Consider the following 72,089-nt stretch of genomic DNA (forward strand, 5'->3'; position numbering starts at 1 on the left):
CTTTTCCTATTTTCAAATTCAAATTTGAATTAGAATCAATTAAATAATCCACGCCTTGTAACTTGGGGACCACTTGGCTTCACTCGATCTGCGCCTAACTTGGCAGAGAGCTGCGCCTTACTTGAGTGCCAAAATGGGACCTAGAAATCGCCCCCAGCATTTTCTGCTTTCTCTGCACGTCGCGCATGTCACGTGTACGCGTTAGTCACGCGTACGCGTTGGTGGTCTTCTTCACGTGTCACGCGTACGCGTCAGGTATGCGCACGCGTCACTGCACAAATTCGCTTTTCACACGTACGCGTCAGGTACGTGCACGCGTCGCTCCTCGCTGATCATCTTCTTTAATTCTTTAGCTCCTTCCATTTGTTCAAGCTTCCTTTCCATCAAATCCAGCCAAATGCTACCTAAAATATACAAAATTGTACAAAACTCAAAGTAACATCCATAGTGGCTAAAAGATAATTAATTCTTTATTAAACTCAATAATTTAAATGCAAATTCACTAGAAAAAGACAAGAAAGATGCTCACGTATCACAATACCAAACTTGAATTGTTGCTTGTCCTCAAGCAACCAAAATAATACAGGCTTAGGATGTGAATTTGCATGAGAATGAGAGTTCGATTAAGCTCAAGTCTATTCTTAAAATGGGATTTATTCATTTTAATTTTTGAACAATTTTGGCATCTCACTCTTCTTTGAATCAGAGGAATTTCAGTGTCATTTGGAATTAGAATCCGAACATATTATGAATTCTCTGATCTTTATACTTCAGTTTAATCCTTGAACACAGCATGATTTTCTTTAATTTATTTTTCTTTGGTACTTTGAACCTTGAGCCTAGCTGTGACTTTAAATGTTTTGTCTCAAAGATTACTAGACAAAGAAACACCACAAGCACTTGACTGGGGAACTCTCTTTAAGTTCTTATTTTTCTTTCATTTACTCCCAGACAGTGGTGCTCAAAGCCTTTGGCATACTCTGTTAAACGCACTTGGTCTCAACTCTAAGTGTTCTGTCTCAAGGATTACTTGACACAATCACACCACAAGCATATGACTAGGGAAACAACTAGTTGAGCTTTTAATCATGTCTGACCTCCTTAGTCATTGATGCTCAGAGCCTTGGACCTTGCTTTTATTATTATATATTTTTTTCTTTTGTTGTTTCTTTTGCTTCAAGGATTAAACTTTTACTTATTTCAGAGAAGTCATAATAATTCTATAAATTCCTGTTCCTTATACATCAACATCCTTTGATTCAAATTTTAATATGCATTGTTCATGTCATACATTCAAAATCACAAATAATACCACCACATATAAGTGAATAAGACTACTCTTAAAATTAGACTCAATTTTCTCAAGCAATACATCACTTCTTTTCTTTTCTTTTTAGATTCAAGTTCAGTGAGTGGTACGTAAAACATTTTTTTTCAATCTTCAGTTCCTGCTTCTAGAATAGCTGCATGATCAGATAAAACTCAATAAGAATCAGATAAATAAGAAAACTACTACTACGAAAATAACTAAGGATATGAAAGTATTGGGTTGCCTCCCGACAAGCGCTTCTTTAACGTCACTAGCTTGACGGTCAGTTCTGCTAATTCAGCAGATGAGCGGACCTCTGGCAATCAATCTCACCTCCAAGATAGTGCTTCAACCTCTTACCATTCACTGTGAATTTCCTGTCAGAATTTTCTTCTTGTATTTTCACATGACCATATGGTGAAGCTCTGGTAACCACAAATGGTCCTGACCACCAGGATTTCAGCTTTCTTGGAAAGAATTTGAGCCTTGAATTATACAGAAGCACTCGCTGTCCTGGCTCAAAGACTCTGATGGTAATCTTTTTGTCATGTAATAACCTAGTTCTCTCCTTATAAAGCTTGGCATTCTCATAGGCTGAGTATCTGAATTCATCAAGCTCATTTAACTGGAGCATTCGTTTAATTCCTGCAGCTTCTGAATCAAGGTTTAAATACCTGATTGCCTAGTAAGCTTTATGCTCCAGCTCAACTGGCAAGTGACAGGCTTTGCCATAGACCAACTGATAAGGGGACATGCCAATGGGAGTCTTGTACGCTGTCCGGTATGCCCAGAGAGCATCATCAAGCTTCCTAGACCAGTCCTTTCTTGCAACATTGACGGTCTTCTCTAGAATCCTCTTAAGTTTCCTGTTGAAAACTTCAACCTGTCCACTTGTCTGAGGGTGATAGGAGTTGCCACTTTATGACGAACTCCATATCTCTGCAGAAGAGAGTCTAGTTGTCTATTGCAGAAATAGCTTCCTCCATCACAAATGTGTGTCCTTGGGACACCAAACCGGCTAAAGATATATCTCTGAAGAAAGCTCATGACTACCTTGGCATCATTGGTGGGTAGAGCCACAGCTTTCACCTACTTGGACACATAATCAACTGCCACTAGAATATAGTTGTTTGAATGTGAGGGTGGAAAGGGTCCCATGAAGTCAATACCCCACACATCAAATAACTCAACCTCAAGAATCCCCTGCTGTGGCATTTCATGGTTGGCAGGGAGATTCGTGGCTTTTTCACATCTGTCACAGTGCTTCACAAATGCTCTTGCGTCCCTGAAGAGAGTCAGCCAGTAGAATCTGCTCTGAAGGACCTTTGTAGCTGTCCTTTCACTACCAAAGTGGCCTCCATAATCTGAACCATGACAGTTCCAGAGAATTTACTGTGTTTCTTCATCTAGGACACATCTTCGGATGATACCATCTGAACACCTCTTAAAATATATGGTTCCTCCCAAATGTAGTTCTTTGCATTCGTCAATAGCTTCTTTACTTGTTGCATGTTGTACTCCTTTGGAATGAAATTCATAGCTTTATAATTTGCAATGTCTGCAAACCATGGAGCCTGCTGAATGAGAAACAACTGCTCGTCCGGAAATGTTTCAGTCACAGTTGTGGGTGGTTGTACTCCTGCTTCAGGCTCAATTCTGGAGAAATGGTCAGCTACTTAATTTTCTGACCCTTTTCTGTCTTTTATCTCAATATCAAACTCCTGAAGGAGTAACACCCATCTTATTAATCTTGGTTTAGAATCCTATTTGGTTAGAAGGTACTTCAAAGCAGCATGATCAGTATAAATAATAACCTTAGAACCAAGTAAGTAGGACCTGAACTTATTAACAGCATACACAACAGCTAATAATTCCTTTTCTGTAGTTGTGTAATTTTTTTGTACATCATTTAACACACAACTGGCATAGTAAATGACATGTACAAGCTTACCATGCCTCTGTCCTAAAACAGCTCCTATAGCAAAATCACTAGCATCACACATCAATTCAAATGGTAAATCCCAATCAAGGGGAGCTATAATGGAAGCAGAGGTGAGGTTTGCTTTCAAAGTTTCAAATGCATGCAGACAATCAGAATCAAAGACAAAAGGAACATCAACAACCAACAGGTTGCTCAATGGTTTAGCAATTTTAGAAAAGTCCTTTATAAATCTCCTATAAAATCCTGCATGACCCAAGAAACTCCTGATCCATCTTTGCTCTGTCAACCTCAATCCCCTTACGTGAAATCTGGTGTCAAAGAACAATACCTTCTATGACCATAAAATGGCATTTTTCCCAATTCAAAACAAGGTTTGATTCTTGACACCGTTTCAAGACAAGAGATAAATGCTTAAGGCATGATTCAAAAGAATTACCAAAAACAGAAAAGTCATCCATAAATACCTCAATGAACTTTTCAACCATGTCAGAAAAAATTAAAAGCATACACCTCTGAAAAGTTGCTGGAGCATTACAAAGTCCAAATGGCATTCTCCTGTGTGCAAATACTCCAAAGGGGCATGTGAATGCTGTCTTCTCTTGATCTTAAGGGTCCACTGCAATTTGATTATATCCAGAATATCCATCTAGAAAACAATAAAAAGCATGACCAGCTAACCTCTCAAACATTTGATCAATGAAAGGCAGGGGCAAATGATCTTTCCTTGTGGCAGTGTTGAGCCTCCTGTAGTCTATGCACAATCTCCATCCTGTGATTGTTCTTGTAGGAATAAGCTCATTCTTTTCATTCTTGATCACCGTCATCCCTCCTTTCTTGGGAACTACCTGCACAGGAGTTACCCAAGGACTGTCAGAAATAGGATAAATAATACCTGCTTCCCATAATTTCATTACCTCTTTTTGGACCACCTCTTTCATGGTTGGATTGAGTCTCCTTTGTGGTTGCACAATTGGTTTAGCATCATCTTCAAGAAGGATCTTGTGCATACACTTGGTTGGACTAATCCCCTTCAAGTCACTAATGGTCCACCCAAGAGTTGTTTTATGGCTCTTGAGCACTGAAACAAGCGCATCTTCCTCTTCAGGCTTCAGGGAAGTACTAATAATCACCAGATATGAATCATTTTCACCCAAGAACACATATTTCAGAGAAGGGGGTAAATGTTTCAGCTCAAGCTTGGAGGGTTCCTCCTCTACTTTAGGCGTGTGAACCACAGCCTTCTGGGGTGGTGAATCATCAACTTCCACTAATTCATACTCAGAAATAGGATCCAGAATGTCATCAAGTACCTTAGCTTTCAGTACCTCTTGAACAAGTGGTTCAATAACATCTATTTTCATGCACCCTTCAGAATCATTAGGGTGTTTGAGAGCCTCAAAAACATTTAGGACTGCCTGTTCTTCATTGACCCTCAGGGTTAATTCACGCTTTTGCATATCAATCAGAGCTCTACCTGTAGCTAAAAAGGGTCTACCAAGTATAATAGAGGATTTTACCTCCTCTTCCATGTCTAACATAACAAAATCAACAGGGAAAATAAATGGTCCTACTTTAACAAGTAAATCCTCAACAACACCCACAGGTAATTTAACAGAAAGATCAGCAAGTTAAAGAGAAATACGAGTGGGTTTTACCTCCACAATTTGAAGCTTTTTCATCACTGAAAATGGCATTAGATTGATGCTAGCTCCAAAGTCACATAAAGCTCTCTGAATGGTGACATCTCCAATGGTGCAAGGAATTATAAAGCTCCCTGGATCTGGCATCTTCTCAGGAAGGTTGTGTTGAATAATGGCACTGCATTCTTTAGTTAACACCATTATTTCTTGTTCCTTCTAATTCCTCTTAGGGGTCAACAATTCTTTCATAAATTTAGCATAGAGAGACATTTGCTCAAGAGCCTCTGCAAAAGGAATGTTAATCTGTAGCTTCTTGAAGACATCAAAAAATTTAGAAAACTACTTTTCTTTGGAAGCTTTCTGAAGCCTCTGAGGATATGCCATTTTTGGCTTGTATTCAGGAGCCTTTGGCAAGGTAGGATAAGTGTCAATAGAATCAGGGAATGGATTGTCTGCACGCTAAGGAGGGGCGCACTCTACTTCTTCCTTCTTCTCCTCTAGAGCTTCTTTTTCAACTAATTCTTCATTGGCTTTGGTCTCAGGGCCAGCTACTTTACCACTTCTCAACTGAATAACCTTGCAATCTTCTCTTGGGTTCACCACTGTATCACCTGGTAATATACTTGCAGACTTCTCATGTATTTGCTTGCTCAGCTGGCCCATTTGCACTTCTAAATTTCTAATGAAGGCTCTGGTTTCCTGCATAAAACTCCTTATTATCTCCCAATTAGAATCTTCTTGGGATTTAAAGTTAGCCTGTTGAGGTGGTTGTTTCTGCTAAGACTGAAATTGGCGGTTATTGTAATTGTTTTGTTGGAATCTGCCCTGAGAATTATTGTTGAAATTCTGAGGTCTATAAGGTTGGTCTCTCTACCTAAAGTTTAGGTGATTTCTCTATCCTTGATTGTATGTCTGAGAATAGGGGTCATTATTGGGATTTCTAAAACCACTCCCCATGTAATTGACCTATTCAGAAGAGAATTGAGCATAATCATAATTATCATTTTGCACTAAATTTCCTGCCATGTCATAGGAGACCTCTTGAGGTGGATTTTAGGTGTTGATAGCTGAGACTTGCATGCCACCCATGTGTTGAGTAAGTAGACTTATTTGCTGAGATATAAGCTTGTTCTGAGCTAGAATAGCATTAAGAGCTTCTATTCTATGACACCCTTCTTCTGAGGAGCCTCAGAGTTCACAAGATTCCTGTTAGAGGAGTATAAATATTGGTTGCTAGCAACCAATTCAATAAGCTCAATAGTCTTCTCCGGTGTCTTCTTCTTGTGCAATGAACCTCCTGCAGAATTGTCTAAGCACATCTTGGACATTTCACCCAAGCCTTCATAAAAGATATCTAGTTGAGTCTATTTGGAGAACATGTCCGGAGGGCATTGCCTAGTCAGTAGCTTGTATCTCTCCCAAACTTCATACAGAGTTTCACCATCCTTCTATCTAAAGGTTTGAACATCCACCCTAAGCTTAGTCAGCTTCTTTTGTGGGAAAAATTTAGTAAGAAACTCAGTAACAACCTTGTTCCAAGTATCAAAACTCTCCTTGGATTGGGAATCTAGCCATAGCTTTGTTCTATCCCTCAAAGCAAACGGGAAGAGCATGAGTTTATATACCTCTGGGTTCACTCCATTTGTCTTCACAGTATCATAAATCTGCAGAAAACTAGAGATAAATTGATTTGGGTCTTCGTGGGGCAGACCATGATACTGGCAGTTTTGTTGCACCAGTGTGACTAATTGTGACTTCAACTCAAAGTTGTTTGCAGCTATAGGAGGCACCACAATGTTTTTTCTATAAAGATCTACTGTAGGAGCAGAGTAAGAGCCAAGTACTCTCCTTTGTTGCTCATTTCCATTCGGATTTTTCACATTGGCATTATCAGCATTGTTAGAATCCATAGTGGATTCTACAGCCTTGCAAAGTCTAGCTTGATGTAAACGCCGCCTGAAAGTCCTTTCAGGTTCAGGATCAAAGTCTAAGAGATGTTCTTTGTCTCTGTTCCTACGCATAAACAAACAGAAGACAAGAAAAAATTGGAACTCTCTACGTCAGAGTGCAGAGAATTCCCAGTGAGGTAACTTGAACTAGGAAACACCAAACTTAATTTCAGCAATTACCAAAAATATTAGTGCTATTAAATTTTTTTCGAAAATATTTAAAGCAAAATTTAAATAAAATTAAAAATAAAACGCCTAATCTAAGCAATCAAACAACTAATAGTTGTTAATCACTATCAATCCCCGGTAATGGTGCCAAAAACTTGATGCGATGATTTTACAACCCACAAACTAACCGGCAAGTGCACCGAGTCGTACCAAGTAATACCTCAGGTGAGTGACGGTCGATCCCACGAGAATTGATGGATCAAGCAATAATGGTTGGTTAAACCACTTAGTTAGGCAAGCAGAAAAAAGTGTTTTGGTATTCAAAGAGCATTAAACAATATTTAAGAATTTCAGAATGCAAGTAGTAAAGAAGTTGTGAAATATATATGGAGAAATAGTTAAAGTTTCAGAGATATCTATTTTCTGGATTGATTTTTCTTATTAATTTATTTTAATCATGTAAGATTTAATTCATGGCAAACTATATGTGACTAGACCCTAATTCCTTAGACCTTTCTAGTTTCCTCTAAAATTCATTAACTGCCAATTTCTTGGTCAATTAATTCCAATTAGAAGCTTCATGATCAAATTCTAGTTTATATGCTACAAAAATTCTAATTACCCAAAAATAATGGGATTATATGTCACGTATCCCGTTAAATCTAAATAATTAAAATTTAGGAGAAATTATTTTCAAGCTATTGTTCAAGTAAAGAGTTTTTCCAAGTTATACAAGAACACAATTAGAACATGGGTCATACTTCCGTTCCACCCAAATTCATAAAATAAAGAGCGAAAATAATTCTTGAATTACAAATCAAAGCATGAATTAAAAGACAAAAACAATAGAATCAATCCATACAAATAGACAGAGCTCCTAACCTTAACAATGGAGGTTTAGTTGCTCATGACTTAGAGAAGAAAATAATGATTCAGGTAAATTGTCTGAGATGGAATGTTGTTAACTAATTAATTTTTGTCTTTTATATCTCATCCTAATTATTTTAAAATATAATATCTAAAATTAAGATAATATCTTTTCCTATTTTCAAATTCAAATTTGAATCAGAATCAATTAAATAATCTACGCCTTGTAACTTGGGGACCACTTGGCTTCACCGGATCCGTGCCTAACTTGGCTGAGAGCTGCGCCTTACTTGAGTGCCAAAATGGGGCCCATAAATCGCCCCCAACGTTTTCTGCTTTCTCTGCACGTCGCGCATGTCACGCGTACGCGTCAGTGGTCTTCTTCGCGTGTCACGCGTATGCTTCAGGTACACGTACACGTTGCTGCACAAATTCGCTTTTCACGCGTACGCGTCAGGTACGCACACGCGTCGCTCCTCGCTTATCATCTTCTTTAATTCTTGAGCTCCTTCCATTTGTGCAAGCTTCCTTTCCATCAAATCTAGCCAAATGCTACCTAAAATACACAAAATTACACGAAACTCAAAGTAGCATCCATAGTGGCTAAAAGATAATTAATTCTTGATTAAACTCAATAATTTAAATTCAAATTCACTAGGAAAAGATAAGAAAGATGCTCATGCATCACTTACAGGCAATGAAATTCAAATAGGTTGATGCAGGGACAAATCCAAGTGCAGCGGTGTGGGGGCAAGTGCCCCTACTACAATTTGGAATTTTTTTGAGTAGTATATGATAATAATATTTATTTGCCCCTGTTAGATTATTAAATTTGATCCCACAATAATTTTTTACTCAACTTTTGGTATTAATTGTCCATTAAAAAATTTTATATTAGATATTCGTTAGAATGATAAATTCTCAGATTTAAACGAAATTTGTGTTCTTTTTTTAAAATCAACTCAAAAGAATATTATTTATCTTCTTTTCAAATTAGCTTTAATTTTTGCGTAGCAACTATATTAATTGAAAGAACTTTTGACACTATGAATATCAATAAGAGTCGGTTTCTAATTGTGTTGGAAAGTGAATTTTTAAATAATTGTTTAGTAATATATATGGAAAGAGAGAAATTTTGATGGTAGTGTTAAGAGAAAAATTACTTAATTTTTAAAAATATAAAACCTAAAAAAATAGAATTTTAAATTATATATTATTATTTAAATTACTATTTTAGTTTTTTAATTTGTATATTAGATATTTTGAAGGCTAATCATATTTTACAATAACAAAATATAATCATAACAATAATCATGTATCTGTATAAAATATATATTAAAATATAAAATACACATTGAAAATAAGTTAAATAATACATGTATTTATATATAGATATATAGTGGTTAATAGATAATTTAATATTTAATTTTTATATATATATATATTTTTATTATAAAAATTATTATCATGTTATATAAATTTTACCCTCACTATCAAAATTTTTTGGATCCAGCACTGGGTTGATGGGCTTTCACAGCACATGAATGGATTGAGCTTGCTTAGGTATTAGGCTTTAATTGTGCTAATCGAACAAAAAAAATTAATGAATTACCAAAACAAAAAATTAATGAATTCCAACTAAAAGCAATATGAACTAAAGGTATTAGAGAATATTAGTGTGTACCCTATTCGTGATTAAATAGGCTGAATGGCTGATGGTTCTCACATGCACATGGATAGATTGGGATTCTATTTTGCTAATTTGATAAAAATAAATTAATGAATTCTAGCTAAGCAATATGAACGTTGGAAAACATTAATGATAGTTGGTTGGTTGAATATTAATGATGATTGGTTGAGCATCGTTAAAATGTTTTGAGAATATTGGTATAGACTATTTTTGATGATCCACATCTAATATTAAAAATTTTTTGTCGAAGTTATTCCATCTATAGATAAGACGGTAGTAAATTTTTAAAGACAGTGCCTAAAACGATTTGTGATCAACTTGTTTTAATATTTCTTTAATTTATTTGTCTACAAATTGTATTTGTATCTAAAATAGTTAAAATATTTTAGAAGTATATTCCAAGTGATGCATCCTAAAGGTTAAGTGGTGAAATGATGAAAATATAAACAGAAGAGAACAATTTGAACTGGAAAAATTTTATGAATTTTCATTTATAAGTAATAGAAGTGACTATAAAATATAATCACGTTTCGTTACAGTATATCTCGAAGACAATGAAATGGAAAAAAAAAATTACATGACAATACAAACAATGCAGTATGAAGCCCAAGCCCCTTTTTAACCAGACAATTTTTAATTATCGCTGTCGAAATAACATTCATTATACCTAAATTATTTCTCAAACAGAAATCACCATCAGACGCATAGTAGCTAGAATATCGATTTAACTCTTAAAATCTTCCGATTTTAAATGAGTTTATCGATTTTACGAAATTTGTATTAAATCTGACGATTTTACGATTTAAATCTTATTAAGATTTTATGTTTTACATTTTTAATTTACTTTTTCGATTTCACGTAAAATCTCGATTTTTTCTACCTTGATTCAGACGTGAAAACCGAAAAAAAAAAAAGGAAAAGAAAGTGAAGGAACATAGATCACATTAATGCGAACTCCTGCTTGACCAAAATTTGTTTCCCTCGCCAAGTTCATTGAATATCAATTCCAAACATACTTTAAATATTCATTCTTTATATTTTCACTTACATGTTTCACCTAAATATAGAATGGAAGCTCTTTCTGTTGCAGAAGATATCAAATTAGTCTTCACATTTCTCGTGTACAATACTGATTAAGTGTAGCTAAGAGACCTTCAAATTTGTCATTTTGAATATAGAAACACTTTAGAAGAACCTTATCCCAAAATTAAGTCAACAACATGAACATCTGCAAAAAAATTTCCTTTGTCAAACGGCTCAGATTAGACTGTTATCTTAGGCTTTCAATTCACAATTTATTTCATGTTAAATGATTTGCTTTGATCAAGGGTAGGCAACTCCAACCTCGGATTGGAATCAACACAATGCACGCTAAATTGGAGATTGTTGTTGTATGCGCATGAATTGGCTCAAGCCCCGGAGCTATATATCAACAATGGAACTAATCCATTTTTTCTGGAGTTCAAAGACTTGAGCAAGGACCTTAAAAATCTAGACAAGTACATCGATCTTGGACTCTTTTGTTACCCTCACAGAAAACCCATTACAGTTGATTGCTTAATTATGATCCCTCTTGCTTTTCTTCACTGCATTGTGATCCATGTGCTCGTTTTCTGCCTGTCTTTTACCCATAAGCCATTGCAGTGCCTCAGCCGCGGCGTCTTTTTCCGCAGTCTTTTTATTGTGACAAGGTTGGCCCATTATCTGTATACCATTAAACTCGACTGCAGCCCGAAACTGATTGTTCTGTATTTGCATAGTCTTGTAGATGGGTGCAGCACATCCAGCACGAGCCAGAAGAGTTTGGAGCTGACCTTTAGAATTATCGCCACCAGGTCCACTGTCAGTCCTTGAAACCAATGCTGGTTGCAAGGTCATCACAGATGGTTTCGATGGTTTAATGACCTGGCAGCTAAACACAAATCTGCCCTTACATTTATCTTCGGAAATCAGCAACCGTACAGCAGAAAGCAGCTCGTGAAATAAGTGTATTCCCATCATCGGAAACTGTAGCTGCAAAGTTCAATAGTATATTAAAATTTTAACTCAATTTCATCAACGTAGTTTGTATGAGAATGAAATAAATTTGCACCTACTTTGCTCTGAATGATGTCATCTAGTTTCCTCCTTATGCTCTGAAACATTTCAGCAACAGGAGGTTTCATTAAGAACTCCAGATACCCTCCTAACATTTTTAATTGACCATCCTGCCAGAACAGGAATGTAAACAATATAAAACACTACAAAACATTTTAGAGGTTAATTCCAAACTGCAATATTTTATAAAATAAACACGAGCACCCCAAGAAAAAGAAAAGGAACTAACACCATCTTTTGAGATCTTTCCACCAAAAAGAAGCACCACTGAGTCAGACACAGCAGTTGAGTCACGAAGGAACACCGAATTCACTTTTATCTTCTCATTAAAAACAAGCCACGGATATGGAATTTTGCTTTCTCGAGCATTCACTGAATTCTAGGGAAATGAAACAAACATGTAATCAATATGGGAAAAAATATGAACAGAAGGTTGAAATGATGACATCTAAAACACGCCTACAGTTTTATAACCCATGGCAAATTAATAAATTTGAATGGACTAACCAAATGAAGATGCACTTTACCATCCTCCATTGTTTTCAGAGAAAATGACTTCTCTTTATGCTGCAAATGAAAATATATCATAGTTAATTACCTACCGCATAGACATGGACTCCATATGCAATTTGAACACTCGCTAAAAAGTTTCTACTTTCCATAATAAATTATACTATTTATGCAATATAAATATAAAATAATAAAGGAAAAAAGGAAAAAAATACCACAATAGAGCAAATTCCAGGATATAGCCCATAAAAAATAACTGCTCGTATAAGATGCACATCATAGCTCCACGCATTGCAGTTTGTTGCATTGCTATCAACTATTCCAATATCCTTGAGAAGGGATAAGAATTCCATCCGAAGGGCATCAATAGCTTTCATGGATTGTGAAGAAAGGAAATTTGCCCAGCAGTATTCTTGTCCAGCGAGGTCTATTTCAGCATCTTTCCAGCCATCATAAGCCCTCACAAGGGCAAGATGATCACTATAATCATGGGAGAATTGAGACTTCGCTGCAGCTGCAACCTATAATGAAAAACTTGATAAATCAAACACCAGATAAAAACCTCGTAATAAGGTCCTTGAGCACTGACTGACAAGCCTAACGGACCAATGCTTGTTTCTGTAGTGATACTGTCCAAAATTGAATAATTTAAACGGAACTGAAATATTACTCTTTTTAACTAACTCTTTACACTGAGAAAATGTCAGAAAAAAAATAAACTGATTCTAGTATCACTGACCACCCATAGAAACAACAATTTTAGAAGTATTCATTTCCAAATGAGAGATTATTGTTGGCCCTTAAACGGAAGCTCAATAGCCACTGCTTACTGCCTTTAATTAGCTCCAATAAACGGGTAGGTGGTGATAAAATTTTTATGAAATTTTATAAAATTGATCAATACGGTGAAATGTCTCAATTCAATTGTATTAATGGAGCTCATAGCGTATGAGTTATTGGAGGAGGGAAGTTCACGACATACCCCTGGTGTAAGTGAATACCCAAGAAATATTAATCAACACCACTATTTACAAAAGCAGTTAATGAGAATTTTTATGTCTCCATTCTTACACCTGCTACACATTCCTATATTCTCCTAATCTCACTGGTACCAATGCTAACATTAACACTATGACATTAGTGATCCATATTATGAAGCATCAACAAAGCCTTGCATGGCTAGGACTAACTAACATAACTCCTCATTTATCAAACCTTAGGATTTATTATGTAAAGCTATGCAACAAAGGAACATAACATAGGAAGAGTTGGTTTGCCATTTTATAATTTTAATTGAATTTGGTGTTTCAAGTTTGAAATATAAAACAAACATAAAAAGTTCCCAATTCATTATTATGCCGTATGTTTCTGTAGAAATCCAGAACCGAAGAACCGAGGAACATAGAAACACAAGCGAGAGTCAAATGACCTCTTATTGAAAGGATAAAGCTGCAATCATTCAACACAAGTACAACTTACATCTTTTTGGTCCAACGGTGCTAGAAATGGATCTCTCACACTCAGGCTGGCAGTGACAGTTAATATGGGATCCAGGCAATTGAAGATAGCACCCAATATAAGCATCTTCCCTAGTTTGGGTTCCATCGGAAACATTGTCAGGTAGTGCCCTATCAATTGACAGATCAACTATGAGGCTTCAAATTGAATAATAACAATTAATAAGCCAGACTTTCATGTATTGGTAAGAGATTAACCTAGAAGAGTCAGATTCTCATTGTCATCAAAAGCTCCAATTATTTTTAAATATTCAATTGCATTTTGCACCTGTGAATAAAATAAGTAAACAAAGCAGAGATAAACACAAATAATCAACAGTGTGAACAAGCAAATTCATTTCAGAAATAGTGAGTAAAAAACTGCACATGTACAGCTGGAGATAAAATGTAGAACTGAAACGGAGTTTATTATTTTATCCTTACTGCAAGAATCTCTGGAGACTGTAATGCCCTAGACAAGAACTCTGATATCGGTCCAAGTTTTAAACTTTTGATTTGCAAGCAGAGAGATTGCAAAGGTGTTCTCAAAATTTCCGGCAATTGATACTCTGCAAAAGCATCATAAACACATCTAGGATAGAGATGGTAACATTCTCCTGGTTGAACTCGACCAGCTCTTCCTCTTCTCTGTAAAAAATTTCAAGTTAAAAAGACAATAAAATCAGCATTTGAGATCTAAAAACTTCTCACTTCATATCCAGGATGGCAATTGCACTTAGACAATGCTATCTGAGTCCAATGGCAATTTCCTCTTTTATAAAATGGCACAAACAAAGCAATCAGTTAGATAGCTTAACATTATAACCCAAAGATTCACGTTATATCTTATATATTCATAAGGATAATAAACTAGATAGTAAGTTTCAGTGGACTGGGTGCATTTGAGGTTTGCCACAAAGTTGATAAATTAGGCTGCAGCTGGCATTTTAAGCAGATAATGGGAAACTTCAATTAGGCCCAAAAATTATACTGGCATCTGCCTAGATGTTCATGAATACAATATCATTTTCCATGAATACTTTATGCACACAATATGCTTCAAATAAAATAGAATACAACTACAACAACAACAACAAAGCCTTATCCCACTAGGTGGGATCGGCTACATGGATCAAATAATGCCACTATGCTCTATCATGTATCATATCTACAGTGAGACTGTTGACACGTATATTTTCTTTGACCACCTCATGTATGAATTTTTTAGGTCTTCCTCTACCATTCGCCACCTGTCCACCTTCCATCTCATGCACCTTCCTAACCAAGTGCTCTGCTAATCTTCTTCCCACATGTCCAAACCACCTGAGACGAGATTCTACCATCTTTACTACAATAGACGCTACTCCAACTTTCTCTCTTATATCGGTTCCCCCACCGCCCATGCCTTGCCTCTGAAAGTAGATTGATACCTTTCTATGTAATTGGCACTTCATTTTCTTGAACGTAGATGATAATAATAATTACATACAAATAGTATCACTTATCATATAAATCTAAAAAGTAAGAGTATCATGATTATTAATTTATTTGTATGTATCTTTCCCCCCAATCTTGTTATTCAAGTAGAACTGGCTGCTACCCTCATCCCAATGCCTACTTATTCACTAAATATGAACCAAGCCTATAGCAGCACAAATATGAAGAGTTGTGATGTAAGAATCCGTACACAAACTAGGACATTGTCTATATAGCGTATCCCAGTTAAGATAGCATTCAGCCAACACAACAGTTACAGAATTACATGGATCTTTTGTACAAAGTTCTCTAGGAAAAGAATAACACGAAAAAAACCCAGTATAAATATATCAAAGATGGCAGAAGCAAATTGCTTTTTGGTAATATTGAGCAAATTATACATAATGAATGCCAAAGATGAAAAACAACTAAAAGATATCCTTACTTGTTGGGCAGAAACCTTAGAGATCCAGGTTGGAAGCAAACAAGGTGTGTTATTAAGAGCATCATATGATGATTCTTTTTCCTTTCCACAGTCAAGAACGAAAACAATATCGTTTATTGTGATACTCGTTTCAGCAATATTTGTTGCTAACACTATTTTTCGCACTCCTTCAGGTTCTTCAAATATTAATCTCTGTCAATTCAATATACAAGATATTATCCAAGTATGACTTGTATGCAGGACAGTAAGGCACATCTGACATGTTTCTTTCATCGTCACAGGATTATGCATGCAAGAAATTTCTGAAGAGTAAACATGTCTCTAGAAACATCATCATTATTCTTATTTATTCTAACCATAAACTATAACTTTTATTGCTTGCATAGAGCGCATAAAATGCTAAGGAATGTAAGCAGATTGTTAAGTCAACTGCCATCAACAGGGAACAAATTACCTGCTCAGAGCTTGCCATTGATCCATGGCATATAAGAAGCAAAACTCGGCTTTGATCTCCCAAAACAGGATGTAAAAGGAGCTTCTCTTTCAGTGCACTTATATCATCCCATCCAATCATAAAAACCAACACAGCACCTGGCCTTTCGTCCTCACATATATGGCATAAAATATATTCTATGAAGTTAAAACCCATGCAATCAGGATTCCAACATGACAAAGATTCTCGTGTTTGTGGATTGTAATCTTTGAAATCAGCTTCCCTTAAAGAATCCTGGTAATATGTTCCGCAAATGAACTTAATTAAACGGGGAAAATCTCAAGAAATGGAGCAATTATAGTTTGGATATTTTCAATACCTCTACAACAGAAGCAATTTGGCTTTTCCTTTTTCTAGGGGCCTGTTTGTTCATTTTCCAAATCCTTTCTTGACCATAATCATCAATTTGATTATCAGGAGTCAATCTGTAGCCCGACAATTCCAAAATGTCCTCCAAAAAACAGGTTCTAACAGGGTGCGTGAAACCCTAAATTATCAATGACATACATCAATATCAATAAAGAACGGAGAACTTTTAGCTTTTGGCACACAAATAGCAATGCTCAGTACCTCCAACTAAATATATGAAGATTCCTTTTGATCCCATACCAGAAATATAATTTAGAACCTCCATCCCATTTAAAACCTCGCAAGTCCCCACACTTTGTTAAAAAGAAGAAGACAGAGAAAAAGGATTTACTATAACAGAAGAAATTAGTGGAAATTTTCTTCAAGAATTCTTCAGTTATTCCGTTAACATTGTAGGTGAGATGAACCGTAACTTGCACCATTACACTCTATACACCAAATACTTTTGTCCGCTAATATTTTGTTCATTTATCATAATAAATTCACAAAGATAAAGTTTTCCCCCTTCATATAGTTCAATTTTTTTTTTTAAACGCACCGGAATCTTGATTATTGCAGCTCCATTAAAGTATGAGGAGAAGAGCTCTGCATCAAGGGTAGCACTCATTAAAATCAGTTTCATTTCTGGTCGGCGAGGTAGGAGATCTTTAAGGACAATGAGAAGAAAATCTGTCACAGGAGAATGAAAAGAACATGAAATCAACAATCAATTTAGAAACCAATGACTCAATCAGTTTAAAATTTCTACCTTCATTCATCCCACGCTCATGAATTTCATCCACAATAATATGAGTTACATCTTTTAATTTTCTATCAGCTATTAATCTTCTTAATAAGATGCCTGTTGTGCAAAAGAGAAGCCTGGTCTCTCTCCCTTTTATACCCTCCAATCTAACCTTATATCCAACCTTTGATAAACAACAGAGTGAAAGAGAAGGCATATTTTAAAACCTAAACACATTATACTAGAAGAAATGTGTCGATGGAATCATTCACAGTAATTATTTTAAAAGAATCTCACAGATTCACCCAATTTCTCCCCTCTCTCAAGCGCAACCCTCTCAGAAACAGATATCGCTGATATGCGCCTTGGTTGTGTGCATATGATATTACAAGCAGCTCCCTGAAGAGATTCTATTTCACATTCTAAAATAAACTGTGGGAGTTGTGTTGTCTTCCCACATCCTGTTTGTCCCGAAATGATAACCACCTGTAAAAGATGCCACTTAACAACTTTGAATTTGAAAATGCCAAGCCTTGAGATATTGAAATCAACTACAAACTACTTTTACAACAGACCAGCTGGCACAGATGAATCAAATATGCAAGCCGAAGATATGTGTTAAGAGGAAGAAAAAGAGAATATATAGACAATATGAAATAAATGCACAAATACAAATAGATAATTTCCCTAAGTACATATTCTAATAGGTTCTAATCACAATGATTACAAGATTTGAATAAGATTCATGCTGGGATTTGGAGAGATTTTTAGGAAAGCATTTCCTAACTCAATGGAAGAATACAACATATTAACTCATAAAAAATTTAGCATAACTCAAACGGGCATACTGGGCTCTTAAACATTTTTTTCTTTTTTAAAACTAAAGAAAGAAAATAGCCCTAGTAATATACCTAAGCTGTTATTAACTAATGACTAATACCCAATCAATAACAAAATACATATATTCAATAAACCTGATTCCTCAATATCGTTGACAATATTGCTTCCTTCTCTTTATAAGCAGGGAGACTTCTACGAAATTCTAGCATTCTTCTACCTTCTGCCGACTCCTGAAATGAAAAGTTAAGACATCAAGAAGTCTTCTTGTATTTCAGATATGTCTGTTGAGATCTCTGTAAATAATTAAGATGAAGAACTAAGAGGATCCCATTTTTGAACCAAATAACTGTGCTAAAACCTCTATCCGCAAGCATTTGTACAGAATATGGGAGAGGATGACTAATTGTCATAGACCCAGACAACAACTGCTATTCATTTTTGGGTAATGAAGTCATCAAAACAATAGAAGGATATAATAAGGAAAGTGGAAGATAATACATCCTCAATATCAAGAGACAACACCAACACCATAAAAATATGAGAAACAACGTCTCTACACATATCTGTTGAGAAGCCGAATATCATATCCCAAATTAGTTGGTCAGCCAAATAATCCTCCTTAAATATGAGCATGTTCCACCCAGAAAGTAATATGGACCACATGCTTACAACAATGAGCACCAAGTATCTCTGTAATCTAGAGCACAGGTCTATGTATATCCCTTAGCATCTAAAAGGACTTAAGACAATCTATTTAACCATCTAGCAAACCTTGACAGCATAGATCCAGCAGCAACCAACAATGTTTTTCCCTGGAAAAAAGTGGAACTTGCCATTTTGCAGAAGAGGAATATAAGCCTAATGTATAATATACATAAATGTTGAAAACCTATGAGATAAGGCATTGGATGACAATTCCTAGTGAATCAAAAACCTTTCTGAATAGAAATAGGGAGGCCAACAATAGACACTAAGAAAGTTGTTGGAGTTGGACATATTTACACTATAAGGCTCTTCCTCAAGGTACGGGGAGGCATATCTGAGAGCATATTATAGGTAAAGAGAGGCCATAGAGGTGGACTCTGATGACTTATCCCAAGTGACGTTGCTCAAAGTTCTTGGGGTTTCACTAACTTTACTTTCAGGGGGGAAAAGGGTAATGAACAGGTAAATTGTTGGAAATTAGAATAAGCTCGATGGAAAGTTCAAGTTACATGTCTTCAAATAAGGAAATGTCTAAAAATGTATATTAAGGGTGTGTAATAGGAAAAATAATATTCATATTCATTTTGCTGCCAAAAAAAAATACACAAGAAAGACACACTTAACAGCTATACTAAAAGAAAGGATATGTTAGATAGGCAGAGCTATGGTAGCAGTACCTGGAACGGATATGCAAAATGGATACAAAAATTTTGTAAGAAGTGGGTTACAAGTACACCTATTATATATAATTTTCTTTTTCAATAAATTTCACCTCATATGAACTAATTTTTAATATAATAGAAGAGGAAAACTCAATCTTTCACATAAATGAAGAATAAATTACATAAAAGCATATATTAAATAATTACACAATTTTTTCTCACCATAAAATCTAAGTAGTCACTCATATGGTAACATTCATGTCCTTCCCCACACATTTGACTTCGGTACTATGTAATTAAGAATTCAAAATTGCAAGTGATGGGACAATGAATAGAGTGATAAAATAGTTGAAAGAAATTAAATTAAAAGGATTCCAAGGGGGGACATGTAGAACTTAGTTAAAGATTTGAATTCAATAAGTGAGACTTGACCAATTCCTTCAGCAGGAACTTTTGATAAATAAAGGAAAAACATGGAGAAAGAGGTAAAATGAAATCAGCTACTAGCAGCATGATCAGAGAAGCATCATCTTAAAAGATTAAATTAATTAAGACAACAAAAGGAAGAGTTCAAAGACAAAGGAAGAAAAGAGATACTTTTAAAGAACAATAGCTGACGAGAGAAAACAGCAAGGCTTTCCATTCTCTCTGCATATCCCTCTAAAAAGACAATGAGCTTTTACATGAAATAGCAGTCAACATATAAACTCATCCCACAAGACTGACTTTTCTGATAATCTGTAATCAATTACACTTTGACAAAAGAACTCCAAATGGTAGCATTGACTGTGTATTGCACATAGGTTAGGCTTCTTTCCTTCCCAAATCTATAAAACCCACTCAACAGGAACTAGTCTAAAGTTCTAGAACATACCCGCATATGCCAAACATACCAATTGAAGTACTCCCACGACTTGGACAACTACCAGAATGAGAAATACAAGCCGTAGGGTTCTCTGTATGAAGAAGTGTAACGGAGAACAAAGATTAGTTGGCAGCCTTAGCCACGGGTACTCCTAAAACTCAGTAATATTTGAACCAAAGGAAATAATAGAACCCATCAGCCATGATTCTACTAGGACAGCAGAACCTTGCAACTAAATATTACCAAAAACAAAGGCCTGATTCAAATGACAAACCACGTGAAATGAAACAAATTAGAAGGCACCTGCAAGAAGAATGGTACTGGCCCCATGATGGATAGAGCCCTTGATAGCAGGATGTGCACCTCACACATCAACAGGCTGCTGCAACTAATAATTCACGTAACAATGATTCCGATGGTGGTGCTCGATGGATAACCTGAACAAGATTCCACCCTCACTTTTATGAGAGAAATTGTAGCCCAACCACTTTAGTTCATGAACCCTACCTTATATTACACCACCTACCTTCATAACTACCAAGGAATTTCTTTGCTACCAATCAGTCTTCTAGTTCCCATCAAAAAATTTAGCTATTTCCTAAGGCTACAAAAGAAAATTGTGGATTCATAGTCAAACTCAAATAAAGCTGAAACATGGAATGACTACCTGAACCACTCAAAGGTGAATCTTAATGAAATTTCTATTTAATATGCAAAATATACAAAATTCCTTGGAGAGAAAGAAATGGAATACACTGATCGCAATATCCTCAAAAACTACTCTCCTCATACCATCTTCCTCATGTATCACTCACAGAACAGCACTACAATTTTTTTATAGCAATCTTTCATATTCTAACTCAAAATTCAATGCACATCAATACATTAAACATAGGTGAGCTTTCTTTTTCTTTTACCCTCGGAAAATCCAAAGGAAAACTATTTGCAGCATCTTACCAGGAATGCATAAAAATAAGAATAAAATTCATATGACCATCCTTTTTTGGGGGTAAAAGAATTCATATAGCTGCAAACATAAGTTGCAAAAGAAAATGGTGCATATCTAAATTTATTAAGCAGAGATGATAAAATAAAAATATTAAAATAAAATATCAAATTCAATTACAATAACAATTTGCCATGACCATATATTTTTATTAAGACAACCTGCCAAGCTTGTTGCTGATCACGCATTTGCAAGCTTCTTTGCCGGAGAATTTTCTCCAAAGCAGCCTTATTCAATGCTGGCAGCTGAGGTTTCTCAAATAACCTTTCATCCACACCAATACTATCGTTATTTGTTGATCTTGCAAATGACAAATCTGGAAAAGTTTCCTTCATTCTGGATTTTTGGGTTTGGTATTCTTCAAGATAAGCATCAACTCGCCTTAACATAGAAATAGGTATGCTTACCTGTTAATTCCAAAAACCCTTACTTAGGTTTATTTCTATGAGATAAGATGTCCAACAGAATAAGAGTATATTTGGGTAAATTATGATATTAAAATTATTTCAATACTTGATTTTAACTTAGGTATATTTTGTAAGATTGATTATGCGAAAATCAATTTCCAATTAAATGTATTAACCTAAAAGTCATTTATTCTCAGATGTATTAGCATAAAAGTAATTCTAAAAAAATATATCTGACTAAAAATCAAAAGCTAAAAAAACTTGCTTATAAGTAAAGACATTTTTCAAATTAAAATTCTAGCATTTCTGATAAACCCTTTGCTTCTTTTCTTTAGCCCAACAAAATGACTTATTTCAAGACAACTTTTATTTTAATAATAAATATAAAATAACAAAAACTAAATGCTAACTTAATTATTGATAGAGTAAGCTGAGTAAAGGATCTAGAAGAGCCTAGAAACTAGAAACTCTTAAGAGCAGTTGTAAGAGCTGCCAACTAGGATAGATTCCCCCTAACAGTCCCTAACTAACTTAAGTTTGTAAAGACCTTTTTACCCCCTTGTTCTAGAGTGCTGAACACTCTTGTTATCTATGTATAAATACTGACTCAGCACTCTAATGTGAAGATACTCTCATTTTCTACAATTCTCAGTTTCTCCATCTTCTTTCTGTTCTTTCCTTCTCTCACTTTCTCTCTAATCTGAAACACTATCAATTATAACTATTTTCCAAATATAGGCTAAAATTAGTACTAAGGAACAAGATATAAATCTTATAAGGTCGTGACTGAGACAATAGAGGGTAGAAGAGAAATAACATTTAGGGTCAGTTTGGTAACTATCCTAGAACATAAATGTAAAAAACACTCTGCTGTATTTTGTTTGTTTCTCAAGGCAGAATATAGAGACAAGACAAAAAATTTTTGTCTTTGATCCTGCTTCATTGTCCTGGATTGCCTTTTCTGTATCCTTTGCCTTCTCCAAAGTCCAAACAATTTCCAAACAGAGCCTTGGAGACATAACATGTTTGGAGAAAAGGCTAATACAGAATGAAGCAAAATTTCTCTGTCTTGAGATAAAATTTGCCAATTTTCTATGGACCCAAAACCTAGGAATAGTGGAGGCACAAATAGACATTTTGTCATATCTCTGTCAACATTTTCTGAATTACATACACTTCAGATTTTTCTTTTTTCCTTCTTTTTTGTCCTCAACAAAATGGTTCAAGAAAGTACAGGGCACATCAATGAATACAAAACTATACCTCCCTCAGCGGACGTCGATCATCCAAATCAGGTCTGTAGTTGGGAAGTGGAACCTTACTGATGACAACAACTTTTGCATACACATGGCTGCTAGATGGAAATGTAATTGAGTTCCCCCACAACAGAGCAAGAGTAATAACTCCAGCATTAATAGTTGAAAAACGCACACACACCTGTACAATCCCATTTTGCTTGCCAAAGCTGCTATTTGCTGGAACTCACGCCTATCCTTCTTCTCTCTCGAGATCAACTCTTGCTTACTCTCATCATCTAAAAGTGTGATTAATTTCTGCTTCCACTCCACAGCAATATCATTCGCAAGGGAAGCACTCTGAGAAGCAAGTGTTGAAGAAAAACAAAATCAGAAAAAACTAAGACAGCATGCATTTAACTGAGATATCAATTCACTAAAATCTGCAATTTTGGTTATACGTTCAAACCTTATTGCCGTACAGAAAATATGGTATAATCAAAGTAACTAAATTACTATCAACAAGGAAAATGCAGTTAAACATTTTAGAAAGATTCAAGGAGATAGAAGAAGAATGGGACACACAGGAGTATAGCGACATTACAAAAGTGAGTAGTTGAAGATTAGCCATGTTTACAAACATTACGAAAATCAAGAAAGAATTAGAAGTAATCTACTCACTGGACGTGACGAAGCCTCTTCCGGTTGAGAAGGCATCTCTTTTCTTCCTTCAAATTGGAACTGGCAAGAGATGGAAGAAGATGATGAATCAGGGTTCTGGGTTCTGACTGTTAACCCACGAATGCGTTGAATTTAGTTAATTTAAAGCCCTTCAAACGGCGTCGTTTTGTGGTGTTTATGTCTTTACGGCTTCGGTCAGACACATGGATGAGGTAAGTCATAACTCATAAGTGATATGGCGCGTGCAACGTAATCGCCTACTCACCTTGACCTTAATCAGCCCCACCCACCTCTCTATGTAGTACTAACTTAGAATCGTTTTACATTTTGAGAGTACCAGGGGCATTATTTTTGTTAAATTTTGGCCAATATTTAATCATCAAAAGAAAATTAAATAATTTTATATTATTAGATACAATTTCACACTATTAAAAATATTATTAATAGTTATTTGATAGCTAAAAATTACAAAATTTACTGTCCCGTAGACTTTCTCTTACATTTTTATTTATTTTTCAAGAAAACAGGGCATTTTATGACTCTTCCTTCCATAGCTCCATGCCTGTTTCCAACCCTGATTCCATTGCAATACTTATAGTGAAACGAAGAGAAGAAAAACATTAGAGAAACCAGATTAACTCCAAGCATGTCACTCAACAAAGACATGAGAAAATCGTCACTCAATAGTGTTGACATGTTTTGGCACCTCACTTCAATTATATAATACTAATGTATCATATTCATTTGTTCTCTTGTTTATTAAATATGTATAAAAGTAATAAAGATTGAATTAGTTTAGATGACAAATAATTTTTAATTTAAATAAAATATTTTGAATTCAATTTTGAAAATAATAAATTCATTATGATATTCACATTATATATAAAAAAATAATGACACCTCCTATAATTATTTACTTTATCATAAAATTATCATCTCCATGACATCAACTTTGTCCTTAAAATCGCACAAAAAACTAAAAACAACTAAGGTCCAGTTTTAATAAAGAGTTTAATTAAGTTCCTTTTGAAAAATAGCTTAAATAATAAATGCTTATTGACAAACCCCATTTGTAGGGTTTATCTTGTATTGATTTTAGGGGGTTTTATCACCTTTCACCCACATTTATTCAATAAAATAGCATGGTTTTGTATATTCTCCTTTAATTGTGCTTAAGAGTGAAAACATGCTTTTTAGGACTTAAAATAGATAAATGTAATTTACCTTGATTCTATTAGATGCATTGATATGTTTGTTAAGTGATTTCAGATTTAGGAGGCAAAGATTTGATTAAGGGGATGAAGAAAAAGCATGTAAAGTTGGAGAACTCATAAAGAAATGAAAGAACCGGAAAGCTGTCAAGCTGACCTCTTCGCACTTAAACGACCATAACTTGAGTTACAGAGGTCCAAATGATGCGGTTTCAGTTGGGTTGGAAAGCTAACATCCGGGGCTTCGAAACGATATAAGATTTGTCATAGTTGCATCGCGCATAGGGGCACGCACGCGCACGGTACGCGGACGCGCCGATGGTGGCACATGGCCCACTTAATGCAACACGTAGCCAGCGATTTTAGAAGCCTTGTGGGCCCAATCCAACTCATTTCTGATGTTATTTAAGCCAAGGATTGAAGGGGAATCAATATACTTCACATACTTTTAATCATTAGTCATAGTTTAGTTTTAGAAGTAGTTAGAGTTAGAGAGAGAAGCTCTCTCTTCTCTCTAGAATTAGGATTAGAAATTAGGGTTAGATTAGGATCTCATAGTTCTAGGTTTAATTCAAGTCTCCTTCTACTTCTACCTTCAATTGATGATTGCTATACTTTGGTTCTTCTTTCTATCCCTATCCTCTTGTTGTAATTTCTCTTATTTTGTTTCTAGGTTTTGTAATTGAGATATTTTTGTTCTTTTGTTTTCTTTTAATAATGCAATTTGAGATAATTCATGTGATTGTGATGTTGTTGATTGTTATTTTGTTAATTCTTTGTAATTGTTAGTTGTTGATTCTTTTTATTCTTACAAATGAAAATGCTTTCTTTCATTACCCTCCAAGTGTTTGATGAAATGCTTGAGAGGATGTTAGAGTAGAATTCTATGTTCTTGACTTGAGAAGGTGACTTAGGATTTCTTGAGTCACTAGTGTCCAATTGATTGATAGTTGATAGCCATTAACTCTAGCCTTCATTAATCCAATTAGTGGAAAGCTAGGATTTATGGACTAGGATTGATATAACTCACTTGACTTTCCTTTGTTAATTGATTTAAGGATGACTAAGTGGGATTAATCCTTGTAACTACTATACTTGTGGCTAGTGATAATGATAAAGACCCTTGACAACCAAACCTTGCCAAGACCATTTTGTTAATAAAGTTTTCTTACCATTTACTGTTCATATCTCTCATATCAAAACCCCAAAATAAACAAGGCCATAACCAATAACAAGAACACTACCCTGCAAGTCCTTTGAGAGACGACCCGAGGTTTAAATACTTCGGTTTATAGATTTTAGGGGTTTGTACTCGTGACAAACAAATTTTTGTATGAGAGGATTATTGTTGGTTTAGAGACTATACTTCGACGAGATTTCATTTGTGAAATTCTAAACCGTCAAAAATCCAATCATCACTTATATTAAAAGTAGCTTATAAATAATTTATTTTATATTTGGTTTTTTAATTTTAAAAGTGTTTGGTTTAAACAAAATGTAATAAAAAAAAATTTATTATGAGAGAAGTAATTTTTTTAACTTCTCTATAAGCACTTAAATAGCTTTTTAAAAGGTACAATTTAATTTGAAAATTACACCAGACATTAATACTATACCTTTTCATAAGTTAAAAGTAAAAAAAAAAAAAGTTACTTATAAACCTATCCAAATAGATCCTAAATATTATTAATTCTATATAGCTAAGCTTTTTTTAAAAAATCATAATATAATTTCCACCGGCCTAGCAAGCATGATCCCCTTAAAGATACAATTACAAAACAGAAAAGCTCTGCATACAAGCCATTAGGCCTTGTAAGCATTACAAGTCAATTAACCACTAACCCCCCAAAACGCGCTTCTAGTGTTATGTCCCTTACACGCGCTATATAACAGATCCCGCGTATATATAACTACCAAATTTAAAAGATTTGTTTTCTTCTTCATTCTCATTCTTTCCAAATTTCCTCGTTCTTTTTCTCGCGCATTTTCCCCTGCTTTTTCGATCTTTTTTCCCACTCATTTTTCATTGGTTTGTTCTTCGTCATTGACGTTAGTTCCTCTCTCTGTAACTCCAGCTTCGTTTTCTTTTCGATTTTCTGGTTTCTGAAATCAAAGTTTGAACTCGTTTTGAAGATAATGGATGATTCAACCTCAGATTGTCAGCTGAATCAGGGTGAAGTGGATTATGAATTTGAATCTAACGAAGTTCCTGAGGTTTGATTTACATACGATTACTCTGAATTTTGTTGCAGTTATTTGTATAGCATTGTGTAGCTAAATAATTCGTGAACATTGACTGTGAAATTAACGCATGAACATAAATCTGTGGATCGAATTTAATGTATTAGTTTTGATTAATTATCTGCAATTTATAGCAGACGCTCGGATGTAGATCAGAATTTTTTGGGTGTATTTTTGGGGAAAGTGTGGTGTATTTACAGTTTATGGCTTTTTTTGTTATTTTAGTTGAGTTGTTGTCGTTCGGGTGTATTATATCAGACGTGATTGGGTGTATTTTTAGTTTTTGACATGGTGTATTATGTAGCCTCTCTCTCTTGTTGATGAGCAGTTTGTTCCCAAGGTTGGAATGACATTTACCACCCTTGAAGATACTGAAAATTTTTACAGGAACTACGCCAAGGCTGCAGGGTTTTTTACAAGAGTTCGGAGCACAAATAGGAAGGGAAACAAGATTAAGAATCAATTGATTACATGTAGCAAAGAGGAAAAATGGAAATCTAAAATATCTCCGACCGAGAAGACGAATCCGACAACTAGTTTAAACTGTCCTGCAAGAATTTATATACACACAATCATTTGTTGCGCTGGATGTTGCTGGATCATTCGTCGTACAATAGAGAATAACGAGGAGGCTAGTATTAGACCAAGCAAAACTTACCAATCATTTGTTGCGGCTGCAGGGGGTCACCGCGAGTTAAATTTTATTGAAAAGGATGTGAGGAATTACATTACGAGAGAAGTGCGGAATATTTCTGAACAAGAAGATGCAAAGGAATTCAGAAAATATTTGTTAATAATGAAAGAGAAGAATCAGAATTTCTTTTTTGAGCTTGAACTCGAGGAGGATCAATCGATTAAGCTGGCTTTTTGGGCCGATGCAAGAAGTAGAGCTGTCTTTGAGTATTTCAGAAATGTTATTTCATTTGACGCCACCCACAATACAAACAGGTAACAAATTGTCCTTGTTTATGATGCTAAATTAATGTATTTTTATGAATCCACGGCAGAGGTGTATATTGGGTGTTTTTGGGTGTATACAAAGCATTTGTTGGGTGTACCTAATGATTTTCCATTCTGCACTATGGTAATTTGTTTCAAGTATAATTTGGTTTGTAGTTCTTTTGTCGGGGTGAATCACCACGGTCAGTCAACACTTCTTGGATGCTCTTTGATGAAAAATGAAGAAATTGAATAATTCAAATGGTTATTTCAATGTTGGCTTCGTTGCATGGGAGAAAATGCTCCGAAAGGGTTTCTCACCAATCAATGCTCATCAATGAAAAGGGCTTTAGAGGCCTGTATGCCAACAACAATTCACCGTTGGTGTATTTGACACATCATGAAGAAGATTCCAAGCAAATTAAACGAGTACAAGGGACATGCAGAAATTGAACAAGAAATGAGCGAAGTCTTTTGGAACTCTCATAGTAAAGACTCATTTGATAGGAATTGAAATGATTTTCTGCTGAATTTTGGTCTTGTGGACAACAAGTGGCTTTCAAGTAATGTTTGTTTAAAATCTGCAGCAGAGGCATAAATTTAATTTTTTTTTCGGGTGTATTTATAGTCTTTGTTTGGGTGTATTCTGCAGATATCTATGAAGACCGTCATATATGGGTTCCAATCTATTTGGATCACCACTTCTGGGTTGGGGTGAGAAGCATACAAAGGAGAGAGAGCATGCATTCATTTTTTTAACAAGTTTATTACCCGGAATAGCTCGCTTATTCAATTTGTCAAACAATACGATAATTGCCTCGAAAGCAGAGAGCAAGCAGAGAGAGAATCAGATGCTGCAAATTTTTATACGGTCATACCGTGTGCAACCAAATTCTCCATTGAAGCTCAGTTTTAAGATGTGTACACTCATCAAAAGTTTAGAGAAGTCCAAGCACAATTAAGAGGAAAGGCAAATTGCATCACTAGATTAACAAATTTCGCTCTAGGCTATTCAGTATACGAAGTTGGAGAACAAGTTTCCAGCTCAATATTCAACAAGTTTGTGGTTACTTATGACTCAGTAGCAGTCGAGGTAAAATGCCAATGATTATTATTCGAATCAAGAGGGATATTGTTCCGTCACGCACTAAGCGTGTTAAGCTTTGAATGAGTAAGCCAAGTGTCACCTAGATATATACTGGAACGATGGTGCAAGAAGGTAAATAGGCGACACACACACATCAAGAGCAACCACGACGAGCCACTGTTGGAGCCAAGAAGCGAGAGGTTTGACCAATTGGTTTTTTGTTCGCAAAATATTTGTGAATTTACATCAAAATCGGAGGAGCTGACTGCAATTCTGCACCGTGCGTACGATAACGTCATGGTTGAGATGGAATCATTGAAAGCCAAAAGGAAGGGCACATCTTCTTTATCTCACGAAGATGCCAACTTGGAATCCGTTAACGAGCTTCAAAGCCCTCCAAGGATTCGAACAAGAGGACGTTCAAAAAATAGGCTAGGTTTAAAGTTGGACAAACAGATTGCAAATGCCACAAAGAAGAAGAAAACGAAAGGTTTGAACGAGATAAAAGTGATGTTCTTTAAATATGTGGTGATTGAATTTATTTTTTTGTTAATAGTTTAGCTAATATGTGAGTTTGTTATATTCAGTTAAACCTCTTTGACACTGCATCAGTGGTGCATTCAAATTCCAGCCAATATCAAGGACGTGTTATGAATTATCAGTTCAGGGCACTAGTAGCAGCGGATAACTCTTTGGGTGTATAGTTACAGAATATAGGTGTAAAAGCACTATTCTTTTGGGTGTATTTATGAATTTTCTTGTGTTTCACATTTTACACACACACACGCACACACACACACACACACACACACACGCACACAGCACTATTCTTTTGGGTGTATTTATGAATTTTCTTGTGTTTCACATTTTACACACACACACGCACACACACACACACACGCACACACGCACACGCACACGCACACGCACACGCGCACGCACGCGCGCGCACACACACACACACAGCACGCGCACGCGCACGCGCACGCGCACGCGCACGCGCACGCGCACGCGCACACGCGCACACACACACACACACACACACACACACACATATATTTCAGAATCTTGTTTTTATGTTATAAAATACTGTTTGTTTTTTTTACAACGGTTTAAGGGGTTTAGGTATTAGGGTTTAGAGTTTTAGGGTTTACGGTTTAGGTTTTAGGGTTTACGGGTTAGGGGTTAGGGTTTAGGGATAAAGCATTAGTGGATAGAAGTCTGGTGTATGTTTAACTTTCTTTGGGTGTAAAATGAGATCTTATGGGTGTAAAAATCAATGATTTGGGTGTATAGTAGTTTGGTTGGTTTAGGGTTTAGGGTTTAGGGTTTATGGTTTTAGGGTTTTAGGGTTTATGATTTAGGATTTAGGGTTTAGGATTTAGGGTTTAGGGTTTTAGGGTTTTAGGATTTTAGGGTTTAGGGTTTAGGGGTTAAGTTGTTAGGGTTTAGGGTTTAGGGTTTAAGGTTTTAAGGGTAAAGCATCAGGGTATAGTAGTTTGGGTGTATATTCAACTCCCTTGTGTGTATATCAACTTTCTTTGGGTATAAAATTTTATGTTTTGGGTTTATATCTCGTTATATGTTTTACTTCATACTTTACCACATGTAATACAGAGCTTTTGAATACAGCACAGACAGTTTAACTATGGAAAATAATTTCATTGAATAGAAGTTGTTTATAAATGCAAATTTTACAGTAGTTTGTTCTATTTACAAGACTACCTAACAGTTACATTAATCAGTCTCAATATCATTAGAATCTATCTGGCAACATGGACTCAATAACAATGAGGATAGTTTGGACAGTCTTATTGCATTACTTCCTCTAATGGCTTCAGCTTTGTCTTGATTCATTTCATGGAATAGAATCCGGGAAGCATATTCTACTCTAAAGTGGTACACCTCATCCTACAGTTAAAAGGAATATTGTGTTTAATCAACCATGTTAATTGAGTAAAGTAATACAGAGTTATTTAGTTTTAAACACATTTACCTGGGTCCAATTGTCCCACTCATACTTCTGTCTTTTAATGTTTGCGGGCTCAAATATCTCAAGCCACTTCATTACGTAGATAGCACAGTCATAGCTTGAAACAAAGAAAATAAATTACAAATTACATATAGAAAAGTTTAATTTTCAGAGTGAAAGATTTATACCTTGTCTTTTGGCCCGAGATGTTAAGGTATGGTGGTTTAATTTTCTTGTCCTTGTCCCTTGTCTTCAGAGATGCCCCTAGCATATACTTTAATTCGTGAAATTACATATCCCTTAAAACACAAAACAAATCAGTAATACATGAATAATTTCAAAAAAAGGGATACACCCAAAGGAGCACAAAGTTACACCTTATATTGAACAGAAATACACCCAACTATTAAAATATAGAACACAGAAACAACTTACAATGAATGTATTCAGGACAGTTCTCTCATCAGACGGGTGATATGGGTCGACTATATAAAATTTCTGCTTTCTTATATCAGTCAACCATAACCACCAATGTTGTGAATGGCAAATAGGTGCAAAAATCTAAAAAATGTTCAGATTGAACACTGTGTTAGTTTATTTGGCACATAAGTAAAAAATGGTAATAAGAATTTTTAGAAATGAAACTTACATAACGATGCGATGCTAATTTTTTAAGGTCCAAGAAGGGTATAAACATTGGGTAGTCTTCCACCCTGAATGGCTTATTGTTATTAGGCTGTAAGAATACCCCTTTTGGATGATTTCTTAGGGCCATGTTCTGCAAAAATTGTGAACCACCAAATGAATACAGAAAATACACCCAAATGAATCCAGAAAATACACCCAAATGAATAAACAACTTACACCCAATTGAACACAGAAAATACACCCAAACGAACACATGAAATACACCCAATATAAGACAGAAAATACACCCGAGTGAATGTAGAAAATACAACCAAAATTCGTTGAAACAACCCTTACTACAATATCAGGGGGGAGACAGTATACTTCTTCTTGAAACCTCTTAATCTTTTGCTGGTTTAGGATGAAGCACATGACAGAGACAATCTAGAAAAAGATGCCAAAATCAATTTTACATCAATCAGCATTGCAGTTAATTTTGGTGATAAAAACATTAATGTTATTGTAATATTACCTCAACTTCTATATGCGTTTCAGGTGCGAGTGATGCAAGGTGGAGTTTTGACAAATTGTATCTATCTTAGACTTGGAGTGTGCAGATGGTGTCAAACTCATTAGTTAGTCCAATTGTGTATGTCTTCACTCGTATGGCCCAGAGGTAGCATTTCTCTTTCATGTCAGAAGTAACTTCATTCGTCCTCGCAGGAGTTTCAAACTTCTCGAAACCCTCTGCACCACTCTCCTTTGGAATCTGCGGACTTTTTTCTTTTGTTGTCACCCCACCACTTGCAACTTTTTGTACCCGATCCCCTAATTGTTCTAGCAGTTTTGGGATTTCTAGAGTTTTTGCCCTTGCTCCGTCTTGCGTTGACGCCATAGTTGTCAGAACCGAACCGGTGATCGAACCGGTCAGGTTACTGGGTCACTGGGTTATTGGTTCAACCAGTGAGTCACTGGTTGAACCGTTTAACCCGGTCCTATATAAATAAAAAATAACTAAAACTTTTAAATACATATTTTCACTAACATTTTAAGAATATTAAACTATTTTAAAATAATATGGAACAGGAATAATAAGTATTTTGTTATTTTTATTCTATCATAAATATTTTTATTTTGTTTTTGTATTAAAATAACTATTATTTTTAAATTTCAATAATTTATTAATTAGTTTATTTCTATTATACTATTATATACTACAAGTATTTATTAAAAAAATAATATTAATATATGTTATATAACTATAAAAAAGAAAGAATAAGTGAGTTTATAATTATTGTTAAATAAAAATATAATTAAAAAGATCGAATTTATAACTAAAATTAAAAAAAATTAAATAAAAGTAAATTATTTGATAAAATATATATATATATATATATATATATTATAATTTGCATATAAATGCATAAGAAACGTAACAACCTAGCGACTGTGAGAGTTTTTTAGTTCTTCGAGGTTAGGGGTTCGAACCCTCCCTCTTACATTTTGAACAAATTTGTATTTTCAATCGGTTCGGTCGGACCGGTTTTGTCCAGTCCGGTTTTTACAACAGTATTTTAGTTCTGGGGCTAGATTACTACGTGATCATGTATAACGTATTATAAGAATAAGAATATACGAATAAACATTGATTTTACTCTGATGAACTTATATTTTAGAAGGAGCTGGGGAAAGTGTGGGTGTGCATTCTTCAAGTTGTTGGGGGGGTTCAGGAGTGCTGCACAGTTACATAAAATTAATTATGATGTAAAAAAACTAGTCATGGATCATTCGTGAAAATATATACCCCAACAGGGGCAATATACACCCAAATTGTAACCAAATATATACCCAACACTATTTCTTACCTTTTGTAGTTCCTTCAAATTGTAGCAGAGAGGTTGGTTCATTTTCTGTCTCAGGTGTTCAGCATAGTGGTTGTTTGGGACAATGGTAGACAAACTTGAATCGGATCTCTAAACAAGAAGAAAAATAAAAGGTTAACAAAGCCTTTGAAAATAAAAAGGTTATAAGGTTGAAATATTTTTGAAAAACTCACATTGCAAGCCCTTCGGACGGTGTCTCTTCCCTCACAACCATCATATTCTCTTCAGCCGGCTCACTGGCTGACTCTTCAACCAGACTCAACCTAAAATACACCCTAAGAAAGACGAAAATACACCCGAACAATTCAAAAGAAAGACAGGCTTTTTTTTAGAACTTACATACTTGCAGTTTTTACTTTTTTTTCTTACCTTTTTTTCTCGAATAAAACAAAAGGGCTTTTTTTCTAAAAAAAATAGATACAGAATTAAAAGTAGAAGGTAATAAAAGAATAAAAGCAACGGTTATTTCAAAGAGAAATTACATGCTCTCTACGGGTTTGTTTACGCTACTTTGGTCTGTCTGTCCTTGAGAGGAAGGATCATCACTTCCCAAGTTTACGTCCGGTATTCTAAACATAATAGAGTACATGTTATTCACAAAAAATACCATATTATTAAATCATGATAACAAGATTTTATCAAATAAAGCTTCTTACGTTTCAGATGAGACATAGTGATCTTCCGTCAATCGCAGGTCAACTTCCTTCTCCCTGCGAAACAAGAAACAATTATTAGCAAAGAAAACACCCTAAAATCTGAAATACACACCCCAATAAGACATACCCCTCTGCAGCAGATTTTTTATTGTTTTCCCTTAAGAATTCATCTAAATCTTCAGTTCCAATTTTAGATCTAATAGTACATGCATAAAAGAACATGTTAACAAATATAATTTTGATGATAGATGGTAATATAGCTTACAAAGTACTGTACCCATGATAGGATTGAGCTTGCTCAGGAGATGAATCTTCAACAACGACCTTTTTCTTTTTGGATTGTGTCCTGGAAAAAAAAAACAAGTATGAATAAAAAATACAAAATTATTTTGGTCACAAAATACTATCCAAAGAAGTGCTTATTTTTTTGGTTTTCTCTGAGCTTTTTTCTTTGTTTTTTGTTTCTCCACTGGTGATAATTTTTTGCTTCTATAAGTTAATAAGAGACACTCTGTTAATACATGAAATCTTGATAATAAACCCAAAGGAAAGGAGTAATAATTTTAGAACATTACTCATCAGTTGATTCAGATTCTGAATCAGAATCCTCCTGGATCTTCTTTCTTTTTTTGGACTCCATTCTGGAAGGTAAACAATCATTATTTAAAAACATTCTAAAAGGGATAAAATACACCCAAATGAATGCACAAGATACACCCAAATGAATGCACAAAATACACCCAAATAGAGAAACAAAATACACCCAAATGGATAAACAAAATACACCCAAGTATGTTACTTATTTTTTGGCTTTTCGAGTAGGTTGTTTTCTTGTTGAATCCTCTGAGTCTTCTTCAGTTTCAGACTCAGAGGTAGAATGGTTACTTTCAGTTGTTTCAGTCTCATATGATGATGTTGAACTTGCCTTCTTTTTTTATTTTTTTGGTTTTTTCTTTTTTTTTTCTTTTTTTTATTTCTTTCATTTTTTTTTTGTTTCAGCCATCTTTACAATCCCTTGAAACATTAGAAATTTTAGTTAGAAGTATTTAGGTAAATAAAATACACCCAAAATATTTTATTCACTTACTATATGTTCCTCCATTTCTGCCCTTATTTTTTCAACCAACTGCTCCTTAGTCCAGTTGGCAATCCAGGGTTCTAGAGGTCTTTCTGCCCTCTTTTTGTCTTTATTTTTTGATAGATGAAAGTAAATTATCATCAGGGCAAAGAGGCAACCATCAACTGCCTTTTTCTTTTTTAGCTTGTAATCTGTTATGCCCTTTATGATAAAACTCAAAACATGTCCTTCCCAGTTCCGTTATGTTATTGTGTCCATCTCGAAAATTGGGGCCAGGTGCACAGGTGAGATTTTGTTTATTGTCGTTGGTAACAGGAACGCCATCTGTATATAGAGGATGAAAATCCTCTTGAACATGAGGCGATCCTGTTCATTATCAACGGCAATAGCCATCATCTCATCTGTTAGATTTTTTAGGGTCTTACCCTGGAATCTTCTAAAAATTTGTTTGTCATCTTCAGAAAGATCTTTATAATTGACTTTCTGAGGAAATAGATCTCCTACAAAAAGAAAAACAACATAGTATGAAAATCAGTTCAAATACACCCAAGCATCAATTGAAATACAACTGAATATGGCTCATATACACCTATAATTTTTAGCGAGTTACCTGACGCGTTGATGCCAAGCGCAGCCCCTATTATTTTTTGTCTTACTTTAAATGAACCGTAGCCGGTTTCTAGTCTATTTTCTCCTAATTTGAAGGAGTTAGCCAACTCCCTTAATATTTGGTGATGCACCCTTAGCGACGGGATGTGCATCAGGCCACCAAATCTCAAATCCCTAACAAGTGTTTTCTTCTCCTCGCTTATGTTTCTGAATTTCTCACTTAACAAATGTGTTGCACACTTAAGGTCTTTGGTTTGCTGTAAACAAAGCAAAATTATAGTCAGATATATTTCTATTATATAAAACTGATTTAATCTAAGACATATATTTGTTCTTACATTTTTTTCAGCTTGGTTTCTGCCTGCTATTTTTTCTGAAATGAAAAATACACCCGTAGATTTCAGTAAGATACACCCATAGATATGATTCAGATACACCCATAGATATCAGTCAGATATCACTCAAACATGCATTAATATACAAGATCAAGCAACATTACAAGGTCAAGCAATATACACCCATGGACAAGCAAATATTATAACAGTTGTAACTGTTGACTATATTACAGTATATCAGTTCAGAAACATACACCCAACAAATTATACCATATACACCCAACAAATTACTTCATATACACCCACCAAATTACGCAATATACTCCCAAAAATCAGTTACCAGAAGAACTAGAACAACAAGAACAGTAACACCTAGAACAACTAAGAAGAATACTATAACCTAGAACCAAGAATAACAGTAAAACCTAGAACAAGTAGAACATTAAAAACTGTAAAATGAGACCTAGAACAAGAAGAACAGTAAAACCTAGAAGAACGTAGAAGAACAGTAAAATCTAGTTCTTCGATTTCGAAATGTGAAAAATATACAAGATGAGTAAAATAGTAACGTAACGTACCTTGAGTATTATAATTTTATTTTTTCTGGAGATTGTTGATGGAGATTTCTATATTGTGTTGATGGAGAGTTCTAATCTTCGCGATGAGTCCTATCTTTGCAGTTTGGAATGTTGCTCGAAAATGAACGGTTTGTGTTTTCTTCGAAGGGCTTGGAGAAGTGGAAGAGTGCGCCATTAAGGAGCGCTATTCGCGAAGAGCAACCGTTGAGTGGGGCGCGTGTAATTTACGCTCCATTCAAAGTGAGTGAGTGCGCGTGTGAATGAAGTGTGGGCTGGAAACTTGTAGGGCCTTTTTGCTTGTATGTGTAGCAGGCCCGATTATTAAATTATAATAGTTTCAATTGAATTGAATTAAAAAAATCAATTCACATCATTATAGTATAAATTACAATACTTTCAATAAAATCGGATTAGATTGAAAAATAAAAATTAAATTATCATTTATATTGTAATAAGTTATATCAATTTTATTTTTTAAATTAATCCAAATTATACTTCAGTCTTATCTCATTGGCAAAGAAAAAACTATAAATCTTTTAAAAAATCATATATGAATAATTAATCAATTTATTTTATTTATTTAAAAAGTTTAATTATTCTATCAATCTTTTTAATTTTATCTAATTTTTAAATAAGTTTTTATTTTTTTTTAATTAAATCCCTAAATCATATCAGATTTTGTAATTAAATTCTTACTGTGGCAAAAACATTAAAACTAACAGAATATTCTATTAAACAAAATATATATATGCTTAACACTTGACTGAATATTTTATTTTAGTTAATAGAATATTTTATTAATTCTAATATTTTTATCACAATAGAAACTTAATTACAAAATCTTATATAGTATAAAAACTCATTTAAATATATATATATATATATATATATATATATATATATATATATATATATATATATATATATATAAAGAGACCTAATTAAAAATTTAGTAAGACTATAAGAATCAGTAAAATAATAAAATCTTTAAAAAATACAAAAAAAATTTATCTTTCGGTAAGAAAAGAGTTTGTCAAGATTTGGCCCCATTTCGAATATATTCATTAGTTTCTAAATGTTTTTTTTTATATGATTCCAGTTTTTGAATTTGGAAGTTTTTTCAATGGGTTTTGCTACGGTATAAAAACAAATATATACATGTAGAGAACACATGTTGCATAGTTATTTGTTGTTCGATGACTCTAACATGCTTATTCCACATATGATTTAACAGATGGGTTCAGACTTATGGGAGACAAAAGCTGAAAGACTACTAAAAAGTAGTTAGAAATTGTAGTATATTAAATTATTAATTAAAAAGATTGCAGTAGATTAGTAATTAGTTAAATGATTTATTGAATGGTATAAACATCATAATAAATTTATTATTTTTATTGCGGGTCGTGGGTTGTAATTGGTTTTTGGACTATGGGTGTATATTATGCTTTTAATTATATTTTGTTGAGTTAAGTTTATTGTGATTCATATTTGTTATTGTTGCATTGTACTATTTGAGCACAAAATGAATGGACTTTTTGGTAGAATGTTGAGATATGTCCTAAGATAAAATACGTCTTGTCTGATTAGGAGATTATGAGCCTAGTGAAATAAACTAGGAGATAAAGAACTGTAGCAACCTGATAAAAAAAAAAACGATTGTAGCTACAAGACAAAAAAAATAGATATCACTAGTGTGCATGTTGGGTAATTTCTTTAGAAATAGATGAAGATTAAATGTAAAAAATTTGATTAGTGAAGACAAAATATATATAACATAAAAAATATTTTTATAATTATATTTATTATTATAAATATAATAAATTTTCAAATAAAATCAGAAATAAATTAGAACACTAAAATAATAATTTAGATAACAACATATAAGTTAAATAATCATTTAAACAATAGCTTGCCAATAAAGCAAGGTTACAAAATCAAAATTAAATAAAATTTTAAAATCAACACGAAAAAAAAGGTAAAAAGCCATGATAAAAATAGTAGTGAAATCATATGCATACAACGCACTACTGTGTCTTTGAATATAATTTCTTTTTTGATTTTGTGGTAAAATTAAAAGTAAAGTACGGTTTTGGTCCCTAACCTTTAGGTTGAAAATATTTTTTATCCCCAACTTTTTTTACATACAAAATGGTCCTTTAGGTTTAACTTGGTTTTAAAATCGTCCATTAAGTTTAATTTAGTTTTAAATGTTTGGCGGCAGAAATGAAGACAAAAGTGGATCGTGGAATTAAGGTTTATGGTTTAGAATTTTTGTTTAGGTTCCTAAACCTTAACTCCTAACCCTAAAATCATAAACCTTAAACTCTAAACACTAAAATCCTACACCCTAAACTACAAAATTCTAAACTATAAACCCTAAATCCTAAACCCTATCCTATACTTGCCACATAAACAAATCCTAAATCCTAACTCCTAAGATACCAAATCCTAAATCATAAAACATACTATACCCTAATCACCATAGCTCCTACCTCCTTAACCCAGAACCCTACACACTTATCAATATCCTTCCACCTCTTATTCACTAAACCTTAATGAAGTGAGAGTTGTTTCATGTATTTAGAGGAAATTAAACTTTATGTCTTTATTGTACGTTTCTTCTTTCCTTATTCGTGTGATTAATTTTAGGGTTAAGTATAATTTTAGTCCCTAAGATATAGGTCGAAAATTTTTTTTCATCCCGAATCTTTTTGAGAATATAAAATCGTTCTTCTTACTTAAATTTTAATATTTCAGACCAAATTACCTATAACAAAAAAATTTATAAAATAATAAAAAATTTAGGAAAAGAAGCCTGTTTCTGCTTCTACAAAGGGGAAACGGAAGAAGAAAAAGCAGCTGTCCACGAAGATTTCAGACCAAATTACCTATAACAAAAAAATTTATAAAATAATAAAAAATTTAGGAGAAGAAGCATGTTTCTGCTTCTACAAAAGGGAATGGAAGAAGAAAAAACAGCTGTCCACGATCCACCTTTGTCTTCGCTTTCGCTGCCAAAAATTTAAAACTAAGTCAAACTTCATAGACGATTTTAAAACCAAGTTAAACCTAAGGGACCACTTTGTATGTAAAAAAAAGTTGGAGACGAAAAATATTTTCGACCTAAAGCTTAGGGACCAAAACCGTACTTTACCTTTAATTTTACCACAAAATCAAAGAAGCAATTATATTCAAAGACACATTAGTGTGTTGCGTGTATATGATTTCACTTCTATTTTTATCAGTGGCTTCTTACTTTTTTTTTCGTAAATTGATTTTAAAATTGTATTTAATTTTGATTTTGTAACGTTGCTTTATTAGCAGGCTATTGTTTAAATGATTATTTAACTTATATGTTGTTATCTAAATGATTATTTTAGTGTTTTAATTTACTTTTGACTTTATTTGAAAATTTATTATATTTATAATAATAAATATAATTATAAAAATATTTTTTATGTTATGTATATTTTGTTTACACTAATCAAATTTTTTATATTCCATCTTCATCTATTTTTAAAGAAATGACCCAACATACACATTAGTTATATCTATTTTTTTTGTCTTATAGCTACAATCATTTTTTTTGTCAGATTGCTACAACTCTTTATATCCTAGTTTATTTTACTGGACTCATAATCTCCTGGTCCGACAAGATGTATTTTATCTTAGGACATGTCTCAACATTCCAACAAAAAGCCCATCCATTTTGTGCCCAAATAGTACAATGCAACAATAACAAATATGAATCACAATAAACTTAACCCAACAAAATATAACTAAAAGCATAATATACACCCATAGTCCAAAAATCAATTACGACCCGCAATAAAAACAATGAATTCATTATACTGTTTATACCATTCAATAAATCATTTAACTAATTATTAATTCACTGCAACTTTTTTAATTAATAGTTTAATACGCTGCAATTTTTGACCACCTCCTAGTAGCCTTTCAGCTTTTATCTCCCACAAGTCTGACCCCATTTGTTAAATCATATGTGGAACAAGTATATTGGAGTCATCGAATAACAAATAATTATGTAATACGTATTTTTTACATGTGTATAACTATATGTGTTTCTATACCATAACAAAACCCTTTCTCAATTGATCAAACCGATTGGATTTTAGTATTTCAGGTTTAATTGTTCAATAAGATTTTCAAAACCATGAAAATAATTAAAAAAAATTCAATTTGCTTTTGTACTTTAACGTTGAGGAAATAATTGAGGTCAACAAAGTCTTTTAAAGAGAATTGTTATGGTCTTGAGACTAGTTCTTGAATTTTTGAGGTAGAAGAATTTTGTGACAATAATATCATCTATATAGACTAGAAGATAAGCAATATACCAAAGGTGTGTTTCCTAATTAATGGTGATGCCTAGCACTTGTCATTGTTGAACTCAAGGCTTTTTAAAGGAAAAAACAATCATTTGTACCTATGAATTTTATGAACGCTAACAAAATTATCTATCAAACAAAAAAAATAATATTATACCTGTAAAAAATGGGTTTCATATGACAAAAATAATCAACCTAATTTTTTTGTTGACTTTTTAATAAAATTTCCAAATTACTCTACTCTTTATCTTTCTCATCCTGGCTCCTTTCTCTTTTTGACTCCTAATTTAAAACAAACCCAACCATAAACTAGTAAACCTTTCTTCGAACTCAGCCACCATCCATTCAAACTCATCACCAAATTCTTCTCCTTAGATAAAGGGTGCCATCGCTGATGGCAGTAACAAAGGTCTCTAGCATCAAAATCCTCCCCAAGCTCTACCACCGCCAAACCTTATTCGAACTCCAACATAATTCTACAATAATAGCATTTTCTTTGTGTTAGAACATCACATCTCTAAACTCCTTAATTCCTATTTCAATGGGTCCCCCTAGCATTTTAACCCTTGTCATTAACATCCCCTAACCATCCCTCTTGTACCTGTGCACACCGGATCACTCCCACCCACCTCAAACAACAAGAAAAAGAAGAACAAAAAGAATAAGGAGAGAAATTGACCATGGAGCCTGGGTTTGGGGTGGCCATGCCCAGCTTCGCCTGACCTGCGCTCAACGAGCTGGCCTGTACCCAAGAAGTCCCGATTAGAGGTCCTTGCGGTGTCTCCCGAGGTGAAGGAGAGGCTTGGGGCTTTGGGAGCTCAAAACAAGGCGTCTTAAGCTTTAAGGAAATTCATCTTGAATGGTGATGATGATGATGTTGAGTTGGATGATGTTGAGAGGTCACCGGCAATGAAGGGTTGAAGATAAAAAAATAGTGGCAATAGAAGATTGTGAAGGTTTGGAATTTGAGAAAGAAAATATACGTGTGGAAGTGATGATAAATATAAAGGGTGGGAGTAGTTTGAGAATTTTATTAAAAAATCAACAAAAAATAAGGGTTTAGATATTTTTGTCATACAGAATCCAAGTTTCATGAGTACAACGTTAGTTTTCTTGTTTGATAGGTACTTTTGTCAGCGTTCATACAAAGAAGTCATGTGCCTCTTTGATATGGATTGGGAGAAGGGTTATTCTCTGAGACCGTTGACTAGTCCAGTAGTCCCATGATGACTGCTTCGGTAGATAGGTTCTAAATCTCCAAGCATGCTTTGTTGAATCTTTCTATATAAACTCGTAGAGATTTTCCGACTTCTTGCTTTACTCTTAAGAGACTTGGCGCATGCTTAACCTTATTCTTTTCGATGGAAAATCAAATAAGAAAGTTTCTTGCCAAATCGTCGAAGCACGTGACCGATTTAGGTGGTAAATTATCAAACCATTTCATTACCGCATTGGTTAACATAGTTGAGAAGGCTTTATAGCGAGTTGCATCCGATGCATCTGCCAAATACATGCGGCTTTTGAAATTGCTCATATGATACCTCGTATCGATGGTTCCATCATAAAGATCCATGTCCGAAATCTTAAAGTTTCTACAAACTTTAGTCCGCATGATTTCTTCTATTAATGGATATTCGCCTGTCAGAGACGTTTCTTTTCGGTCAGCTTGGGCTCTCTTACCCTTGAAGTCGGACTCCAGTTCAAAAGCTTTTCTTCTAATTCCCTTCACCGTCGTACCTCCCTTTTCAAGGCTCTTTCATATTCTCGTTGTCGCTCTAGCTCTTGCTCAAGTGGTTCCAGCCGTCCATGATGTCTATGGAAAAGTCCCATGATCTCTGTGAAATCTCTTAGCCTAGATCCTTCGGCTTGATGAACTTTCGAGCTTTTCTTGGGCCCCTCTGGGTTTGGCTGGCGTGTGTCTCTAGCAACACCTTTTTCTTTATCAGCTCGGGCTGGTATGATTAACACTCGTTCGTCATTTATTGTTCTTCTTTTTGGACTTCGGAATTAGAAGTCGTATGTCCATCTTCTAGAATATCGTCTGCCATCATACGGTCTTGATTACCAGGTTCCCAACAACGGCACCAATGTTTCGAGTGTTAACTAAAACGGATGGATTTTTTTTAGGCTTGAACATGAAGTCCAGAATCCTTTTAGGGCAGCGTCCGATGTCTGCTGGGTCGAGGTATCGCCGTCCAAGTTCTTTATGAGGAGGTGAAAGATGGTACCTGCAAAGGACTCTAATGCTTAAGTTAGCAAGAATTTTAGACAGGTTTTTAGTATATTGGAATTCGAAGAATACTTGAGGATGTCAGGGTGTTTATAAGTGTAAATGTAAAGTCAATAACCACTTTTTGAGTAATCTCATCTTTAATAGTGGATTAGTTACTCTCTTTTAGTAAGGAAGTTGTTAGAATCTCTCTTTTAGATAGATAAAAGAGATAATAAAGGTTGGTTACTTAACTTACTTATTTAGATAAATAAAGTTAAACTCATGTCATTATGACCGACCTGGCTAATGTCTATATATTGAGCTTTATTCATTTTGAATTTGACTAGGTAATGAACCAGGATATAAATTTTTTTTTCATTTTATATATAAACACATAATTTATAACAAATATAACTTCAAGAGTTTTCTTGCTTAGACATTGTATCCAACATGCCGCATTTTTATTATTCATAAATTTTTACAGATGTTGATGTTAAATATCTTACATAAATTACGTAGTTCACAGTTTCACACGTCTCCAACTACTACTTTTATTTTTCATAAATTTTGTAATTGAGAAAACCTATTCGTAAATGTAATTACCGATAAATATACCTAGGTTTTTAACACCAAACTTCAGATATTTTTTTCTATTAAAGGATGCCATACTTTACAATGCTGGGCGGAATAAGGATGAACATTTTTAAGTCTCCCCGACTTCAATAAAAGCTTATTTACTGTTAAAAGATTTTAAGAATTAAGATACAAACGCCATGAATCCCAAAAGCCATACACGGCCAAGTTGGCTAGTCTAAAAACTTGTACATTATTTATTTTGGGTCAAGCTAGAGCCACACCCAAAATTGTTTAGGACATACCTTTTATTCTGGCTTTATCACACATTAAGAACAAAATATGTACTTTTAGCAATTTTCAGTATATATAAGCCACACAAACAAGACATCAGCGAACAAAAACATCATGCAGTAATACAAAACACAGGCAGAGAAGAATCTGCCTGTGCGGAAAGATTTTGGTATCGGTTGACGCATCACGGCACTCATTAATTTCTGTGTGGCGTTTGTCTTGAAACCATGTGCTCTGATTTCTGCTCAGAATGGAAAAGTTTGAACATAAATATAGCTTAAGCAAAGAAAAACAATATTCATAGTTCAAAACTAGAAAAGCTTCATGACGAATATACACAACCGGAACTAGAGTAGACTTTAATAGGATAAACATGATTATGTAGTTCAAAGAAATCAACTTGATCAGAACAATGTAGCTGGCCCACAAAAGGAATCAAAGCTGTTATTTTGTGGCTTCAAAACCTACTAAGGATGTTCATAACAGCCAAGTCAATTCGACAGTGAAGTTAGCAAAGTGAGACACTCTTGAGGCTGCAGAATTATAGAAATTTTCTGCTATCTTTGCTTTTACATGGTATTAGCATTATTTTCCTACTTTTTTTGTTTAAATTTATTTATTTATATTTTTCCGTTGTGTGGATCATTGTTCCATGCAGCTAAATCTCGCAAGAGAAAAAAGACATAAGATGCAACTGACCTGCTCCGAATATGGCAAATATTTTCCATCAAATGTCACGACCACACGATCTTTCCCATCTACTCCTTTGACTTTGTCAACTGAGCAGTAGAAATCTATTGCTGACATGCTAAAAATGAAAATTAACAAAAACTATTTGTTAGGCAGGGAAATCTTCAAAAATAAAATGTTCAGTTTGCTTTCCACAAGAATTTTATTATTTGCTGAGATCTTAAGCATGTTTAAGTGAAAATGTTGCATTATAGATTGGACAATGGAGATAGTATAGACTAAAGAAGGATGAAAGGTGATAATAACGTATGTCATAAAACTGCGAGTGGTAAACTTTCAATCTCCAAAGAAAGAACTTCAAATTTCTTGACTTCCGACTTTGCTCCTTCAATTTTAACTTGCACTTTGATAACGATAAGATAGCCTTTCTTGTCACAGGAAGGGTGCAGGAAGATATGTTTAAGAACATATGAATGGACATCCAGGACAAAACAATAACCTGATATTCTAGGAGAAAGAGACAATGTATCTGTGTGGTTGAGCCTTGTGAGGTTTAGCTCCCTTGTCCGAAAATCATTCATAAGCATCGGGTTGTAACATGCATAAGATCAATGTTTCAATAACAGAGTCGTTAACCAGGACTCAGTTTCAGAAAAACCAGAATGTCTCTTGGTGTCTTGTCTGAAATCCTCCTAACAAGACATTATTAATAAACACAATTCATTAAACCTTCTTACAATACAATATTCCCCTTGGCTTCAGAATACAGGATCTCTGGATCTTTTGGTTTTACCATCCAAAAGGTTTTGGAAATGATTCATTAATGAGATTTATGACATTGATAATCACTCAGATATTTCTTCTCCAGAAACACAGGTGCCTCTGGTGATTCCAAAGAAGACAAAAGCATCAAATATGATACCTAAAGACTGGTTAGCAACTACATAAAAAGTATAAAATCCTGCATTGGTATTATATAAAGAATCCTAAAATTCCAAAATCCTGATTTCAGAGTATATTACATCAGCACTTTGAATTATTAATTTAAATCATCAGTTAACAATGATTAATCATTTGAACGCTTCATATTGAAAACAAGGATACAAAAATGTCCCAACCCTGATTGAAAATGGCATAACCACAAGCATATGAATATCAATACATAATGTATTATCCGTTGAATATTCTCTCTAACATAGAAACCATGTTTCAATAAGCCTCAACATATTTAGTGCACATTTTTATTTGTAACGTAAGAATATATATAACATACATAGCCTATTGCACTATAAGAAAATCAAAATTGATTTCAGCGGCAAGAGTTAATTTCAATTTTCAATAAGGACCAGTCTTGACAACAATTTAGAGAATTCCTTGGACCTAATATCCTCTTTTTAAACAATGAGCTGGAAATTGAATGGCGTAGCATATATGACACTGCGGCATAGTATTATCAATATAAAAAAGCATCACAAATAGAATATAATTGATCAAGCAAGAGAAATTTATAAAAAGAAAAATTCAAAACTTACATCCCATCGCCAAACTCTTCATTGATTATTTCTTTAATGCTCTCCCCAAAATGCATAACAGCTTCATTCAACCTATGAAAGAGAATATCAGTAACCCGACAAATTAAGCATCCAAAAACTGCAAGTCATATGATGCATCATGCATAATACATTCCTAATATTAGAATCCAAAAAAGCGAGTAACACAGTTCCACAAAGTACATGTAAACCACTTTGGACTGAAGTATGTCACATATTCCTTGACTGAACAGAAGCATTTTCAAAAGCTGAAGCAGGTACTATATATCTTTACTAACCTTATATTAGCTCATATAGAATTGAATACCACTGCCTCCATTCCCCTTTTATCAGTCACTAATCTGGTACATTCTTGAATTAATTTATCTGAATTTATATTCGGGTACACTGGTCCAAGAATTACCAAATTTCGTTCTGACAAATAAAAGAGAACGAAGACAATAGCATTAATCCTTATCCATTCTCAGTCTAAAAGGGTTTTTGACTATCGACACATTATTAGCAACTAAAATGTATGGAGAATATGTTGGCCAAAAAACAAAAATACAAGTATAAATCCTCAGACACTGATAAATGGTTTCAATTCTACACCATGTTTCATAATTAATTCATTTTTTGAACTTAAACCAAGCCTGAAAAAGCTTAAACTTTGAGAGGATAATTACGCCTTTTGGCAAAGAGTATGCTTCTCCCTTCAAATACTTACTATGAGATGTTATAGATGTTGTCTGACCATAAATTATACTTACTATGAGATGTTAAAATTCAACTACAGAATATCCACATGCACCAAAATGATTAAAATTAGAATTTACAGCACTCAAATGTGAGGAGCAAGAAGCAGAACCTATATACAGTGGGTTCTTGGATGAGGTGAGGGTCATAAGACCTCAAGGGGGGCCTCATCATCTCTTCCAAAAGATCATCGGTCAGGTCAGGGAGGGCTGCCCGGAGCTTAGGGGCAGTTTGGGGTTTGAGCTGAGCTTGTCTTTTGAGGAGCTGGGCAACATAGACGTTGGTCAGTCCGGTTTCCTCCGCTAACTGACTGTACGACTTGCCGTTCTTCTGCTTCACAGCTTGGAGCTTTTTCACTACGCTCGCTTTGCTATTATCCTCCATACCTAAAGATGATTAACAAATAATGGTTCAATAAGAAATAGTGTGTTGAGCAGTGGTCAGATTGTGGTAGACTATGAAATTGATGGTCTACCTAGGGCTGTCAAACGGGTTATACCGACCGGACGACGACGACGGACTGAGCGAGCGTCAGACAGTGTCGGATGGCGGTGGTCCGTAAGAAGAAAAAGAAGAGTCACGAATGCAGCGCAGCAGCGGAAGAGTTGACGTGCGGAGCAGAGGCCCAGGCAGCAGCGGTGCGGGAGCTCCAGCGTCCAACTCCACCAACCGTCTTATTCTAGAAGTTTCAAAAACCGACCGATCATTAAATGGTTCTAATTATTAGTTTTATGATTTTAACCCGTTCAATTATAATTTAGAAGAATGGTACGGGCTAGCAACTTTTGTGATTTGGAGTCATTAAATAATCATTAAAATAATTTTAATGGTGTGAGATTAGTGTGAAATTTTATCCAATAATTCATTTTTCTTTGTTAGTTACATGCTGGTTAGAATTTAATAAAGTTGATACCCCTAAACTTTTCCTATAATTTAATTAAAATAACTAAATTATAATAAAATAGTATATAAAATTATAAATAAAATATAAAAATACAATTAATATAAATCTTAAAACATACTATTTAAAAAAATAAATCAAAATCTCATAATCTTACATAAATAAGATTTTAAAATTAATTTAAATATTAAAATATTAAAACTATTGAACTAAAAATTTATAAATTTAATTTGTTTAACTAGGGCTTAACAAAATTATATTAAAATAAATAATATCTTTAATATTTTAATATATATAAAATTAATGTATTATACATTATAGATAAAAACCAATAATAAAAGATATTATTTATTAGTTAATAATAATAATAATAGAAATTTTTTAAAAGAATATATAATAATTGTCAATTGATATATCATATATTATAATAAGAGTAATTTATACTAATAAATTGAATAGAGTTTAAAATTATGCAAATGTTCTAAATTAATTTTCGTTAGACGTCTGTCCTAAAATATTTTTATGTAAATCGAATCAATTGGATTCGATTTAGCTATAATAGCAGTAGATTAAATCAACTAGATTCGATTTACTATATATATGCTGTAAAAGTAGTAAATCAAATTAATAAGAGTCGATTCATTACATAAACATATAAATTGAATCTAGTTAATTTGAATTCTTTTATATATATATTTTTTAATTCAAGTAGAAAGTATATCTTTATTGGTATTTATGTTTTAAAGTTAATATAAAAGAAGGAAAATTATACAATATAGATTTCCATATATAGATATTCTCTTAGAAGGGTATGATGATGACATGTGGAATAATGTTGGTAGGTGGGGGAATAACTTGCAGATATGGTTCAAAGAACTTGAGAGCGTGATGGAAGGGTTGAGAGGCAAGCTATGCTAATGACATTGGCTTGGCTTGGATATAGTAGAAGTGGATCTTTGAATATTTGGCCCAGTAATGGAGTATTGGACTGTAGATCTTTCATTGCTGGCTTTATTATTGGTTTGTTGTGTTTTTCTTCTTTATCGAACTTACTTATGTGGTTCGGTCTCCAAACCCTCATCATAAATACTTTAGAAACTATTGAACTGTGATACCGAGTCTTCTTAAATAGTTTTTGAACCATTACATATTTTCGCTAACCAAAAAAAAGGAAGAAGGCTTGGTTGATTAACACTAATAGTTCAATAACATCATGTAATTAGTATGAAAATATGTTCTCTACAAACCTTAAAACAGTTACAATTCGAGAAGCTCCCAGAGAATTCAAAATACCAATGGTAAAAAGTAGCCATACCCACCGTCCTTTTTATTTTTCCACCTTGATACGTCATGAGGGGTGGTTATGTTAGGAAAAGGCATTCAAGATCTCATACTCCAGACACATTCTATGAGAAAAGACAAGAAAATGAATAAAGACTGGAAAAAAAGTTAGGACAGAATTCGAAGGAAGACACCTCACTGGAAGAACTGAATCAGTCTTTATCCCCAGAGTTGAAGATTGGATGATCAGAGAAGGGAAGGAAAATGAAGCCATTGGCATTATGGACGCTCCTAAAAGATCCTTCAGCGACACCGTTGACGTGGCGGAAATTGGCGAGTTAAGAATTTATTAATAGGGCTACGTTGCAAGTACAGTCCTTAACCAACCAAAAATCCGCTTATCAATTTAAAAGGGGTTGTCACAATATTGAAAATTAAAATATTGGGAGTATGAATCCCAAGTCGTCTCCCAACGAGTTGCAGAGAGATGTGCTATTTCATCAATCGGGTGTTTTAAAAAATGGTTGAGTTGATAAACAGAAATTTAAATTAGAGAATTTAATTAATTTTAAATAAAAGCTTTGACTGGGGGTAGATTAGTTGGAAGCCCTATTCTTGTTGAAATACTCTCAAGATTAATTAATAATTGGAAGTTACTCTGCTTAGTTAACCCCTACTAGGTAAAGGAAAGTCAAGTAAGTTGGAAATCTATTTCTAGTCATAAGTCCTAATCCTCTCCCTTGGGAAGGACTAGAGTTAATGATTAGAGGGTGATTCAACAATAAATCCAATTATAATTTCTCTCTTGAGTAGTTCAACTCAAGGGTTCCTTTCAATCATCCACAATCAAGTCATGGAACTACTCACTCATCATAATTATAAAATTCACAGAATTAATGGTGAAAATAAAAGAAGACATGATAAACAATAATGAAAAGATTACTTGAAAATAAAAATAGTCTATATTAATAACTTGTAAAAATAAGCCAAAGTCAACTCTAGAGGGATTAAAAATATGGAAGAATAAATATAAAAAGTAAATAACAAAATAAGATTACTAGTATCGGAGGTAGACTCTTCTCAAAAGGTAAAGCCAAAATCTTCCAATGCTAATTATGAATGCTCAAGTAAGTGAAAAACCTAGGGGGGAGTAAATCCAGATCTAAAACTAAAAATTATGTAGAATGAATTGTGTCTCTCGTTTCTGCATGTTTCTTGACTCTAGTCTGTAATTCCGGGCCGAAAACTGGGTTGAAATCCGGCCCAGAAACTCTGCCAGCGACTTTTGAAATTCTACAGATCGCGCACGTCACGCGGTCGCGTCATTCACGCGGACGCGTCGTTCGGCATTTTTCTTTTCCATGCGGGCGCATCGTCCATGCCTCCGCGTCGCTTCTGCTTTTCCAATCCGCACGTTCGCGTCACTCATGCGGCCGTGTCACTGCGAATTCCTCTCTTCCGCGCGGTCGCGTCGCTGACACGTACGCGTAACTTCTCGCTGGTCATCTCCTCAATTTCTTGTATTCCTTCCATTTTCTGCAAGCTTCCTTCCCAATCTCTCATTCATTCATGCCCTATAAAGCCTGAAACACTTAACACACGGATCACGGCATCGAATGGAATAAAGGGGGGATTAAAATACCTAATTAAAGGGTTTCCAGGAAGTAAGTTTTCAATCATGTAACAATTTTAGGAAGGAAATATAAATGCATGCTAATTATATGAATAAGTGGGTAAAGACCATGATAAAACCACACAATTAAACACATTGTAAACCATAAAATAGTGGTTTATCAACTTCCCCACACTTAAACATTAGCATGTCCTCATGCTTAGTTGAAGGAGATAAAATAAATGAGTAGGAACATGTAAAACTCATGCAATGCAATGCAACCTATACATGTGAATGCAAGTATATGATTCTTGTCCACTTGATCAAGAATAAATAAGTTCTTCAAACAATTACAAATCAAGTTTCACTAATTCAATTCTCATTCAGTAAGAACAGATGAAAATGCAAGAAGGTAGCTCATGAAAGCAGGGAACATAAAATTTTAAGCATTGAACCCTCACTGATGATGTATGTATCTTCTAATCTCTCCAGTGTATAGGGTAATCACTCTATCTTTCTCTAATCATGCTCCCTAAATTTTGTTCTTCTCCTAACTAATCAACAACATTTAATATACCAATTCAACATCATGAGGTCTTTTCAGGGTTGTAATGGGGCCAAGGTAAGGGTAAAGATACATATATGGTTAAGTGAGCTTATAAATTGAATCTTTAATTAACTCAAACTCTAACGTAACCTATATATTTTGTATAACTATGGAGTTCGTACCTAGCTACCCAGAATTCTCTCTTCACATTCCACACTCATGTATCAACTGTTTATTTTAATTCTATCATACATGCATTGATCTTTGAATTCTTAACTCAACATTGGGACAATTTTGTCCCCTTACTATTATTATTTTTTTTTTCAAAATCAATATAGCTTATCAATGCACATAGATTTTTTTTGTTCTTGTAGTTTCACATGAGTAGGTGTCCAAATTCCCATTATATTATCATGACATGTCCCCTTAATATCCTTTGTTCCCACAATTTCCCATACTTAATTAGCACACACAATTCTATCTCAAGCTAATCAAAGATTCAAATTGGGGTATATAATTGTTTTTCCACTTAAGGCTAGTAATGTGGTATATTATAGAACAAATGGGATTTAAAGGCTCAAAGTGGCTAACAAAGGTAATTGAAAGGGTAGGCTTAATTTGGATAAGTGAGCTAAACAATTAATGGCCTCAATCATATACAGCATATAAATATATTAAACATTAGACATATAAGATGGAACAAAATATAGGTTACAGTCATAGAGAAGTAAACACATAAGAATAAAACAAATATGGTTAAATAATGTAACCATGCATAAAGGCTCAATTCTCACAGGTTGTGTGTTCTTTAGCTTTAAAATTCATGATCCAAATACAACTTCAAGCAAATTTAACATAAGAGTTTTAATTAAAATTAGTGAAATTTTGTTCCAAAGATAGAGTTTTAGAAGAAACTTATTGTCTTTTCAATCAAGTAGAACATGCATGCAACTGATCTATTACTATGTAATTTATCCTATTCTACAAAAGAAAGAAAAACTAACTAAATATCCTAATTTATTGGTGTTTAGGGAAGAAAAATTACCTCCGGAAGTCAGGTACTGACCGACCTCCCCACACTTAAGGATTTGCACCGTCCTCGGTGCCATCTGTCAGGAACAGTGGTGGGCTGGTGGCAGTGTCTCCACAGTCGGGACCGTCGTGGCTCCCTGTGCTGGTGAAAGAAGTGGAGTCCGGAGTGTCTGAGTCATCATGGGGTCTGTGGTTTCCTGTAAGTAGCTCCTTGAGGTATTTGAAACGGCGGTGGGTACGACGCTCTCGGAGCTTTGCTTTCTTTTCTAGTTGGTCCAAGCGCTTCAGCATTTGGTGCAGCAGCTGACTAGTAGATGGTGGAGGAGCTGCAGCATCCTCTGTGAACTGACTGGTAGTGGCAAGTTGTGGCCTAAGATATCTCCCGTTAGGGACATACTGATCATCTTGCGGAAGTATGTCTTTGGTGTCTCCAGCTCTGTAGGGGGCTCCGGCTGCTGAGATAAGATCAGAGACCAAGGCGGGAAAAGGTAGGTTGCCCGCGATCTGCACATGTTCCATAGCATTCCGGATATGTCTCGGTAAATTAAGGGGCTGGTCTGTGAGGATGCACCATAGTAGAACGGCCATGTCTGCTGTAAAGGAGGACTCAAAAGTACTCGGGAAGACGTAATGGGACATAATCTTTGCCCATACATGAGCCTCTAAGGTAAGTGCAGAAGCCGAGATTCCCTTAGGACGGGAACGATGGTATCCGAAGATCCATTTGCGGCCAGGTTGAGCGATAACTCTGAGAACAGTGTCCCAATCAAAGGTGTACGCTTGGTGTTTGATGGCGACTTTCTGAAAAGCGTCCAATCCTTCTGGAGCAGGGGGAGATCTAAGGCTTGCTGAATGGCCTCTTCTGTGATGGGAACTTGCTTCTAGTGTAAATAAACAGACTGCAGAGTCGGCAGGTGGAAGTTGGAGTAGAACTCAACAACCCAAGAAAGATTAACCTGTCGTGGCTGTCTCTGTAAGAATCTCCAATGTCTTTGTGCAATTTGTGGTTCAACAAATTCAGCAATACGAGGCGGAAGGATAAGAAGGTGCTCATTGTTGTAATTTCGAGCTGCCAGAATAGGGAACATCTGCTCACAATAGCGATTTGGAAATCGTGCAGTGTCCTTTGCTGGGAAGGCTCTTTCCTTTTCATCAACCTTGATAATCCTTTTAATTCTTTTTGTTGAGGGCTTGACTGCAGTTGAAGAAGGCTCTGCCACTAATGTTCTCTTCATTCCTTTCCTTGTTGTGGGTTTAGGGGTAGCTTTCTCTTTGCCTTTCTTGGTGGCCATTCTGAAAAAGGGAAGAGAAAGTAAGTTAAATCCAAAGAGATAAAGCAAGGAAGGGGATTGAGTGAGTGATAATCAGTGCACGGTAAAGATGAACGAAATAAACACATGGTCATGACAACATGTGAAAAGATCAATAAAGGGAATAGAACAAGTGCACGATAGGGAAGTAGATACAAGATGTTTATTGGCATGCCGACAAGGGCATGGGTAGCATAGATCAAGCATCACTTCATAACAAACTATCACGTTTGTATTGGCAATTAAATTTAATTAATAAAATAGTAAAGGAAATTTGTGAAAAGCATGCATTGAATAGTAGAATAGAATAATGTAGAAAAGTGCACAATGCCATATGGGCTTATTCACAAACACATAGCATGCATGATAACTAATCCAATAAAAATAATAAATTGAACATGCAAGCAACCCTTTAAAAATATAATTGCCAAACAATTTTGTAACAATCCACAATGAACAAATAAATTTCCAACACCAATAAAAAAGAAAGAAAAAGAAAACATATGCAATGAAAGTAAAAAGAAAGAGAAGGGAAGAAGAAAACATAAATAAAGAAGAAAAATAGAAAAGTGAGGAGGGAAGAAGAAAAGAAAAACCTTGATAATGGTGGTGAGGGAGAGAAAAAGTAGAAAGAGAGAATGAAGGAAGAAGGAAGAAAGGGGAAGAAAGAAATAGGAAGGGAAAAGAAAAAGTAGGATTTGGGGAAGAGAAAGATAAGATATTTGGCAATTTACGATAAGTTGTGCGACGCAAGCGACGCAGACGCGTGAGTGACGCGTTCGCGCGAATGCGTATTAAATGAATCGACGCGGAAGCGTCGGTCACGCGGACGCGTGACACATGTTATGCTACTGGCGTGAGGGCAGCCTCGCGCGCGCACAACTCTCTGTTCGAATTTTTATTTTTGCCAAATGTTGGGTGACGCGATCGCGTGGGTCACGCAATCGCGTGAGTGGCCATGAGAAGGATATGACGTGGACGCGTAAGCCAGGTGTCCGCATGGGAAGAATTTGTGCGTTCAGCACCGATCCATCACCACTCTAGCACAACTTTCGGTCGTGCACCCATTTTACATCGAATTCCAGGGCACGCGGTCGCGTGAGTGATGCGGACGCGTGGGAGGCTAATTTTTGCATATGACGCGGACGCGTCAGCGACGCGGTCGCGTGTGATGATTTGTGCCAAAGGCACGCCTCCAGCCACACTCTCGCGTGACTCTCTATTCAATTCTTATATTCTCAGATCCACCTGCGATGCAGACGCGTCAATGGTGCGGTCGCGTCGCGTGAAAATTTTTTTTATGCAGATGAGGTGCAAGATAGAGGCAGTAGTATGGAGAAGAGTTATAGATGAGGGAAGATAAGAAGAATAAAAGGAACGATCATACCATGGTGGGTTGTCTCCCACCTAGCACTTTGCTTTAACGTCCTTAGGTTGGACGTTTCAGTAGCTCAGTTTTCAGTTGCGAGTGGATCCTCCAAGAGGAAGATCTCTAACTCCTTGTTTTTCGTCGCCTTCTCACCATGGTAGAGCTTCAAACGATGTCCATTAACCTTGAGGAGTATAGAGCTTGAAGGATGACTTAGATGGAAGACTCCGTACGGTTCAGCCTTCTCGACTCTATATGGACCTTCCCACCTTGATCGCAGTTTACCTGGCATGAGCCTCAATCTAGAGTTGTAAAGAAGGACCAAATCCCCAGGTTGGAACTCCTTTCTCTTGATGTGTTGTTCATGTACAGCCTTCATTTTCTCCTTGTACAGTCTTGAGTTCTCATAAGCTTCTAGGCGAAGGCTCTCCAATTCTTGCAGTTGCAACTTCCTTTCAGCTCCGGTTTTCTCAAATCCCATATTGCATTCATTTACTGCCCAAAAAGCTTTGGCTCCACCTCAACTGGAAGGTGACAATCCTTTCCATAGACTAAGCGGAAAGGACTCATCCCAATGGGTGTCTTGTATGCTGTTCTGTATGCCCAGAGTGCATCTTGTAGTCTAGTGCTCCAATCTCTTCTATGAAGTTTGACTATCTTCTGTAAGATGCGCTTTATCTCTCTGTTAGACACCTCGACTTGCCTATTAGTCTGAGGATGGTTGGCTGTTGCAATTTTATGAATGATCCCATGCTTCTTCAGTAATCCTGTTAGTCTCCTGTTACAAAAATGGGTGCCTTGATCGCTCACGATTGCTCGTGGTGATCCAAAGTGACAAATAATGTGGTTTCTAACAAAGAAAATAACAGTGTTAGCATCATCAGTACGGGTAGGAATTGCTTCCACCCATTTAGAAACATAGTCTACAGCTAACAATATATAGAGGTGGCCATTAGAATTTGGAAATGGACCCATGAAGTCAATGCCCCAGACATAAAAAACTTCACAGAAAAGTATAGTTTGTTGAGGCATTTCATCCCTCTGGGATATATTGCCAAACCTTTGGCATGGGGGACAAGATTTACAAAATTCAGCAGCGTCTTCAAAAAGAGTGGGCCACCAGAATCCACAGTCTAAGATTTTTCTATCTGTTCTTTGAGGGCCAAAATGTCCTCCACTCTCAGATGAGTGACAGGCCTTTAAAATGGACTGGAATTCTGATTGAGGCACACATCTTCTAATTATCTGGTCAGCGCCACATCTCCATAAATATGGGTCATCCCATATATAATATTTAGACTCGCTTTTCAGCTTGTCTCTTTGGTGCTTAGTAAAGTGTGGAGGAAAAGTGCGACTAACTAGATAATTAGCTACAGGTGCATACCAAGGGGCTACCTCAGATATTGCTTGTAGGTTATCAAATGGAAAATTATCAGCTATAGGAGTGGAGTCATCCTTAATGTGTTCAAGGCGACTTAAGTGGTCTGCCACTAGATTCTGGTTACCACTCCTGTCCTTTATTTCTAAATCAAATTCTTATAGTAGCAGTATCCAACGTATAAGCCTTGGTTTGGATTCCTTTTTAGCTAATAGATACTTTAGAGCTGCGTGGTCTGAATACACTACTACCTTAGTACCAAGTAAATAGGCTCGGAATTTATCCAGAGCAAAAACAATATCAAGAAGCTCTTTTTCAGTAGTAGTGTAGTTAAACTGAGCGGCATCTAAAGTTTTAGACGCATAAGCAATAACAAAAGGGTCCTTACCTTCACGCTGAGCCAGTGCTGCTCCTACTGCATGGTTGGAAGCATCGCACATGATTTCGAATGGCTGGCTCCAGTCTGGTCCGCTTACAATTGGAGCTTGAGTCAGGGCGGTTTTCAGCTTGTCGAACGCTTGTTTGCAATCCTCACTGAACTCGAACTCAATATCCTTCTGCAGTAATCTGGATAGGGGAAGTGCTACCTTACTAAAGTCCTTAATGAATCTTCGGTAAAACCCTGCATGTCCAAGGAATGAACGGACTTCCCTCACAGAAGAGGGGTAAGGCAAACTAGAAATAACATCCACCTTTGCTGGATCTACAAAAATGCCAGTATTAGATTGATGAGCGGATATTTTATACGCTTTTTGGGGGTAATTTCATGTAGATTTTAGCATGTTTTAATTAGTTTTTAGTAGAATATTATTAGTTTTTAGGCAAAAATCATATTTCTAGACTTTACTATGAGTTTGTGTGTTTTTCTATGATTTCAGGTATTTTCTGGCTGAAATTGAGGGAGCTGAGCAAAAATCTGAGTGAGGCTGAAAAATGACTGCTGATGCTGTTGGATCCTAACCTCCCTGCACTCGGAATGGGTTTTTTGGAGCTACAGGAGTCCAATTGATGCGCTCTCAATTGGGTTGAAAAGTCGACATCCAGGGCTTTTCAGAAATATATAATAGTCTATACTTTGCACGAAGATAAATGACGTAAACTGGCGTTCAACGCCAGTTCCATGTTGCAGTCTGGCGTCCAGCGCCAGAAACAAGTTACAAGTTGGAGTTCAACGCCAGAAACAGGTTACAACCTGGCGTTGAACGTCCAAAACAGCCCAGGCACGTGAGAAGCTTAAGTCTCAGCCCCAGCACACACCAAGTTGGCCTCAGAAGTGGATTTCTGCACTATCTATCATAGTTTACTCATTTTCTGTAAACCTAGGTTATTAGTTTACTATTTAAACAACTTTTAGAGACTTATTTTGGATCTCATGACATTTTTCAGATCTGAATTTTATACACTTTTACGGCATGAGTCTCTAAACTCCATTGTTGGGGGTGAGGAGCTCTGCAGCGTCTCAATGAATTAATGCAATTGTTTCTATTTCTCCATTCAAACGTGTGTGTGTTCCTATCTAAGATGTTCATTTGCGCTTAATTGTGAAGGAGGTGATGATCCGTGACATTCATCACCTTCCTCAATCCATGAACGTGTGCCTGACAAACACCTCCGTTCTACATCAGATTGAATGAGCATCTCTTAGCTTCCTTAATCAGAATCTCCGTGGTATAAGCTAGAACTGATGGCGGCCACTCTTGAGGATCTGGAAAGTCTAAACCTTGTCTGTGGTATTCTGAGTAGGATTCAAGGATTGAATGGCTGTGACGCGCTTCAAACTCGCGATTGCTGGGCGTGATGACAAACGCAAAAGGATCAATGGATCCTATTCCAACATGATCGAGAACCAACAGCTGATTAGCCGTTATGTGACAGAGCATCTAGACCGTTTTCACTGAGAGGATGGGAAGTAGCCACTGACAATGGTGACACCCTACATACAACTTGCCATGGATGGAACTTTACAAACAATTGAGTTGAATATTACATTGCAGAAATTCAGAGGACAAAGCATCTCCAAAATTCCAACATATCCTCCATTAATAAAGTAACAATTACTTATTCCAAACACTTTTACTTCTTACAATTAAATCCAAATAAGCTTATTGGCATCCTGACTAAGATTAATAAAATAAACATAGCTTGCTTCAAACCAATAATCTCCGTGGGATCGACCCTTGCTCACGTAAGGTATTACTTGGACGACCCAGTACACTTGCTGGTTAGTTGTACGGATTGCAAATTCGTGCACCAAGTTTTTGGCGCTGTTGCCGAGGATTATTCGAGTTTGAACAACTAAAGGTTTATTTTGTTGCTTAGATTAGGAATAATTTATTTTTGTTGTTATAGAGTCATTAAATTCTGAGTCCTTTATTCCCTTTTCAAAAATTTTTTCAAAAATATTATTTTTCTTTATCAATTTCTAATTTTTTTCGTCAGTTTAGTGTCTTGTTCTAAGTTTGGTGTCAATTGCATATTTTATATTTTTCTTTAAAATTTTCGTATTAGTGTTCTTTGTTCTTCCTTGATCTTCAAGTTGTTCTTGTTTATTTTTCTTGTTTGATCTTTAATTTTTCTTGTTCTGTGTCTTTTCTTGTTTCACTTGTGTTCTTTTTAAAGCATTAATCTTCCAAAAGGAATATACCTATTTAGAACAAGTGTTACATTTACTCCCAATTGGCTAGAGCGTTGGTCTATGTTCTTGGCAATTGGGCATCTTCTTTTTAAAATCTTTTTTCAAAAATAATTTTTCTTGATTTAATCTTGTGCCAAACTTTAAGTTTGGTGTTTTCTTGTTAATCTTTTCATAATTTTTGAAAATTTTATTAAAGTCTTCTAAAAATTTTAAGTTTGGTGTTCTTTCTTTTGTTCTTGGTGTTCTTGTGAATCTTCAAGGTGTTCTTGAGTCTTTCTTGTGTTTTGATTTTAAAATTTTTAAGTTTGGTGTTCCTTGGTGTTTTCCCTCCAAAATTTTCGAAAATAAGGAGCATTAGATCTAAAAATTTTAAGTCTTGTGTCTTTTATGTGTTTTTCTCTTTCATCATAAAATTCAAAATTAAAAAAAATATCTTTTTCGAAAATATCCTAACCACTTTCTCTCTCCTCAAATTTTCGAAATCTTCATAAAAGTTTTCAAATTTTTAATTTTAATTTTCTTTCTTTATTTATTTTATTTTTATTTCGATTTTTATTTTATTTTATTTTATTATTTTGAAAATCAATTTTCTTTATATAATAAATTAAATAAAATAGACAATATCAACATCTATACCATCTCCCTTGCTCCATCATGGAACTAAGTGGAAATGAACAGTCCAGGAGGACTCTGGGGTCATATGCTAACCCCACTACTGCTTCATATGGGAGTAGTATCTGTATACCCTCCATTGGAGTTAGTAGCTTTGAGTTGAATCCTCAGCTCATTATCATGGTGCAGCAGAGCTGCCAGTATTCCGGTCTTCCACATGAAGAACCTACAGAGTTTCTGGCACAATTTTTACAAATTGCTGACACAGTACATGATAAGGAAGTAGATCAGGATGTCTGACATTAGGATTTTTGCCAGTATAGAATTTCATAAAAACAGTCGCATTGTAGATATAGTCTCTAAACCGACAGAAATCCCTTCGTACAAACGTTTTGGGTGTCACAAGTAACAAACCCCTTTAGAAATTGTTAATCGAGTATTCAAACCTCGGGTCGTCTTCTCAAGGAACTGCGAGGAAGTATGTTCTTATTATTGGTTATAAAGGTTGTAATCGGGGTTTAGAAGGTGAGAAGCAAGTGATTTAAATGACAAGTAAAGTAAATGGCAATTAAAAATAAATAAATAACTGTAAAACAACTTTTGCAAAAATAGGATCTTAAAAGAAATTTATTATTTTAACCAAGTAGTAACTAAATGCACAAAATCATCAAATAAATATGCAATCAAATATGCAGATGCAACAATGAACAAATAAAGAAAATAAGATTATTGGTGTTGAAAAGAAAGTACTAACCCACGGAGATCGGTATCGACCTCCCCACACTTAAAGATTGCACCGTCCTCGGTGCATGCTGAGATGTGCAGGTGGACGGGTTGTTTCAACTGAAGCTTTTCTTCAAGATTTTGCAGATGGACTTGTCTGTCTCCCCATGTAAACGTCTTCCGCTTCCCTTCCGGGTGGCCATCCTGAAAGAAAAAGGAAAGAAAAGTAACCCAAAAATAAAGATAGAAAGTAAATGAAATATGGGTTGAGTAATGCCAAATGATAATGGTCTCATTTACATGGAAGCTTCAACATGTACGTGAGAAAATAATAGAAGCCATGGCATGCCAGTGGTACAAAATTTGTAACATAGGGGAGGAGTGTGGGTAGTGGAAGTATCATAAAAGATTGACATTGGCATACAATTAATATCATTCCACAGTGTAATACAAGTTACCAAAATAAATTAAAGAAAAGAAGCAACAGTTGAATAAGAAAATTTTTTAACACCAATGGAAAAAGAAAAATGTGCACAAAATTAAAATGTAATGAATGAAATATGCAAATAAATAAAAATAAAATAAAAAGAAAAAGAAGAATGAGAAGGGAAAGAAGGGAAGAGGAAGTAAATAAGAAAGGAGAAGAAAAATTAGGATTTGGAGGAGAGAAAGATAAGATATGTGGCAATTTTAGGGTGAGCTGTGCGGCACATGCGATGCGGCCGCGGAAGGCACGCGTTCGCGTGGGTGCGCGTCAGGTAAGACGACGCGATCGCGTTAGTTACGCGGTCGCGTGACCCGTGTTGCGCTGCTGGCGCGAGTGCAGCCTCGCTCCAGCACAACTCTCTGTTCGATTCAATTTAATTGCCAAAATTGGGTGACGCGATCGTGTGGGGCACGCGATCGCGTGAGTGTGCGTCAGAAAATAATTGACGCGGCCGCATCGGTAACGCAGTCGCGTGACAAAGATTGTGCTTCCAGCACCAATCCAGCACCACTCTCGCACAATATGGCATTGTGCACCCTTTTACGTCGAAAATGCAGGGCACGCGGCCGCGTGGGGTACGCGGTCGCGTGGGAGGCCATACTTCCCATTTGACGCGGACGCGTCAGGGACGCGGTCGCGTGGGTCAATATGTGCCATTAGCACGCCTCCAGCCACGCTCCTGCGTGACTCTCTGTTCACTTTTAATTTTCCTTTCTCTCCAAGCGACGTGGACGCGTCGCTGATGCAATCGCATCGCGTAGCGAAAATTTTTTTTTTATATATGCATGAACAATGCAGAATGCAGTGATTAATATGAGTGCTATGCATGATTCCAGGTTTACTAAAGTAAAATGAAAAGGAAATAAAAATAAAAATAAATAATGATGAAATAAACTGAAAAAGAAACGACCATACCATGGTGGGTTGTCTCCCACCTAGCACTTTTAGTTAGAGTCCTTAAGTTGGACATTGGAGGAGCTTCCGGTTAGGGTGGCTTATGTTTAAATTCGTCCAAAAATCTCCACCAGTGCTTGGAATGCCAATAGCCTCCGGGGTCCCAAACTAGGCATGTGAAGCTTCTGAGCAGCTTTAAACAGATTTTTAGGTTCCCGGGGTGATAAATGTCAGAATAAACTCCAGGATTCCAATCCTTGCTTTTAAATCCGCCTCCGTCTTGATCTACTTGTTTCTATCCGGGCGGTTTAAATAGTAGAATCTCACCATGGTAACCAAACGTTCTCCGTGATCCATGCAATTGAGCACGATACCAATCCGTGTACTTCGAGGTGAAGCGTGGAACTTTATTGAACCTTGTGCACCAGCTCTGAGTACGAGCCATTTCCCTCTTACTCTTAAAGCCGCAGAGAGCTCTAAGCTGGCCATCTGTTTCAAGTAAACCATATTCAAGTGAATAAGTAAAGTCATAAGTTAAGGATTGTACCCACTTGAAGTTGTATTAGGTGGTAGTGGCCTTGGGATAGGTGTTTCTGGTGGTTCTGTAAGTTTTACTCCCTTATGCTCTTCTGTGAATTCCTCCACATCCTTGCAAGAGTCCTCAATTGTATCTGTGTCCGAGTCAAATTCTTCTGTGTCTTCCTCATCACTCGAGTCATAGATTGGAGGTTGAGAGAAATCTACCTCTGCATCATTTTCATATTCACTTGGGGAAGATTCTTCGATTTCAAGGAATTCACTTGCAGATGCAAGTTCATCACTGAGAGAACAGGACTCGTGATCATCATCATCAAGAAAAATTGCTTCTTGGATTACTCCGTCTGATTCTTCGTAAACGACTTGCCTTGGAGATTGTACGGTATCCTCCTTAGCATCAACTGTGGCATCTTGGACGGAGTTTTCCTCAATTCTGGATTCCCAAGGAAGTTCAGCATCGCCTAGATCTTCAACCAACTCTTCTTCTTGAACAATGATAGCTTCTTCTAAATGTTCTAGTACAAATTCATTCTCTGCCTTGTCCACTGGAGTCTCTAGTTTTTTTTTCATGCTACGCTCTTCATCGGGTTGTCCACATGGAGCTGTGGTTGATCCTTGTATATTTGAGCGTTTAGTGGCCCATTGGATTAGTGCGTGCTCCAGTTGTTGAATGGTTGTTTGAAATTTAGTTATTGTTTCTTTTAGGCGATCCTCTGCTTCGCGGTTTGCTGGACTTAGACACGATACATAGGGAAGTAGTAATGACTGGGAACGATTGGATTGGTATTGGGGTAAGGAAGGATCATAGATGGTGAATGGTGAAGAGAAGCTTGTGAGTGTGGTGGTTTGTGGTTATGTTGAAAGGACGGTTTGTATGCACGGGGTGGGGCTTGTTGGTAGTTACAAGGTCGTCCACCATGTCTTTCAGCTGGTTATGCGCGGTAGAATGGTCTTTGTCCAGGATATCTCGGAGGGTGTTGCTGCCAAAAAGGTTGATTAGATCCTCTTGGTTCCATCCATCCTTGATTGGTCTGACCTTGATGCACATTCCTGCTGTAACTTCTATTTCCTTTAACAATATTAGAACCAAACTCAAAGCGAGAGGGGTGAGAGTTCATAGTAGCAAATAAAGATAAAAAGGAAAAACAAAAATAAATAAACAAGCAAAAGAAAAATATTTACAATAACCAATAATAAGGCACACGTTAGCAGTTCCCCGGCAATGGCGCCATTTTGACGTTAGGATTTTTGCCAGTATAGAATTTCAAAAAAACAGTCGCGTTGTAGATATAGTCTCTAAACCGACAGAAATCCCTTCGTACAAACGTTTTGGGTGTCACAAGTAACAAACCCCTTTAGAAATTGTTAACCGAGTATTCAAACCTCGGGTCGTTTTCTCAAGGAACTACGAGGAAGTATGTTCTTATTATTGGTTATAAAGGTTGTAATCGGGGTTTAGAAGGTGAGAAGCAAGTGATTTAAATGACAAGTAAAGTAAATGGCAATTAAAAATAAATAAATAACTGTAAAACAACTTTTGGCAAGATAAGGGAATTTAGAGGTTTAACTTAGTTATCTCTCTCAACTATAATTAAAAGTTGAATCTAAACTCCACTTGGTCAACCTTTACCAGGGCAAAGGAAAGTCAAGGGACTAATTAAATTGACCTATGAATCCTAATTATTTCCTAAGAAAAGGTTGGGATTATTTAGGTTCAGCTCAATTAGCAAGATAACGATTATTAATTACGTTGGGTTCAATAACTGTTGAGTTACTAAATTCTTAATCAGAACCAAAAGGGGAAAAAGTAAAATTGCTGGAATAATAAAAAATATCTTCAAATTGTAAACAATGAAAACCATAAATTAACAAGAGCAATAATAAACTGAAAATACCTCAATACCATTAATTCAAATAATTATCTGTAACATGGAATAATTCATAAATTAAATTATAAAAGTAATTGATCAATTCAAATGCTGGAATAAATAATTATAGAACTAAAATAAAAGAACATTTAAAACCTGGATCCAGAGTTACTCTTGAAACAAGAAGAAATCCTAAATCCTAAAAGAGAGAGAGAGAGAGAGAGAGATCCTCTCTCTAAACTAAATCTAAATCATTGAAAACTAAAATTATGAGAGGCTTCCTTATGAATGGATGCATTTCCCCACTTTATAGCCTCTAATCTGTGTTCTCTGGGCCGAAAACTGGGTCAGAAACAGCCCAGAAATTATTTCCAGCGCTTTCTGGTCCGTACAGGTCGCGGAAAAGTGACGCGGCCGCGTCGTCCACGCGACCGCGCGGATTGGGTGTTGGCCAAGTCACGTGTCCGCGTGACCCACGCGTTCGCGTCACCTGGCGTCGGGGCAACTATGGCAAATTATATATCAAATCGAAGCCCCGGATGTTAGCTTTCCAACGCAACTAGAACCGCATCATTTGGACCTTTGTAGCTAAAGTTATAGCCATTTGAGTGCGAAGAGGTCAGACTAGACAGCTTAGCAGTTTCTCCAACTTCTTGCATTCCTTTCACTTTTGCATGCTTCCTTTCCATCCTCTGAGCCATTCCTGCCTTATAATATCTGAAAACACTTAACACACATATCAAGGCATCTAATGGTAATAAGAGAGGATTAATAATAAGCAAATATAAGATCAAAGAAGCATGTTTTCAATCATAGCATAAAATCAGGAAGGAAAATGTAAAACATGCGAATTGTATGAATAAGTGAATAAAGAGTTGATAAAAACCACTCAATTGAGCACAAGATAAACCATAAAATAGTGGTTTATCAATGTCTACAGATTATTACTATTTTCATTTGCTGTAAAAGATCAAGCTAAGAGGTGGTTAAATAACCAACCTAAGAACAGCATAAAGACATGGAAACAGCTGTCAGAAAAATTCCTGAATCACTATTTTCCTCCAAAATAGATGACACAGCTAAGGCTAAGCATCCAAGGCTTCAAACAAGGAGATAATGAATCCCTTTATGATGCTTGGGAGAGATACAGAGAGATGCTAAGAAAATGCCCCTCCGAAATGTTTTCAGAGTGGGTATAATTAGACATCTTCTACTATGGGCTTATAGAAAAAGCTCAGATTTCTCTAGATCACTCAGCTGGTGGATCTATACATATGAGAAAAACAATTGAAGAAGCTCAAGAGCTTATTGATACAGTTGCCAGAAATCAGCATCTGTACCTAAGCAGTGAATCTTCCATGAAAGAAGAAGCTAAAACAGTAACTGCTGAACCTAGTCCTGTAGATCAGGCTAATGAATTCAATCAGCAGCTAGATTTTCTGACTCAGCAGCTAGCCGAATTCAAGGAAATACTACAAGAAACAAGAATGGCTAACAGAAGTATGGAAGTACAGTTAAAGCAAACAGAAAAGCAACTGTCAAAACAGATAACAGAAGAATGCCAAGCAGTTCAATTAAGAAGTGGAAAAACATTAAATACCTCACTTCAAAGTAGCAGGAAGCCAAGAAATGAACAAATGACTACTCAAAATCCCTCTGAGGACAATCAGAGCACAGAGAGGAATATTGCTGGCGCTGAACGCCCAAACCATGCTCATTCCTGGCGTTCAACGCCAGAAACAAGCAAGGAGTTGGCGTTGAACACCCAAAGGGAGCACAGTTCTGGCGTTCAGACGCCAGAAACAAATAAGGAGCTAGCGTCTAACGCCACTTCAGCTTCCACCCCTGGTATTCAAATGCCAGTGGGGGATCAGACACATACAAGTGCTGATAACAACCCTTCTAAAAAGTCTTCCCAATCCATATCCGTAGGCAATAAACCTGCAGCAACTAAGGTTGAAGAATACAAAGTCAAAATGCCTTATCCTCAAAAACTCCGCCAAGCAGAATAGGATAAGCAATTTGCCCACTTTGCAGACTATCTCAGGACTCTTGAAATAAAGATTCCGTTTGTAGAAGCACTTGAGCAAATACCCTCTTATGCTAAGTTCATGAAAGAGATCTTAAGTCATAAGAAGGATTGGAGGGAAACTGAAAAAGTTTACCTCACTGAAGAATGCATTGCAGTTATTCTGAAAAGCTTACCTGAGAAGCTTAAAGATCCCGAGAGCTTTATGATACCATGCACATTAGAGGGTAATTGTACCAAGCAAGCTCTATGTGATCTTGGGGCAAGTATCAACTTAATATCTGCATCTATTATCACAAAGCTTGGTTTGACTGAAGAAGTCAAACCAACCCGGATATGTCTTCAACTTGCTTATGGCTCCATTAAATACCCATCAGGCGTGATTGAAGACATGATTGTCAAGGTTGGGCCATTTGCCTTTCCCACTGACTTTGTGGTGCTAAAAATGGAGGAGCACAAGAGTGCAACTCTCATTCTAGGAAGACTTTCCTAGCAACTGGCCGAACCCTCATTGATGTCCAAAAAGGGGAAGTAACCCTGAGAGTCAATGAGGAGGAGTTCAAGTTGAATGTTGTCAAAGCCATGCAACATCCAGACACCCCAAATGACTGCATGAGTATTGATATTATTGACTCTCTGGTAAGAGAGGTAAATATGACTGAGAGTCTCGAATCAGAGCTAGAGGACATCTTTAAAGATGTTCAGCCTGATCTGGAGGAATCAAAGAGAATAATAGAACCTCTGAAAATCCCTCAGGAAGAGGAGAAACCTCCTAAACTTGAGCTCAAACCATTATCACCATCCCTGAAATATACATTTATGGGAGAAGGTGATACCTTTCATGTAATCATAAGCTCTACCTTAAAGCCACAGGAAGAGGAAGCACTAATTCAAGTGCTAAGGACACATAAGACAGCTCTTGGGTGGTCCATCAGTGATCTTAAGGGCATTAGCCCAGCTGGATGCATGCACAAGATCCTGTTGGAGGGTGACGCCAAGCCAGTGGTTCAACCACAAAGGCGGCTGAATCCAACCATGAAGGAAGTGGTGCAGAAGGAGGTAACTAAATTACTAGAGGCTGGGATTATTTATCCTATTTCCGATAGCCCCTGGGTAAGCCCTGTCCAAGTCGTCCCTAAGAAGAGAGGCATGACAGTGGTTGATAATGAAAAAAATGAACTGGTTCCTACAAGAACAGTTACAGGGTGGCGTATGTGTATTGATTACAGAAGGCTCAATACAGCCACCAGAAAGGATCATTTTCCTTTACCATTCATAGACCAGATGCTAGAAAGACTAGCAGGTCATGAATACTATTGCTTCCTGGATGGATATTCAGGTTATAATCAAATTGCAGTAGATCCCCAGGATCAAGAGAAAACGGCATTCACATGTCTCTCTGGAGTATTTGCATACAGAAGGATGCCATTTGGCCTGTGCAATGCACCTGCAACCTTTCAGAGGTGCATGCTCTCAATTTTCTCTGATATGGTGGAAATATTTCTGGAAGTTTTCATGGATGACTTTTCAGTATTTGGAGACTCATTCAGCTCTTGTCTTGACCATCTAGCACTTATTCTAAAGAGATGCCAAGAGACTAACCTGGTTTTAAACTGGGAGAAGTGTCACTTTATGGTGACTGAAGAAATTGTCCTTGGGCACAAAATTTCGAACAAGGGAATAGAGGTGGATCAAGTTAAGGTAGAGGTAATTGAAAAATTACCACCACCTGCCAATGTTAAGGTAATCAGAAGCTTTCTGGGGCATGCAGGATTCTATAGGAGGTTTATAAAGGATTTTTTAAAAATCGCCAAACCTCTGAGCAATCTGCTAGCTGCTGACACGCCATTTATCTTTGATAAAGAGTGTCTGCAGGCATTTGAAACTCTGAAAGCTAAATTGGTCACAGCACCAATAATCTCTGCACCAAACTGGACATTGCCATTTGAACTAATGTGTGATGCCAGTGACCATGCCATTGGTGCAGCGTTGGGACAAAGGCATGACAAGCTCCTACACGTCATTTACTATGCCAGTCGTGTTCTAAATGACGCACAGAAGAACTACACAACCACAGAAAAAGAGCTACTTGCAGTGGTTTACGCCATTGACAAGTTTAGATCCTATTTAGTAGGATCAAAAGTGATTGTGTACACTGACCATGCTGCTCTTAAATATCTACTCACAAAGAAGGATTCAAAACCCAGGCTCATAAGATGGGTGTTACTTCTGCAAGAGTTTGATATAGAAATAAGAGATAGAAAATGGACAGAAAATCAGGTAGCAGATCACCTGTCCCGAATAGAACCAGTAGAAGGGGCGTCCCTCCCTCTTACTGAGATCACCGAAAACTTTCCGGATGAGCAACTCTTTGCCATCCAGGAAGTGCCATGGTTTGCAGACATTGCAAACTACAAGGCAGTGAGATTCATACCCAAAGAATACAGTAGGCAGCAATCAAAGAAGCTGATCATGGATGCAAGGTATTATCTTTGGGATGAGCCGTATCTCTTTAAGAGATGTGCAGACGGAGTAATCCGTAGATGTGTGCCTAAAGAAGAAGCACAGAAGATCCTATGGCATTGCCATGGATCCCAGTATGGAGGACATTTTGGAAGTGAGCGAACAGCCACAAGAGTCCTCCAATGCGGCTTCTACTGGCCTACCCTCTATAAAGATTCCCAAGTGTTTGTACTTAATTGTGACAGTTGCCAAAGATCTGGTACTCTGCCTCGCAGTTATGCCATGCCTCAACAAAGGGATCTTAGAGATTGAGTTGTTTGATGTCTAGGGTATTGACTTCATGGGACCTTTCCCATAATCATACTCAAACACTTATATTCTGGTGGCAGTGGATTATGTATCCAAATGAGTGAAAGCTGTTGCGACACCCACTAATGACACTAAGATTGTGTTAAAATTCCTCCAGAAACACATCTTCAGCAGATTTGGTACCCCTAGAGTACTAATCAGTGATGGGGGCACTCATTTCTGCAATAAACAACTCTATTCTGCTTTGGTTCGTTATGGAGTTAGCCATAGGGTGGACACTCCATATCACCCACAGACTAACGGGCAAGCTGAAGTCTCAAATAGAGAACTTAAAAGAATCCTGGAACGGACTGTAATTAACCGTAGAAGGGATTGGACAAGAAGCTTGGATGATGTTCTGTGGGCATATAGAACATCATTCAAGACCCCTATAGGGACCTCTCCATACCAGCTTGTGTATGGAAAGGCATGTCACTTGCCAGTGGAACTGGAACATAAGGCCTACTGGGCAACCAGATTCCTGAACCTTGATGCCAAGTAAGCTGGAGAAAAACGATTGCTTTAGTTAAATGAGCTAGAGGAATTTAGACTCAATGCTTTCGAGAATGCAAAAATTTACAAAGAGAAAGCAAAAAGATGGCATGATAAGAAATTGTCATCCAGAGTCTTTGAGCCGGGGCAGAAAGTTTTGCTATTTAATTCTAGGCTCAAATTATTCCCCGGGAAATTAAAATTCCGGTGGAGAGGTCTATATGTAATTACAAGCGTATCACCATATGGATACGTAGAGCTTCAGGATAATGACTCTAACAAAAAGTTTATTGTTAATGGACAGAGTGTTAAACATTATCTTGAAAGCAATTTTGAGCAAGAATGCTCAAAACTGAGACTTGATTAAAGCTCAGTAATAGTCCAGCTAACGACATTAAAGAAGTGCTTGCTGGGAGGCAACCCAGCCATTCACAAAATTTAATTTTATTTGTTTTTGTTAATTAATTGATTTTTACAGGTATATGTCAAAGTATCTTCAAGGTAAAATAGCAATTGCTTGAATTCACAAAGTTATAAGAGAATTCGGAAGTTCACCGGCGTAAAAAAGCCAGTAAGAAACATTTTGGGCTTTGAACGCCCAAAAGAAGCACCCACTGGGCGTTCAACGCCAGTAAGGGTAGCCATCTGGGCGTTAAACGCCAGAAAGGAGCATCTTCTGAGCGTTGAACGCCAGAAAGAAGCACCTTCTGGGCGTTTAACGCCAGATTGACAGCGTCCTGGGCGTCCAGAAAAATGCCCAGTGACAAAGGACTTCCTGGCATTCAATGCCAGAAAGAAGCAACAGCTGGGCGTTGAACGCCCAGGAGAAGCAACAATTGGGCGTTAAACGCCCAAAACATGCAGCAGTTGGGCGTTTAACGCCAAGATGGTGGGGAGGAGGTAAAATTCGTTTTTCTTTACAAATTTTCTAACTTTTTATGTTTCAAATCATGATTTCTTGCATAAACATGTTTCAAAATGTCATCCTTCAAATCAAAATAGTTTTCTAAGAACCCTAATTTCTAAAATCCTTTTTTTCAAAAATAATATAGCTTCATACATAAACATAAACCTTTTTCCAATCCAATCCAACTCTTTTTCCAATTTTTTTCAAACTTAATTATCTTTTAAAATCTTTTTCAAATTATAAGTTTCAAATTTATTTTTAAATATCATTCATATCTTTTTAAATTATATCCTTTTCTTATCATATTTATCTTTTATCTTATATCTTTTTCTTATTTTCAAAAACCCACCTCTCCCTTTATATCCACTTTCGGCCCCCCTCTCATCATCCACTATTCCACACTTGCTCTCCTCCTATCCCTCTCCTCTCTTTTCTTTTGCTTGAGGACAAGCAAACCTCTAAGTTTTGTGTGCTTATCCGTGATCACAAAAATATACCCACTTTGATCATGGCCCCTAAAGGAAAACAACCCAACCCAAGAGGCAAGAAAGAGAATATTCCAAAGCTATTTTGGAATCAAGGGAAGTTCTTAACTAAAGAACATTCAGACCATTACTACAAAATAATGGGTCTAAGATCAGTGATCCCGGAAGTCAAGTTCGATCTGAAAGAAGATGAATATCCGGAGATCCAAGAACAAATTCGAAACAGGAACTAGAAAATCCTAGCTAATCCTGAAACGAAAGTGGGAAGGAACATGGTTCAGGAGTTCTATGCTAATTTATGGCAGACAAACAGGCAAAGAATAATTGGAGCTGCCCTCTATGACCATCGGACCTTAGTCAGAGGAAAGATTGTTCATACCCATCCTGACAAAATCAGGGAGATCTTTAAGCTTCCTTAACTAAAAGATGACCCAGACTCCTTTAATAGGAGAATGATGAGGGTAAACAAAGGCCTGGACAAGATTCTAGAGGATATATGCATTCCTGAAGCCAGGTGGACCACCAGCACCACTGGCACCCCAAATCAACTCAAAAGAGAAGATCTCAAACCAGCTGCCAGAGGCTGGCTGGACTTCATTGGGCGTTCTATATTGCCCACCAGTAACCGTTCTGAAGTTACTGTTAAAAGAGCAGTGATGATTCACTGCATCATGTTGGGAAAAGAAGTAGAAGTCCATCAACTGATCTCGTGTGAACTATACAAAATAGCAAACAAGAACTCCAAGGATGCTAGATTGGCCTATCCAAGCTTAATTTCTATGCTATGCAGAGATGCCAGAGTGAAGATGGGAATAACTGAGTATATGTCAGTTGAGAGGCCAATCACTAAAATATCAATGGAAAGACAACAGCTACAGGATGATCCAATCAAGAGGAGAGCACAAGAAGTCCTCCCAGAACTTTCTCAATTCAAATATTGGGAACATCTTAGGGCATCTATTTCCAAATTGTAAGAAGCTATGAACC

The 72,089-nt window shown here is 35.9% G+C and overlaps 3 protein-coding genes across 15 annotated transcripts; all 3 read right to left on the reverse strand.

Moving 5' to 3' along the window:
* Positions 1–10,526: 10,526 nt before the first annotated feature.
* On the reverse strand, positions 10,527–23,887 carry LOC112702825 (DExH-box ATP-dependent RNA helicase DExH5, mitochondrial). Of its 3 annotated transcripts, XM_025754012.3 has the most exons (19): positions 23,577–23,887; positions 23,098–23,255; positions 22,924–23,011; positions 21,415–21,660; positions 18,150–18,245; positions 17,473–17,661; positions 17,200–17,359; positions 16,990–17,120; positions 16,402–16,569; positions 16,044–16,316; positions 15,590–15,781; positions 14,113–14,316; positions 13,888–13,957; positions 13,652–13,800; positions 12,388–12,693; positions 12,170–12,229; positions 11,892–12,041; positions 11,662–11,772; positions 10,527–11,578 (listed from the first exon to the last, which is right to left on the reverse strand). In XM_025754012.3, the coding sequence occupies exons 1-19, from the start codon at positions 23,610–23,612 to the stop codon at positions 11,123–11,125; spliced, it is 3,243 nt and encodes a 1,080-aa protein (XP_025609797.1). In that variant the 5' UTR covers positions 23,613–23,887; the 3' UTR covers positions 10,527–11,122. The 3 variants fall into 3 exon arrangements, with proteins under 3 accessions (XP_025609797.1, XP_072055403.1, XP_072055404.1); XM_072199302.1 differs by lacking the exons at positions 21,415–21,660; positions 22,924–23,011; positions 23,098–23,255; positions 23,577–23,887 and adding exons at positions 20,551–20,684; positions 20,774–20,853; XM_072199303.1 differs by lacking the exons at positions 21,415–21,660; positions 22,924–23,011; positions 23,098–23,255; positions 23,577–23,887 and adding an exon at positions 20,257–20,279.
* Positions 23,888–30,695: 6,808 nt separating this feature from the next.
* LOC112702826 (uncharacterized) lies at positions 30,696–42,117 on the reverse strand. 10 transcript variants are annotated; one of them, XM_072199309.1, is made up of 19 exons: positions 41,818–42,117; positions 36,218–36,252; positions 35,881–36,136; positions 35,696–35,770; positions 34,768–34,833; positions 34,470–34,538; positions 34,320–34,388; positions 34,193–34,246; positions 34,019–34,105; positions 33,710–33,811; positions 33,519–33,626; positions 33,309–33,388; positions 32,186–32,648; positions 32,011–32,097; positions 31,676–31,804; positions 31,462–31,587; positions 31,215–31,325; positions 31,051–31,144; positions 30,696–30,965 (listed from the first exon to the last, which is right to left on the reverse strand). In XM_072199309.1, the coding sequence occupies exons 5-11, from the start codon at positions 34,830–34,832 to the stop codon at positions 33,569–33,571; spliced, it is 504 nt and encodes a 167-aa protein (XP_072055410.1). In that variant the 5' UTR covers position 34,833; positions 35,696–35,770; positions 35,881–36,136; positions 36,218–36,252; positions 41,818–42,117; the 3' UTR covers positions 30,696–30,965; positions 31,051–31,144; positions 31,215–31,325; positions 31,462–31,587; positions 31,676–31,804; positions 32,011–32,097; positions 32,186–32,648; positions 33,309–33,388; positions 33,519–33,568. The 10 variants fall into 10 exon arrangements, with proteins under 10 accessions (XP_072055410.1, XP_072055409.1, XP_072055412.1 ...); XM_072199308.1 differs by having other exon boundaries at positions 35,280–35,770; XM_072199311.1 differs by lacking the exons at positions 35,696–35,770; positions 35,881–36,136; positions 36,218–36,252 and having other exon boundaries at positions 31,215–31,290; positions 41,818–42,112.
* Positions 42,118–44,068: 1,951 nt separating this feature from the next.
* On the reverse strand, positions 44,069–47,974 carry LOC112702829 (cyanate hydratase). 2 transcript variants are annotated; one of them, XM_025754017.3, is made up of 5 exons: positions 47,668–47,974; positions 47,305–47,578; positions 46,440–46,511; positions 44,917–45,025; positions 44,069–44,458 (listed from the first exon to the last, which is right to left on the reverse strand). In XM_025754017.3, the coding sequence occupies exons 2-5, from the start codon at positions 47,574–47,576 to the stop codon at positions 44,414–44,416; spliced, it is 498 nt and encodes a 165-aa protein (XP_025609802.1). In that variant the 5' UTR covers positions 47,577–47,578; positions 47,668–47,974; the 3' UTR covers positions 44,069–44,413. The 2 variants fall into 2 exon arrangements, with proteins under 2 accessions (XP_025609802.1, XP_025609803.1); XM_025754018.3 differs by having other exon boundaries at positions 47,696–47,904.
* Between the last annotated feature and the right edge of the window lie 24,115 nt (positions 47,975–72,089).

The sequence above is a fragment of the Arachis hypogaea genome, chromosome 7 (assembly GCF_003086295.3).
Source record: "Arachis hypogaea cultivar Tifrunner chromosome 7, arahy.Tifrunner.gnm2.J5K5, whole genome shotgun sequence".
Lineage (NCBI taxonomy): Eukaryota > Viridiplantae > Streptophyta > Magnoliopsida > Fabales > Fabaceae > Arachis > Arachis hypogaea.

Coding starts and splice junctions, on each gene's coding strand:
- LOC112702826 (XM_072199305.1), bottom strand. CDS start 32,085: ATGTGCTTCATCCTAAACCAGCAAAAGATTAAGAGGTTTCAAGAAGAA. Junction 31,145..31,214: donor ATCTCGGGCCAAAAGACAAG/GTATAAATCTTT, acceptor CTTTGTTTCAAG/CTATGACTGTGCTATCTACG. Junction 30,966..31,050: donor AGTGGGACAATTGGACCCAG/GTAAATGTGTTT, acceptor TTTTAACTGTAG/GATGAGGTGTACCACTTTAG.
- LOC112702829 (XM_025754017.3), bottom strand. CDS start 47,576: ATGGAGGATAATAGCAAAGCGAGCGTAGTGAAAAAGCTCCAAGCTGTG. Junction 46,512..47,304: donor CAAGAACCCACTGTATATAG/GTTCTGCTTCTT, acceptor TCTCTTTCATAG/GTTGAATGAAGCTGTTATGC. Junction 45,026..46,439: donor GAAGAGTTTGGCGATGGGAT/GTAAGTTTTGAA, acceptor TTTCATTTTTAG/CATGTCAGCAATAGATTTCT.
- LOC112702825 (XM_025754012.3), bottom strand. CDS start 23,612: ATGCCTTCTCAACCGGAAGAGGCTTCGTCACGTCCA. Junction 18,246..21,414: donor ATCAGCAACAAGCTTGGCAG/GTTGTCTTAATA, acceptor TTTTCATTTCAG/GAGTCGGCAGAAGGTAGAAG. Junction 12,230..12,387: donor CTGGAATTTGCTCTATTGTG/GTATTTTTTTCC, acceptor TTTCATTTGCAG/CATAAAGAGAAGTCATTTTC.